General features: G+C 39.9%; 4 protein-coding genes, 1 long non-coding RNA gene and 1 other non-coding gene across 6 annotated transcripts in view; 4 read left to right on the top strand and 2 right to left on the bottom strand.

Moving 5' to 3' along the window:
• Window positions 1-18,712: 18,712 nt before the first annotated feature.
• Window positions 18,713-18,817, top strand: LOC141830251 (small nucleolar RNA R71). Its single transcript, XR_012601942.1, has one exon. It is a non-coding gene; the product is annotated as a small nucleolar RNA R71 (small nucleolar RNA).
• A 5,567-nt stretch (window positions 18,818-24,384) lies between these two features.
• On the top strand, window positions 24,385-27,008 carry LOC141829972 (uncharacterized). Its single transcript, XR_012601909.1, has 4 exons — window positions 24,385-24,862; window positions 24,956-25,020; window positions 25,685-25,760; window positions 26,805-27,008. It is a non-coding gene; the product is annotated as an uncharacterized LOC141829972 (long non-coding RNA).
• Window positions 27,009-44,459: 17,451 nt separating this feature from the next.
• LOC141829922 (peroxidase 65-like) lies at window positions 44,460-45,452 on the top strand. Its single transcript, XM_074717396.1, has one exon. It carries the CDS (start codon window positions 44,460-44,462, stop codon window positions 45,450-45,452), a length of 993 nt encoding a protein of 330 aa, XP_074573497.1.
• A 10,122-nt stretch (window positions 45,453-55,574) lies between these two features.
• On the bottom strand, window positions 55,575-57,342 carry LOC141829921 (inactive beta-amylase 9-like). Its single transcript, XM_074717395.1, has 3 exons — window positions 57,115-57,342; window positions 56,533-57,018; window positions 55,575-56,468 (listed from the first exon to the last, which is right to left on the bottom strand). The coding sequence occupies exons 1-3, from the start codon at window positions 57,340-57,342 to the stop codon at window positions 55,575-55,577; spliced, it is 1,608 nt and encodes a 535-aa protein (XP_074573496.1).
• A 1,668-nt stretch (window positions 57,343-59,010) lies between these two features.
• LOC141829920 (bidirectional sugar transporter SWEET9-like) lies at window positions 59,011-68,138 on the top strand. Its single transcript, XM_074717394.1, has 8 exons — window positions 59,011-59,065; window positions 59,241-59,485; window positions 59,604-59,765; window positions 60,117-60,236; window positions 60,337-60,522; window positions 66,550-66,680; window positions 66,750-66,885; window positions 67,914-68,138. The coding sequence occupies exons 1-8, from the start codon at window positions 59,011-59,013 to the stop codon at window positions 68,136-68,138; spliced, it is 1,260 nt and encodes a 419-aa protein (XP_074573495.1).
• A 3,873-nt stretch (window positions 68,139-72,011) lies between these two features.
• Window positions 72,012-72,089, bottom strand: part of LOC141829919 (peroxisomal adenine nucleotide carrier 1-like) — a 5,061-nt gene continuing 4,983 nt past the window's right edge. The window contains exon 5 of the mRNA XM_074717392.1: window positions 72,012-72,089. This exon is cut by the window's right edge and continues 96 nt beyond it. Within this exon, the coding sequence (XP_074573493.1) occupies window positions 72,012-72,089 (78 nt within the window).

Raw genomic sequence — 72,089 nt, 5'->3', positions numbered from 1 at the left:
CGATCAGCTGATCGATTAAGACACGATAATCGATTACCTGATCGATTACCGATCGCTAATTCCATTCCTCGCTAAAACGTGTAGTCGATCAACTGATCGATTAACATTGGCCATAATCGATTGGGTAATCGATTATGGTGTGTTCTGCGAGTTTTCCAAATTCTTACAGAATGTTCTGTAATCGATCCTGTGATCGATTACATTGAGGTGAATATGATTCCTCACTTGGTCAACTTGTGTCTCACCCAAGCCAACCATATTGGACCATGTATTCAGAGATCAGGCTCCCAAGCCTTCTCCGATCATAGTCTGGTACAGAGAACGAGCTACCGAGCCCTCTCTGACCTAGTCCGGAGAACGAGCTACCGAGCCCTCTCCGACTCCATCCGATCCAGAGAACGAGCTACCGAGCCCTCTCTGACCTAGTCCGAAGAACGAGCTACCGAGCCCTCTCCGACTCCATCCGGTCCAGAGAACGAGCTACCGAGCCCTCTCTGACCGGTCCAGAGAACGAGCTACCGAGCCCTCTTTGACCTAGTCTGGAGAACGAGCTACCGAGCCCTCTCCGACTCCATCCGGTCCAAAGAACGAGCTACCGAGCCCTCTCTGACCTAATCCAGAGAACGAGCTACCGAGCCCTCTCCGACTCCATCCGGTCCAGAGAACGAGCTACCGAGCCCCTCTGACCTAGTCCGGAGAACGAGCTACCGAGCCCTCTCCGACTCCAAGTGTCGGTCCACCATGACCCACTTGAGCTACCGAGCCTTCTCTGACCTACTCGGACTGCCAAGTGTCTGGTCCTCCATGACCCACTTGGACTTTTCGTCTCGTGCCAAGTGTCCGGTCCTCCATGACCCACTTGGACTTCTCGTCTCATGCCAAGTGTCCGGTCCTCCATGACCCACTTGGACTTTTCGTCTCGTGCCAAGTGTCCGGTCCTCCATGACCCACTTGGACTTCTCACCATGATTATTCAGTCAACATAGACTTATTCGACTTCTAATCAACATATTATCAAACATCAAAATCCAACTCGAATCAACCCGAGCTTGACCAATCTGGTCAATATTGACCTGAGGTTGATTACACCAACACCGATCTCTTGTTTCCTCAATTTGATGTCAAGCAAACTGTCAAATCCAACAATGTTGTTGTCAAAAATCCCTTTGGTGTCTTCAACGTGGTCACTTGCTTCGGTTTCTCATAGCCAGCACCATGAAAACCCCGAAGAAATGCTCTCCAGGTAAACAGAATGTTGTGCTGTCGTAGTTTTGGCTAGCAAAATTGGAATCCTTCTCTTCTTCTTGCTCCGATTGCGTTGTTGATGATATAGAAGTGCTTCGCGATCCTCAGAAAACCCCTCCATGAACCACAGCGTCAGATTATGCAACAGCTCGTCGGAACAGCCAAGAATAGAGGTCACGCTCGCCAGAGAAACCCTTGCCGTCGCGCGCCTTCCAGCTGCTGAATTGCACCCAAAGGACTAGCTTCAGACTCCTCAGGGACCAAGGAACACAATCAAATCAGTTTTAAGGGGTGGGGCTTGGCCTAGACGTACGCTCCTGAGCAGGGGAATGGCGTTGAGGAACACGATGAACAGTGGCACAACTACCGTTCATCGCATTCGGATTTCTTTTTATCCCATCCGTTGATCAACCAATCTGAGTCGTTGATTTCTGATCCAATGGAAAAGCTTGGTTTTGGGGTTTAAGGAGACTTAGGGTTTGTAGAGAATGGTGGATCTAGATCGGGCTTGCGTTAGTACATGTCTTCATGTGGGCTCGATCAATTTGGGCAAACTTGGCTCGATTCGATCACGATTGAGCTCGATCTTGGTTCAATTTGTGCCCTATAATTGATCAAACTCAATTAATGCAAAATTAGCCATTAAATCACAGAAATTATAATCAAACCTTCAATTATACAATATATCACAAATCTAATTAAATCGATTCATTATGCAATTTATTTTCATGCAAGAACCCAAAAATGAATCAATAAAGTGCTTATAACCCCTAACTCATCACTTACTTGTATACTTACTTTATTTTAATGCTTATTTATTTAAATGTTTACTCGCTTACTTGTTCAAGTTAATATATACTTACTTACTTATGCAATTTAAGTTGATGCTCATATGCTTACAAATAGTAACTTGAATTACTTGAGTTACTTGACTTTTAAGCTTACTCTAATCAATTACGCATACTTCATTCATACTTATTATTTGATTTAAGTTTGCTTTTTAACTCTACCATGTATCTTACTTAGAGCTTACTTATTTTTACTTACATAATTATTTAAAATCTTGATTAATTATTTGACTTGTATGAACTCATAGTTTTACTTATGTGCACTTGTAGCAACTCTTAATGTTAATTTTTGTTTGCTTCAGCTAGTTTATCTTACTTCAAGCCTTGTTTCTAAGAATATTTATTTACTCTACATGTCTATATGTTTCAATACTTAATTGCTCATTTTCTTGCTTACTTATTTTTAATTAAAAGTTTTCTCATTCTCTTAAGCACTTCTCTTAAGCATATGTACTAGCTTACTTGTTCACTTGATAAAGTAAATTAATTATTAAATTTTACTTAATGCTTACATTGACTTGCTTACATATGACTTTGATTTTAGATACTTGTCTACTTTCTCACTTGTCTTATTTACTTAAAGTTTGTTTATCTCAAGTTAAAAAAAATTAAGCTTATTTTAATACTTACATGTCTACTAGCTTAACTAACTTTGCTTGCTTTAAGTTAATTATGTTGCTATGCTATATTGCTTCACTTAGCCTATGTTTTAAGCTAGTACTTGACTTAACTTTTAAGCTTAAAATCCATTTACCATTCAAACTTAAAGAGTACTTGCATCTTACATAACTTAATATACCCCTTGATATTTTAACTCAAACTCTTTCTTTCCTATTTTTGATATATGAAAAAGGGGGAGAGAGTACGGTTTTGTTTTAAAGTTAAGAAAAGTAACGAAGTATCTTTCCCAAGTTAAATTTCAATTTTTTATAATTGAGGAGGAGTTTTATATTAAGGGGAAGAATTAGAAAATCAATTAATGCATTAATGTATGATTGCATATAGATTTCTAACCTTTACGGTACATAAAATGCATAATCTCTTTCAAACTTTGCTTTTTTTTGCTAACTTTAAACTAAGTTTCCACACATCAAAAAAGAAAAGATTGGTGATGCTAGAAATACCACATTGAACCTATATTTTGATGTATGATTAAGTTTAAAGTTATGTCTATTTGTGATCTGATGAGTTTGCAAGTGTAGGTAACTTAACAAATGACAAAGTCCTAATTAGAAACCAGACAATGACTAAAGATCTAGTGGGACTAGGTAAGAAAGTCCTAATTAGGAATTAGACAAGGAATAATCAGGAACTAAGTAAATGAAGTCCAAGAGAGTTAGCTGGAAGTTGAGGTCTTAGCAATAAGTGAATTAGCTGAAAGTTGAACATCTAGCAAAGGTAAGTATGCTACTTACTACTACTACTCTTACTCATTAAAGTTTATCTTGTAAGAAATTACTCGACAGTTCTAGATGATCGGATGGGATTTCAAGCAACTAGTTGGGGATAAATTGGCAAAGTCGAGAGCTTCTAGGTGATCGACAATAGCATGATCCAGTGATTTGGAGGAGGTGGCCAAGATGGGAGTATGACCATGCTCCAAGAGATCAGAAGGATTCCAAGCGATCGGAGACCACCGAAATATTATTGGTGGAGATGAAGTTTGCAACTACATCAGTAAGCTCTAGGTGACCAGAGTGGTTCGAGTCGATCAAAATAGTATCATGTCAGCATCGACTTGGCCTCTATAAAAGGAGGCTCGAGGCATTGCTTCTAGATAAGACAATCATTCATTTCAACATTTTGTTCGTTGTGCTTCTACCTCCTCGTGTCAACGTTCTGCATATGTGCTTCTCAAAGATCAATGACAACTTGAGCTTGTAACATTTTTATTTCTAAATTGCTGTATATTTTCGTTATTGTGCCTAAATTTCTGATTCTTGTTAAATGAGTTTCTCCACCTCCAAAAACTTTCTAGAAAGGAGAGGTTTTAATAAGAATCAATATTTTCTTTTAATCTTGCATACTAGATCTTAAATAGCATTCTCTTGATCTTGCAATACTTGTCATACTAGATCTTGCATATCCTATCTTCTTAATCTTGTCATATTATACATCAAGTTAATTTTGTTGTGCATATTTTTTATGCTTGGGATAATTTAGAATTTATTTTCACTGTGTACTTTGTGTTTGGTTTAAACATTATTATCACCTTGTAAAATCGATAAATGCTATTCACCATCCCCTCTAGTGTCGATTAAATCCTATATGAGAGGCTTGGGATCATCGTATCCACTCTAAAACACCACTAATGTGTAGGATTGAGTAGCGCGCTAAAGGAGGTGAATAACGTGTTTTATTTTTTCACTCATTTTTGAGTATTTTGTTTTTCATTTAAGAGATAGCAGTGGAAAGTAAAGAAAATAAACACAAACACACTGTATTTTTACTTGCTTCACAGTCTCTGACTGCTACTCCAAGGCTTGTGTGTTATATTTGAGAGATATTATAAAGGCAATCACCTTAAATATTATCTTATTTATTTGATAAATAAAATTTACTATTTTAATATTCATTATATATGCATGTGATTTGATTTTAAACTCAATTAATGAAGTCCACAATGTTTGTGCAGGAAGCACTAGCAGATCGAATCAGAGTTTTGATTATGGAACTAGGATCAAGTTAAGTATGTGGTTTGGCTAAACAAGTTAAACTGAGCTTACAAGAAACAGGTTAAGTTCTAGTGCTGCTAGGCATGAAGTCTTGGCAGAGTCAAAGTGCACCAGGTAAAGTCTGGACTTGGTCAGGAGGACCAAGTTGCAGTAGAAGTCTGGGCTTGGTCAGGAGGACCAAGCTGCAGTAGAAGTCTGGGCTGATCAGGAGGATCAGTTACAGTACAAATCCTGGGGGCAAAGACAGAGTCGAGCACAAGTCCAACGAGTCAGGAGGACTCAGTTGGCAATCAGATAAATTCTCCTGAGGGGAGTGGGTGAGGACGCGTTCCCAAGAGGAACATTAGGCGTCAGTCTAATCCAGGGTCTCACTAGAGATCCGAAGTTAAGACTTGTAGTTGGTTCAATGAACCAACTTAATCCTTTGCATATTACTATTTGAGCTAACATTTTTTGCAAGAAGGAAAAGTTAGACGAATGCTAACTCCGGACAAAAAGCTGAAAATTCGGGTCTGGAGTCGACTCAGATGGGTTCTGGAGTCGACTCCAACCGAGTCAGCTGGAATTCGGAAGTCTGCGCGTCAACTTTTCACCAACTCAGCCTGGAGTCGACTCAGGTGAGGTTTTGAGTCGACTCTGGGTCAAAGAGTTATCAATGCTGCTGCCACCACGACTGGAGTCGATCCAGAAGTCAATCAGAGTCAACTCAGGAAGGATAATGGGCGAAGACGATAGAGTTCTATCTGCCACGCAAGCTGGAGTCGACACAGATCTGCATCTGAGTCGACTTAGCAAGACTATATAAGGAGCCCGCGACCAGCAGCCGATCAATTCACTTCCAACGCCTCCGAACTCCGTTCTCGCGACTCCCGAGCCCTGCATTTTCGACGTCGGTGTTGTACCTGCTCCAAGCTACTCAACTTCACACCAAGGTGCCGAATTCTACTTCCGTGGAGCGACCGAGAAAGCCGGAAGTTCGATAAAAAGCAAACTCTGTATTTCCATTCATTCAATAATTGTAATCGGGTTTTGTATCATTTCTTTCGATACACTTGCTGCCGTAAAGGGGTAAGTGTCTTAGTGGATTGTCCAAAGTAAGCGGTCAAGGACTGTGGGCCTTGGAGTAGTAGCGTTGCGCTGTGAATCAAGTAAAAACAAAAAGTGTCATTTACTTACTACATACTTTACGTTTCAGCTTTGTTATCGATTTTCGCTTCCGAGTCGTTTGAAGATTTATGAAAATCGAAAAGCGTGCAACGCGCTATTCACCCCCCCTCTAGCGCGTATTTCGATCCTACAATTGGTATCAGAGCGGGGGTTTCTTGAAAATAGTGCAATCATTGGCTAGGTTGGGTTAGAGATTTCGCAACCCGCCCAAGTTGGTGGGTTGGCCCGCCCCGCCCCGCCATATAATGGGCCAGCTATGGGTTGACCCGCCCCCCATCGTGGGTTGGCCCGTTTGATGGCTCTAAATATGAGCTTAGGTTTAATTTGCCCCTCAAGCCCTAATGAAGAGGTATATAGATACCTCTCCATGGGATAAAGAAAAGAAGGGTTTTTATTTTTCTTCTCTTGCTTTTGTTGCCACTGCCATCAAGAGAGTCGTCCCTCTCTTGTGCCACCTACAAGACCTTCCCCTCTTCTTTTCTTCCTCACTTAGATAGTCATCAAAAAGAAGAACTCCTAGAGCCGTCGATTTTCCTCCTTGAAGTCGTCGATCTCTCTCTTCTCTCATGTTGTCTCCTTGATTTGGTTAGTACCAAATGGAAAGGAAACTTGTGTTAGTACCGATAGAATCAAAATATCTCCACAATGGTATGATATTGTCCATTTTGGACCTAAGCCCTCATGGTTTTGTTCTTGAACTCTAACCAAAAGGCCTCATACCAATGGAGATATCTTCCATCCTTTTAAACCCATGATCTTTTCCATGTGTTTTAGATGTGGGACTATGTTTGCACCCTTACAACCCAACAATCTCCCCCTCAAACAAAGGACCACAGGCCCCCCTCAAACAGAAAGCCTCCATTTGATGTCTGAATCCTCGACCCACCAGGACTTTCTACCCCTCGGTCCACCCGACCTACTAGGATTTTCATGCCTAGCCGCAACTAGGACTTTCTGCCCCTCGATCCACCCGACCTACTAGGATTTCCTTCCCCTCGGTTCACTTGATCTATTAGGACTTCCTGCCTAGCCGCAACTAGGACTTTCTGCCTGGTATCTAGTCCTCTTGATTTAAACACGGGAGTACCCACTTCCTTTGTTTTAAGGTTAACCCACATGGTTAGATCTGGATCATGGCTCTTATGGCGATTAGTCCGGTGAAGAGTGGTCTCGCTCTCATACCACTTGTTAGTACCGATGAAATCAAAATATATAGACAATGGTATGATATTGCCCACTTTGGGCCTAAGCCCTCATGATTTTGTTCTTGGACTCTAACCAAAAGGCCTTATAGCAATGGAGATATCTTCCATCATTTTAAATCCATGATCTTTCCATATATTTTAGATGTGGGACTATGTTTGCACCCTTATAACCCAACAACTTGTAGCTTGCAAAGTCATCTTGAAAATATCTTAGCATGGATACTAATAGATGAAAGTCTTATGAAGGGAAGTAGGCTTGTTCTCGATAGAACTAATTGCCACGGGAGCATAATATGAACCTGCCAAGGTTCATATGTATCTTGATAAAGTCATGCATAATTTCATACACATATTTAATATGAATATAATCTTAACTTAAAGTATTTGCTCAAACATAAAAAGTCATCATCTATCCAAATCACAAAAGGAATGATTGCATTAACAAATGACACTAACAACTATGACTAACTTTAACATATGAAAAATTGAGAAAAAATAGTTTAAAATGATATTAAATGTTGAGAGGCAAATAATAGATTAAATTGTTAGAAAACTTGATTAGCATTTAATGTATGCAAGGACTAAAGGACCATCCAAGAAGTTATTTTTAATATAATAACAATGACTTAATTAATCTTAATATTATTATTCAAAGACCTTGCATAAAAATAAAAGGAGAAATAAGTTTCTTTTCAAATTCCAAGTAGTCAGGATCTACATGACCTAATGGTGATGTTTTCATTTTAGATTTATAGTTTTAGATTTAACTTGAACCCTTTCTCCACGTTTTTTTTAGCAAAGTTTCCACCAACATTTTTGTAGTGGCAGGGACTGCATTTGATTCGTTAACACTTTTGATTTTTAAATATATTTTAATATATAAATAAAAGATCTTATATCTGAAACATAAATTAGATATTTAATTTAGAAAAATTAGAAGATTGGAGAGAATGAGAATCCAATATAATTTTAAGGATTGAATTAAGTTTTTACAAATCAGCTTTGACCTGAGTTGACTTCCGAGCTTGGTTCAACTGCTTCTGTTTACTCCTCTTATGCTTCCTTAGTCTTGCTCGAGCTGGATTCTAGATTAACATACAAGCAAACAAGCAACTTACATCTATGTGTAGTCCGTTTAATCTACTAGGTTTACCTTAAAGGTCCAATCTACTGGCTTACTCATGCCTAACTTCTAGTTAGGATCAGTCACTTCCATAGGTAGACTTTCCACCTACCAAACATCTTATTTGGACTTTCTCTTGCCTAACCTTCAGCTAGGACTAGTCACTTTCATAGGTAGCTTTTCACCTGCCAAACATCCGATCACCCTTGACCTGCTTGGACTTTCTCTTGCCCAACCTCCAGTTAGGACTTCCTTACCCAGCTTCACTCACCAGGACTTTGTGCGTAGCCTCCGACCAGGACTTTTTTACTCAATCCTCCAGATTAGGACTTCCTCTGCCGCCTCACCGGCACGGCCGTGCCTCCACTATAGCAGGGCGGCCCCACATGGCTGTGTCTCCCAGACACGGCCATGTGACGGGGGCGTGCCTGGCCAATTTTAGGGTCATTTCGTGGAGGCCTATAAATAGCCCCACTTAAGTGCCCTAATAGGGGGGAGACTTTGGAGAGTAAAAGGAGTGTTCTAGAGTCATCGAAGACCGCAATCCAAAGTAAGAATCAACGATCCGTTCATCCGTCCGGACTCTTCATCACCTCCATCACCATTGACGTAGGAGTTGCAATCCAGAGAAGAAGACAACCCTTGATAAGTTTTATTCCTTGATTTCTCTTGGATAAAATGTATTCTTTTCAATCTTCTTCATGTTGTATTCTCTCCATCATGGAGTAGTCCTCCTGATTCTAAGATGTAGGAGGAATCGAGGATAATGGTTGATTGTAATTATGGATTTGTTAATTATCATGTTCTATGAAATGCATGTGCAATTTTGCTTTATAGATTTATGTCTTGTGTTCAATTAATGATATGTTATTGGATGGTGTTGAATCTATAAGGATAGGGATGATTTGTGGTTTTGAGGATTCTTAGGATCGTATGCCCGGGGTACCTCGTGACAGGAGGAAAGCCTTATAACCGGACCTTCCGAGGAATTCTTTAGGCTATGATGAGTCTTTATGTAGGATAACTAATGGTTATTGATTGTTAGGGAGAGGTCCTTAACCGGATACCCAGTGACAGAGGGTAGGACATCTAGTAGTATTCTGGGGCGCCCGAGTGACAGCGGGAATGCCTTAACCAGGCTATCTGGAGTCATCTCAAACTGACAATCGTAATACTAGAACATTATCGATTTATTCCGAGGAACCCTGACAAGGTATAATTGGATAGTTTGGTTAGAATTATCAAAGGAACCTTAACTGTAGGAATGTGGTATCCTAGAAACAATAACTTTGACCTAATAGGATATTCAGACTCAGATTACGCCGGTTGTAAACTAGACCGCAAAAGTACAAGCGGTGGATGCCAGTTCTTGGGTCCTTGTCTAGTCAGCTGGTGTAGTAGAAAGCAACACTGTGTTGCATTATCTACAACTGAAGCTGAATACATAGCATTAGGTGAATGTGTTGCTCAAATACTCTGGATGATGCACACATTAACTGATTTTAATTTAGAATATAAAAATACAAAGGTCTTAATTGATAATATAAGCACAATTAATTTAACCAAAAATCCTGTTCACCATTCACGAACCAAACATATAGAAGTAAAACACCACTTCATACGCGACCATGTCGCTAAGGAAGAAATTGTACTTGACTATGTCGAGTCAAAATCCAACTTAGCAGACATATTCACTAAACCTTTACCCGAGTCAGAGTTTAGTACATTAAGAAGGAGGTTAGGTTTATGTTTGGTAGAGTAGTAAAATAAAATTTTCAAAACTCATTTGTTTCCATTTTTTTAAAATCTATTATAAGTATATTTTTCAAAAAGGAATTTCAAAACTTTACTTATTTTTGAAAATTTTAGTTTCTTTTAAACTTTATTTTTTCAAAATATAAAAAGAAATATTTTTGCCTTAGACTAGATGCAATCCCCTAGAAAGCATGATCCTATAGATCTAGGTGGACATCTCACAAAGCACACTAGATACCTTGATTGTGTTTGTTAAACATAGAACGGTGTGAGATGTATAGGCCTTTAGTCTAAGTACCAAGATGCTTAAGTCAGTGCATCGAACCTTACTTAGACTTTAAACTCATATTGATCAAGTTAAGTGTCCCAAGAAGAAAAGTTTACCTTCTAAATTGGGATGATACACTTACACTTGGCTAACTGGGTCAAGCTTCTACTTTCTAGTAGTTAGCTAAAACCTAAGTTGGACACGCGCCCCAAAGGATAAAATTTTTTTGTCTAAGTATTTTTATTATTAAGCTTAGCTTGGACTCAAATCCTTAGAGTAATTTTTTGATTATGTCAAAGGGGGAGAGAGTTTTTCAAGGTTTCAAAAGGTTTCAAACTTAAATTTTTTTTGGTTTCAAAAATTTTTTTCAAAAATTGGATTTTTTTCAAAACTTTCAAACTTGGTTTCAAACTTCAAAAAAACTTTCAAAAAACTTGGATTTCAAAACTTTCAAAAACTTTTTTTGCAAAAAATTTTTTTTCAAAAACTTTCAAAGGTTTTAATCTGTTAAAGGGGGAGAAAAATAAGAGGATTAAATTCAAAATTGAGAACCAAAGCATGAATTCAGGGGGAGAATAAAAGTTATTTAAGCATGAATTCAGGGGGAGTTTGAAAACCACACTTGCAATTTATCTTTGACAATTTCAATTATGCATTTAATTATGTTATTACTTGAATTATTGTTTTGAAGCTTAAATATGATTTTAACTTAACTTGAAACCTTAAGTTGCCATAATCAAAAAGGGGGAGATTGTTGGTGCAGGGAGCACCAGCAGATCAAACCTGAGTTTTGATAATGGAACTAGGTTCAAGTTAAGTGTGTATGTTGGACTGATATGTTAATCTAAGTGTGCAGGGAGCACAGGTTTACTAAGTCCTAGTGGAAGCTAGGCAATGAAGTCTTGGCAGAGTCAAGAGCACCAGGTGAAGTCTGGGCTGGTCAGGAGGACCAGGCCGCAGCAGAAGTCTGGGTTGGTCAGGAGGACCAAACCGCAGCAGAAGACTGGACTGATCGGAAGGATCGAGTCGCAGCAGAAGACTGGGCTGGTCGGGAAGGACCGAGCCGCAGCACAAACCCTGGGGGCCGAGGACAGAGCCGAGCAAAAGTCCAACGAGTCAGGAGGACTCAGTTGGCATCAGGTAAATTCTCCTGAGTGGAGTGGGTGAGGACGCGTTCCCAAGGGGAACATTAGGCGTCGGTCTAACCCAGGGTTTCACTGGAAACCTGAAGTTAAGACCTTGAGTTGGTTCCAGGAACTGGCTCAAAAATAATCTTATTTTGCATGTTATTTGCTAACACTTTTGCAGGAATGGAAAAATCGATCGAAATCTAACTCTGGGACAAAAAGCTGATTTTTATCACTGGAGTCGACCCAGATGGGACTGGAGTCGACTCCAGCTGAGTCAGCCGAATCCCGGAAGTCAGCGCGATGATTTTCCGCCACTTCGACTGGAGTCGACTCGGGTGGACTCTGAGTCGACTCAGGGTCAAAAGCTATCGGGTTGACGCCACGGCGACTGGAGTCGACTCAGGCGGCAGCGGAGTCGACTCAGGCAGGATAACGAGCGGGAGAATTTTATCTGCCACGTCGACTGGAGTCGACCCAGATGAACAGTTGAGTCGACTCAAGCCAGCTATAAAAGAAGCCGCGAGCAGCAGCCGAACAACACCATTTTTCCGATTCAAAGCTCCGTTCTCGCGACTCCCAAGCGCTCCTTCCTCGACATCGGTGTCGTGCACGATCCAGATCATCCCGAGACCCTCCGATACGTCGAGATCAAGTTTTTGGGAGTTCCAGCGCGATCAAAAGTCGGTAACTTGTTTAATTAAATTGCATTTTAATTGTACCGAGTTTTTTTTTTTAATTGTGATCTTTGTACTTCGTTACACTTGCTGCCGTAAGGGGCAAGTGCTTTAGTGGATTTGCCCGCAGTAAACGGTCAAGGACCGTGGGCCTTGGAGTAGCAGCCTTGGGCTGTGAACCAAGTAAACAAAAGCGTCATTTTTTTTCTTTGCTTTTCTTTTCAACTGCTTCCGCACGCACTTTTTAATTTACGCTTTCGAATTCTAAAAATCTTATTAAAAATCAAAAAGCGTTAAACACGCTATTCACCCCCCCCCTAGCGTGTTATCGATCCTACAATAAGATTTCGGATTCCTTGAGACTATAGTTGATGGTATTTGTGGAAACTTTGTTATTTCTCAATGTTTATACGTATGTAGAGATCCTAACCAAGCTACCTAATTAGACCTTGTAAGGCTTCATCAGAATTAAACATGATCTTCTAATGTTATAATTACTAGTTCGAGATGATACCTAGATAGCCCAGTTCCAATAGCTCTCCCGTTGTTACCGAGCGCCCCGACAATACTACTGGTATCCTACTCCCTGTCATCGAGTACCCAATTAAGGACCTCTTCCTAGTAGTCAATAACCGTTAGTTATCCCTCATGAGAATTTGTTACAACTCAAAGATTTCTTCAGAAAGTTTGGTTAAAGGTTCACCTCCTGTCACAAGGCACCCCGGTCATACGATCCTAAGATTTTCTATGAACAGTAATTCACTCCCATCAATATGAAATCACTTCTTCAAAATATCAAAAATATGCACGAGAAACAATTTCATAAAACATAGTATAAGCATGTCATAGAAGATAGCAAAGAAATCCATCAAGTACAATTATCCGTTATATCCCAATTCCTCCTACATCCTAGAGTCAAAGAGATCTACTTCATAACGGAGGGGATACAATTCAAGAACGAAGAAGAAGAGTTCATCTTAGTTCCTAAATCCTAGAAAGATATGAAAAAGGACTTATCAATGTGTGCAGTTCTTCCCTGAATTGAGATCCTCTCGTCGGTGGTGGATGGAAATGGTGGAGTAGCCTCTGGAAGATGGATGTGATGGCGGATTCCCCTCCAAGACTTAGTTACGGCACCTTCTTGTTGTCCTCTCAGACCACACTCCCCAAAGGGTTCCAAAAGAATGTTTATATAGGCTTCAAAAGGAGACATGGTCGTGTTCCATTAGCACGCCTGCGAAGATCAGGGAGGCATAACCATGTCTCACAGCGCGACCTTAAAGATCAGGTGAATTTTATGCTAACACGACCGTGTTTGGTGGAACAACATGGTCGTGTCTTGCAAAATGGTCAGAAAACTCGGTGCTGACTCCTCGCTAGCACGGTCGTGCTTGGTAGGCACGGCTAGGGGAAGCAGGGCTTCTATGTGGAAGGCACGGCCAGGGGAAGCAGAGCTTCTGTGTGAAAGGTACGGTCGTGCTTGATAGGCATGACTTCTTGGTTTGCATTGTTCTTCGTTCATTTCACCTCATTTCACACCGATTTCCATCCTGCAAATGTAAAAAATATGAGAGCAGACCTTCGAACTAAGAAATAGAAAAAATATGCCTAGTGCATGGATAAAGAATGCGATAAACATAGAGTATCAATATGAAAATGCATAACAATGTGCAATAAAAGTAGTAAAAATGTATACATACCCTACGCTCATCACATCTCTAAACTTAAACTTTTGCTTGTCCTCAGGTAAAACATGCCTCTATATTTCAAGTAAAAACAAATAGCAGTATCATAATTCATAGCACATTAATCCAATCCTATCAAATCATAACAATGGTGAGCATGATACTCGAAATTATTAAGACAAGGCTTATGAATAAGTTCTCCATGCTCAATGCAAAAGTGACCATAATTCAATTGGTATCAAAATCGTACTTAAAGTTAAGTTGTCATGCTTCTGTGGTCCTAAATATTCCCGGCCTTAGACACTTACCTACCACCAGCTAGGGTCATCCCTCTCAAAGGTTGCTTTGCACCGGTCTACATAAGGTCTCAAAAGAATATTTAGTATCAAGAGAAATATGATAGATATTTCCCCAGTAACCCTTATCGATCTCAAAGAGGTATCTAGTCAGTTTTCACTCACGATAACTATTTGTTTATCCCCTTTTTTTTTAAGCAAGGTATTGCGAATATGAAAAGGAGTTGCAACCATTGCAAAATTATTATTTTGGGATTTAGATTTTTCCAAATGAGCTTCAATGATCCGAGTTTATCCAGTAACCAAAATGTAGTTGAGAGTGTTAGTAGTAGCCCTAGAGTCAATTATGTGATATTTGATTAGGGATTTTTTGTATCATATTAATTATTAATAAAGGTAAGTTTTTTTGTTATTATACTTACTTTGTATTTGTGTCAAATAATTAAGTATAATAATGTCCTTGGGTAGCTAGTTTTAATCTATATCATATCGATTGTTTAAATCAATAGTGTCTGGTAGGCACGACCTATAAAAGTAGGTATTCTGTGTGTGAGACACGCCCGTGCCTAGGTGGCACGGGCTGAGCTTGTTGGCTCACTATGGAAGGGGCACGTGAAGGCGCTTGGAATTTCGTCCTGTTCAATTTCTGCCAGACAAAAATTTTACAGGGACAGAACCTTTCCAAATAACCCACATGTTCGATCAAACATGTGCTTGATTGATCAAGCAAGTTCTTGACCAATCGAAGAACACCTTGATCGAAGCATAAGATCGTTGAGCTCTTGTGTTGTTATTTAGGATCCATAAGAAGAAAATAAATAACTATGCAGCAGAATGATTAAATTAGTCATACCTTTCTTCTTGAGATTGTTTAGATGATTGTTCGTTACCCGAAGACTCTTGATCTTCTGTTGTATTCCTCTCCTCTTCTTGGACGTCGTGTGGGCGACGATCTACCAAGACAATCACCACCCAACTTGTTTTCCTTTCTTCCAAACCCTTTCCTCTCTTCCTTTCTTCTTCTCTCTTCCTCTCCTCTCCTCTTGGACAAGAGAAGGGTGCCGACCCTAGCAAGGAGAAGGAGCCTAAAGGGGCACCGACCCTAAGCAAGGAGAAGGAAGCTTGATGTGGGGCCAGCCCTAAGCAAGGAGAAGGAAGCTTGAGGTGGCGCCGGCCCTAGGCAAGGAGAAGGAAGCTTGAGGTGGCGCCGACCCTAGAAAAGGAGAAGGGGAGAGTTTTATGTGTTGGGCGCCGACCCTAGGAGGCAAGACAAGAAGCAAAAATTGTGTGTTTGGCCGCCTCCTATTCTCCCCTTTTATAGCCTTGCCGCCTTAGAAAGTTTAGGAAAAAATAACAGAATTAACCAAATTTTATTGGATAATAAAATTAACAAAATTCTATTGGATAACAGAATTAACAGAATTTTATTGGATAACAAAATTAATAGAATTCTATTGGATAACAGAATTAACAGAAATTCTGTTAGGTGGATATGAGGCTTTTTCTAGAGGCTACAACAGGGACCTAGAGGAGGAATTGGTTTAGGCCTCCTGATGGGCTTGGGCTTCCTATGTTCAGCCTGAATACCCAACTCAAGTCCATCAATAATAACTCATACCACTAAAGGGTTATTATTGAACTACCGCACCAATCCAATATTACAATATGGGTTCATTCTTATCATAAGTGCATTAATCTCCCTGTGTTTAAGATATCGTATGTCCGTTAATTAAATAGTTATTGACAACTCAATTAATTAACATCTAATACCAAGAGTAGTACCACTCAACTTTATTATCATGCGGACTAAGTCCACTTGGAAGGTTTACATGATAATCCTTATGAGCTCCTCAAGAGGACATTATCAGCCTAAATAATTAGGACACAGATTTCTTTTATAATCAACAACACACCATATACATAACATTATCTCCCAACTCATCAGGCCTCTTGATTTAACGAATAAATCTCACCCTTTGATAAGTTAAAGAAATAAATACTAAGTATTTGTGCTTGTTATTATATTGGGATTAAGAGGACGCACATCCATAATAACAAAGGTTTAGTTCGATTATATAGTCAGTATAAATCGAACAACCTCAAATGGTCCTGCTCAATACACATAAAGTGTACTAGTGTAATTTTATAGTCAAGATAAACTAATACCAATTACACTACAATCATTCCAATGGTTTGTCCCAATACATCTTGGTTGTGAGCTACTATTTATAATTTATAAGGAACTGATAATATGATCTTTTGTGTGGCATCACATACCATGTTATCTATAATATAAATTAAGTGGGCAACTGCATTAACATATATCAGAAATATAAAATGAAAACATTTGACCAAAGTGATTCTCATTTCAAATTAGATGTTCATACAAAAACTAGGCTTATAGTATACATCCCAACAGCACGACCATGCTCGGTTGGCACGACCTCATGAAGTTGCCCCTTTGAGGAGTGTACATGATCGTGTCAGGTAAACATGGTCTTGGAGCAGGTCTACGTAAGGAGAGACACGGCTATGTCCAGTTGGCACGACCTCGACTTGGTGTTGTTCTGTAGACGAGGCACGACCGTGTCTTGTAGACACGACATAGCTTTATTTGAGGTACAGCTCCAAAATCTCCTACAGACAAAAAGAAAAAAATTAATAACTAAAATAAAAATGAACAAAAGGAAAAATATAAAAAACTCTTAGGTTGCCTCCCAAGAAGCGCTTGTTTAAGGTCTTTAGCTCGACCCCTATTTCGCACGTGTGAACAGGGCCTATTGGTTGAGCCCTCGTAGTCGGGCCCTGGCTGGCACTATGTATTTCTATTTCTTTTCAAAAAAAATTCTTTGTTATCCCGGCCGGTACGGGTTCTTCCGTTGGCGATGATTTTTCTTTTGTTCGGTTGTCATCCAACTTACAGCAGCGTTCTTTGTCTGGAAGATAAGTATTTGAATCCAACGAGAGGTTAAAATTTACTTTCTTGTTTCCAACTTCCAAGGATAGCCTATTATTCTTTATGTCGATTTTGCCCCTGTAGTGGCTGAAAACGGCCTTCCTAAAATAATCAGGATTGACGGATCTTCTTCCATGTCAAGCACAACGAAATCAGTAAGAACAGTGAATCCTTCGACTTCTACTGGAACATCCTCCACTATACCCATCGGGTGTCTACAAGAATGATCTGCTAGTTGGATGGTCATGGTGGTGAGTTTAAGGTCCGTATATCCACATTTTATACTCGTCGTATAGGGAATTATGCTGGCGCTTGCTCCTAAGTCACAGAATGCCCTACCAATAGTCATCTTACCAATTTTGCACGAGAGGATAAAGCTTCCTAGATCTTTGAGTTTGGGAGGAGGATTGTTGTTGAGAATTATTGCATTGACCTCCTTCATTAGAGCCACCGTGTGCCTAGCCTCTGTTATTTTTTTTGTTGACATTAGCCCTTTGATGAATTTGGTGAACTAAGGTCCAGCTCAATACACACTAAGTGTACTAGTGTAATTCTATAGTCAAGACAGACTAAGACCAAATTACACTACAACCACTGATGATTTGTCCAATCCATCTTGGTTGTGAACACTATTTATAATCTACAAGGGGCTGATAACATGGTCTTCTGTGTGTGACTTCGCACACCATGTTAATCTACAGTATAGATTAAATGGACACTACAAAATATTGACCAAATATGATTCTCATTTCAGAATATTTATTTACATAGTTAGGATTCTAGTATACATCCCAACACTTTCGATTTGTCTCCAGCAGTAGGCATAGGGAAAGGAAGTTGTTCGACGGTTGACGTGCCTAAAATATCCCTTAAAGGAGCAGTCCCTTGTGTTTCTCTGTCCTTCAAGATCCATCCACTCCTCAGTTCGATAGGTTTACAGTGCTCCATAGGATTAAAGTGTAGTTTTTCTGAAAGTGCACCCACTTGTCTTGATGAAATAGAAGAACTAATATGTGCTATTTGTGTTTCTTGCATCCTCAACCTCTTATCATAGTCATCGAATTTTTCATTGAGCTTTGCTATATCACCTTGAAATTGAGAAAATATTTGACGGTTCTCTGCCCTTTGTTCTTCCATCATCTTCAGAAGTTTCTGGATGTCGGACATTTCTTCATTTTGCTTTGGTGCAGACGGAAAAGATGCTCCTTGGTTGTTGTGATATGAAAAATTTGGGTGATTCCTCCAACCTGAATTGTAAGTATTAGAGTACGGGTTGTTTCTTTGATTGAATATACCAATGACGTCATATTATTCAAGTTGAGCGACCTGCGCTTGAAATAATCCCACTTGGCACACCTCCTTTGTATAGCTTGAATCACCGTAAAATTCACATGATGTTGATACCGCATTAACTTTCCTAGTGTTTATATTATTAATTTTCTTGTTGAGGGCTTCCATCTTTGCATTTAACAGAGTAATATTGTCTACTTCATATTTTTCAGGAGTTTTAGAAGGATTACTTCTCTCAGTAGCCCATTGGTGATGGTTGAGAGCCACACTTTCAATTATGTCTTCGACTTCTTCCAAGTTTTTGTTCATTAGAGCACCTCCTGCAGCAGAATCTAAATATACCTTCGTGATAGTTGATCCCATTGTAGAATGTGTGAAGTACAAGCCATTTCTCTAAATCATGGTGTGGGCACTGTCTCAACAGCCCTTTGAATCGGTCCCAAGCTTCAAATAGAGACTCACCATCCAATTGTGTAAAGCTTGAATCATGTTGTGCATGTAGGCTAGCTTACTTGGTGGATAGAATTTGTTCAGGAAAAGTTGTTCGCATTGTTTCCAAGTAGTGATTCTATTTGGTGGAAGAGAATCAAGCCAAGATCTTGCCCTATCTCTGAGTGAGGTCTTGAACATCAATAATTTGTCTGTGTCAAAATCAACCCTGTTAAACTTCATAGTGCTGCAATTATCTAAAAAGTTTTCTAAATGTAATTAAATTGGTGTCTTCATTTGGTACACCACCGAATTGATTTTGCGGGATCAGTGAGATGAATCTGGGCTTAATTTCAAAATTATCTGCTTTTATGGTTAGGTAGACGATGCTAGATGACCCTCTTTTCACATAAGGTGCAACATATTCCTTCAAAGATTTGTTTGCCATCGTTTCTGGAGTATGTTCTTATGTTTCCACTCTCTGAAATTGAAGTCTCCTTCGTAAGGTTCTCTCGATTTTTAGATCGAAAGGAAACTCTGCTTGTTTGGACCTATGCATGCACACTAAAAGAAAATGCTTCTAGAAGAAAAATTAATGTACAAAGAATTTTGTTAATAGAAAAGGAGTAAAGAACAAGCGCAGAAAAGCAAGTGAATAGAAAAGAGAATGTGGTGGAAAGATTCTCAATGTAAAAGTCTAATGAAAAATAGCATACAGTCCCTAATAACTACGCCAAAAACTTGATAGCTCCCGCAAATATACGGGTGTCATCAATTAATAAAAGTATTGAATCCACATGGACCGTGGAATTAATCACTAGACCGGCACAGAAGAGTTGCAAACAAGTTGGTTTTTAGTGTCAGAGCAAGAAAGAGGGAAAACAAAAAGGCCTAATCCTCGAGTAAAAGGGAATCAAGTATATGACAGTATGGGAAACGATCCTAGGATTTCAGATTCATTGAGACTATGACTGATGGTATTTGTGGACACTTTGTTATTTCTCAATATTTATACATATGTAGGGATCCTAACCAAGCTACCTAATTAGACCTTGTAAGGCTTCATCGGAATTAAACATGATCTTCTAATATTATGATTATTAGTTTGAGATGATACCTAGATATCCCGATTTCAATAGCTCTCCTGTTGTCACCAGGCACCCCAGCAATACTACTGGTATCCTATATCTTGTCACCGAGTACCCAATTAAGGACCTCTTCCTAGTAGTCAATAACCGTTAGTTATCTCTCATGAGAATTTGTTACAGCTCAAAAATTTCTTTGAAAAGTCTGGTTAAAGGTTCACCTCCTGTCACAGGGCACCCCGGTCATATGATCCTAAGATTTTCTATGAACAGTAATTCACTCCCATCAATATGAAATCACTTCTTCAAAATATCAAATATACGCACAAGAAACAATTTCGTAAAACATAGTATAAGCATATTATAAAAGATAGCAAAGAAATTTATTAAATACAATCATCCGTTACTTCCCAATTCCTTCTACATCCTAGAGTCAAAGAGATCTACTTCATAACGGAGAGGATACAATTCAAGAACAAAGAAGAAGAGTTCATCTTAGTTTCTAAATCCTAGAAAGATGGGAAAAAGGACTTATCGGTGTGTGCAATTCTTCCCTGAATTGAGATCTCCTCGTCGGTGTTGGATAGAAATGGTGGAGTAGCCTCTGAAAGATAGACGTGATGTCGGATTCCCCTCCAAGACTTGGTTACGGGACCTTCTTGTTGTCATCTCAGACTGCACTTCCCAAAGGGTTCCAAAAGAATGTTTATATAGGCTTCAAAAGAAGACATGGTCGTGTTCCGTTAGCACGCCTGTGAAGATCAGGGAGGTATGGCCATGTCTCACAGTGCGACTGCAAAGATCAGGTGAATTTTATGCTGACACGGTCGTGTTTGGTGGAACGACATGGTCGTGTCTTATGGAATGGTCAAAAAATTCGGTGTTGACTCCTCGTTGGCACGGCTATGCTTGGTAGGCACGACCAGAGAAAGCAGGGCTTCTATGTGGAAGGCATGGTCATGTCTAGTCGGCATGGCTAGGTGAAGCAGAGATTCTATGTGAAAGGCACGGCCATACCTAATATGCATGACTCCTTGGTTTGCATTGTTCTTCATTCATTTCGCCTCGTTTCATGCTGATTTCCATCCTGCAAATGCAAAAAATATGAAAGCAGACCTCCGAACTAGGAAATAGAGAAAATATGCCTAGTGCATGGATAAAGAATGCGATAAACATAGAGTATCGACATGAAAATACATAAAATGTGCAATAAAAGTAGTAAAAATGTATGCATACCCTACGCTCATCACAAGGTCTGAGTATTGATGATTACTTAGACCAACTAAAGTTAGATGCTTAATGGCTTGGACATTTGAGGGATCATGAGATAAAAAACATTGAGATGGTGTTGGAGCAGCTCATGGAGCATGACTTGGTATCATCAAGTTAGTTAGCTTGGTGGCTCGAGGTCTGTCAAAGAAGGATGGTATTGGACATCTAAGGGACTGCAAGGCAAGGATCACTGAGCTACTACTCCAAAACCCATAATTAGTTAGACCGCTTCGATGGGCAATCACTATTAACCTTCTTCCCAAAAGAGAAGAAGGTTTGTTTCTTTTACAAATGAAGGGTTCGGTAACAAGCCTATTGACCCTTAGAATATTTAGGCACAAAAAGAAGCAAGCGTAAAGTAGACAACAACTAAACGTTATCCAAGGCTAGGCTCGTTTGAGCTCGTAGCGGCAACATATCGGTGTCGCGTAGTTTTGGCTTAAGCGTAGTAGAGTGTTGGAGTCTCGGAAGCGTAACGGGGCACTTTAGGAGTTAGAAAGTCTATTTGAAGCACTGGTTAACGCCTTCTTTTATGGAGTATTTTGGGCACCTGGATCTGCTTCCCAACACCTCCAACAAGACCTATCCGATCCAATTCTTCGGTGGAATACTGAAGTGGAAGCTAGTGGATCAGACTTCTCTTGAGCTACAACTTATCTTTATCCAAGTGCCTGGATCCCTTCTGGGTGCCTAGATGTTGACGTATACCAACCAACCAAAGTTTGCTACTTCAGCTTGATGTTGTGTTCTGCCCCATCCAAACACTTAGAACTATTCGAGGCACCTGAAACACTTCTAGATGCCTGGATCCATTCCAGGAACCTGGAATTCTATGTTCCGGACTAACTTCTAGTTTTGCCTTCCTTACATTATAGAGTTAGCACAAACATAATATAAAGAGTATAGTATGAATGAGAACTTTCCAACTACTTGATCTTAACTTTCGGTCTTCCATGAAACCTTAAATTAGACCAACACCTACTTCTCTTTTTTTGAGTGTGCACCCTCACTACTCCACTCAGGAGAATTTTCTTGGTATCAAACCTTGGTCCACTCTACTTATTTAGACTTTTTCTTAGCTTGATCTTGACCCTCGTGACTTCTGCTAGACCTCCGACCCTCGATCCCGTCTAGACTTCAACTGGGTGTCCTTGACCCCCAAAGCTTCCTGCCTGATATCCTCAACCTCCAGGGCATTATGTTTGATATCCTCGACCTGCCAAGTCTTCTTGCCTAGTTCCTACGGCCAAGACTTTCTTGCCTAGTCCTACTAACCAACACTTCCTTACCTAGTCCCATGAACCAGGACTTTTTTACCTAGTCTCAATTAGGACCTCCTACAAACTTGAGAAGCACATCAGATCATAAGTAACCTTAATTTTAATCCTTTATCTGTTAGTAGAAGTCCTAGAGCCAATTATGTGATAGGGACTTTTGTATCATATTCTATTATTAATAAAGACATGATTTTTAGTTTTATACTTACTTTATATTTGTTTCAAATAACTAAGTATAATAATGTCCTTGGTAGCTAGTTCTAATCTACATCATATCGATAGTGAGATGATATAGAGAATACTACTTTTAATCATTCCTAGTCAAGCATTAATATTCAGGGACGATATTAATGCGTTGAGACTAGCATGTGGGTCAACTGGATAACTTGATCTCATAAGTCATGGATATGGGATATCGAGTTAATACATGGGTATACATTAGAGAATATATACTGAATTAACCCACCATGAGAAAGTTTCATGGATCATTATATAAGTGTCATAAACTTTTTCATGTGATTATTGGTATGAATAGTCTTTAGACCTGAAGTCACTACGTACGATTTCCTACATAAGAAGTTATGTACTTTGGTATCGTCAAACGTCACCCGTAACAGGATGGACTATAAAGACAATCACTGGGTATGTAACAAATTATGCGGAGGGATGTGAGTGATGTAGATGAGATCTATCCCTCCCATATAACGGGAGTGATATCTTGCGACCTCTTGATAAAGCAGAACCATGAAATGTATGATCATGCTCAAATGAGTCAATATGAGATATTGAACTCATTTGCTTGAGTGAGTCTACTGGGGATCAAGAAATATAAAGATTGATAAGAGGATGACATGGTCTATGCCTAATTGATCAATTTAGATATCAAGGATAGAAGGACATGGTCATACATTATCATAGTCACGAAGGTTATGTCGGATCTCGACATTCTTATCACTTGGGTAGCAATGATGCATTGCTAGATGTCACTCATTGCTTATGTTTCTAAAATAGGTTTTAGAGACATTGCCAACGTTACAAGAACCTATTAGGTAACACACAAATAACACTCTATTTGGAGATGAGTTCATTTTAGTTTAACTAAAGGAACAATTAAGCTCATTGGATGGTTTAGACTTGAGTTAGACTCAAGTTGGTTGAATTTAAGTTAGGCTCAAATTAAACCAAGATGATGAATGGATTTTGATTCATTATGCATGATTAATATGGATTAATCATGCATAAAAGAATAGGAAGTTATCATGCATGGAAGTTATCATGCATGATTAATAGGATTAATCATGCATTGATGAAAGAATATCAAAAGTCTAAAAACCTTTGGTATTCATAGCATGAGTATAAAAGAGTTTTTCTTGCAAAAACTCATGGATGGTTCATTTTTCTTCTCTCCTTTTCTTCTTGGCCGAGCTCTACAAGAGAGGTTGCTAGCACAACCAAAGTCTTCTCCAAAAAGTGAGTGTTAGTGTGGATACGCTTAGAGGCATGGATACTTGAATGTGCTAGATATCCGACAACCTTTGGACGAGCGGGATAAGTGAAGGACACATATCAAAAATAAATCCTATTAAATAGGATTTCATAGATCTAAACTTGTATGAATTTTTCGCATGGATCGCTTGAAGGATCCTATTTTTAACTGTAAATTTTTATTTTATCGCATAGGATTCCCAACATTATCAATATCAAAACTTAGGTTCGATGCATGGTGCTTTCAACACCAACAGTCTTAGCAAATTAGGAACACTAGACAGAAGGGACTTGATGGGATCAGAGAGGATCAAAACTCAAATCAGACAAAACTGGGGATCAAGTGATAAAGTGTTGAGCAGGAAGCCTAAATGGATCTGGAGGACTAAGGTTTGGTAAGGTAAGCTATAAAATACCAGAAAATTTGGGGTTTATTCGTAAATAAATTAATCCTAAAAATTTATTAGATTAATTAATAAAATCCTAAGTTATATAAAAGGGTTAAAAGTTGATGGAATTAATTCAGCAAATCATAGGTTAAGTAATAGAAATTATGGTTAATGGATGGTTGGCTTATTGGATCCTAAACCTAAAACCCGGTAATACCGAATAAAAGACTGATTCGTTGAGGAGCTACAGCGCCGACACCTTCTCCTCCTCATCGCGATTTTTCTCCTTGCTTCGCCTGTTCGTGCCGCCGCCGACCTCCACAAACCTTCAGCCACCGAGTTCTCTCCTCAAGGCGCCTTCCCCTGCCATTCTGCTGCCGCGACCTGCCTCCAGCCGACGCCCGACGCCGCGACTTCACCGCCGGGAGAAGAAGCCGCCGCGATTCCCTTCTGCACAGTCGCTGCCCGATTCGCCGCCGACGCCCTAAAGTTCTCTTCCTCCTTGCTGCCGGTGAGATCTCTGTGCCCTAGCCGCAATCCTCTGCCGCCGCACCTCTTTCCTCCACCGCCTCTGCTCCGTTGAAACTTTGTCGCCGTGTGGGGAAGAGGTAAGGGCTGAAATCCGTGTTGGTTGTGCTGGATCTTCCTGGTCTTCTTTGGATTTTCTGTTCGATTTTCTGAGGGTTGCTGTGATTCGGCAGAACGGAGAGCGATCACGGGGGGTTCTTCTTGGGTTTCGGCAGTGGAGCGACTCAAGCGAAGGAGGGTGTGTTTCTGTACCACTTTAGTTTTCTTTCAGATCGAAGGAGATAGGGTAGTCGATCAAGGTGGGGCTAGAACAGATCTGAGGTAAAAAGGTTTTTGATGGTTGGTGGAAGAATTATCATGATATGAAATTATTTCTGATAATGTAGAGGGCAATAACACGTTAGAACAAATATCCCTTTATTAGAGAAGATGTGGGTTTGGTAGCTTGTGGTCGGTTCATTCTATTGATGCCATCATATTAATTTTGTGATATTGATCCGGTTATAATCGGTTTCTTGATGTTCTGGCAATTAATTTAAAGTAATTGATCTAATGCAAGGTGGGTTGAAATTGATGTGACTGACAAGTTAGATCTTCTTTTAGTGTGCTTCATTGTAGTAGGTGTTATGCCAGCATCAATCAAAGGGATGGTGTGGATGCATAAGGACTGAATTGTAGGGGAATGCAGATTCTTTAGTTAAAATATGTTTTGGTTGTAGTGGTAGTATACGTAGGATCGGAGGAGTGGATGAGGGTGACTCTTGCATCGTGATTATTGGAATTAATGTAGTAGGTTAACTAAGTAGGGAGGGGTGATTGTGATATACATACTACGATTAATCTAGTTGAATTACAATTGTCATCTGATGAACTTAGTGGGTGCTGTATGGTTTAATTGGCAGGACTTTGACTGGTAGATCCTGCTACGTACGAGGTGTATTGTTGAAGTTCTTTTCGGATACGGAGTACAATCGAAAGGCGGGTATCTTGTCTCTGACTTATCTATTTATAGATATGTCATGTTTAGACATGTATTGATTTCTAGCTACCAGTGTTATGATATTTTCCGGTTATACAGATTCTTGTTTGATACATATGATCTAGTTACTTACCAGATATTCATTTGACTGTATATCATGTGATGCTTTCCATATATTACTGCTTGCCTGTTATACATCACCTTTTCTGATGCACATGCTAGACCTAGGACTTGGTACCTCAGTAGTACTAGTGTAGTATGCCTGATGGATTGTAGGTAGTTACATGTACTAGGGTTAGAGTTCATGTTATATTACAACGCGCTGGCCAGCATACTGTCCATTCGGTCACGCATTAGCGATGACGTCAGAGTGCACAGCGGTTATACCCCTACCCATATGACTTCACATACCAGTGCTAGATCTGACGGGCATATTTAGTTCCCACGCGACCTCACCTATCGGTGATGGATCTGACGGGCATATTTAGTTCCCACGCGACCTCACCTATCGGTGATGGATCTGACGGGCATATTCAGTTCCCACGCGACCTCACCTATCGGTGATGGATCTGACGGGCATATTCAGTTCCCACGCGACCTCACCATTCGAGTGTGATGGATCTGACGGGCATAGTTCCCACGCGACCTCACATCTCGGTGATGGATCTGACGGGCATTTATCATTGAGGACCCACGCGACCTCACTTTGGTATGCAAGGATCCGATGGGTAGCAGGGGTGACTAGTATATGTTCTTGTACTTGTGCATGATATAGGGATTCTTTGGTGATATTGTTGCATTCAGGTTATCTGCATATGTTGGATATGTATATACAGGGATCGTATGGATTTGTTAGGGATCATGTTACCTATGATTATATCGTTAGCATGTTCTGGTGAGCATATATATACACATGAGTTCAGATTTTTATTCCAGTCATTCTTCTACCGGTATTTCCATTACTGTTTGCTAGCTATGTGATACATGTCTACTTGATACCCGCTGAGTTCATTGAACTCACCCCGTTGATTTTATCTTTTCAGGTTGAGGTCTGTCTGGAGAGCCGTGCTGCTAGTCCCTCGTCGAGTCGTCTTCAACGATTATTTCTTTTCGGTTTTTGCTATATTTTCCTTTCGGTATTGGTGTTAGAACCGGTTATAGTTCATGTGGGTTTTTTCATATATGTGTTTGGTTTAGTGGTACATGTTTGTAGTTGTCGGTTGTGGACTTTATCATCTTAATAGAGTTTCCGGTTTACAGTTTATATATATATATATATATATATATATATATATATATATGTGGACTGCGGCCGTGTAGGCCTTATTATGTGGTATTCAGGGAAAGTGAATTGTTACAGGGGAGATGTTGCCGAAATTTCTCGGACAGTCGTCTCCCGGGGCGTGACCTATTAAATCAATATTTCTATATTAACTTATTTTTGTAGGACCGATAGACCGATCAGCCAGATCAGTAAATCAAACTGGATCGATAGACCAATCAGCTAGCTTGATAGATCGATCACTGAATTGCCAGCTTAGTTGTCTAGTGTGCTGACATGGTATCTGACATGAATTGGGTGGCTGACATGAAACATGATAATGACAAGCTTAATGACATGGCATAGGATAATGCCAAGTTCTACTGACATGGTGCGAGCATAACCATTGACTTGCTGACATGGTAGAAAGAATTATTGACAAGCTGATGTGGTGGAAGCTGATTTTGGAGGATGCCAGATCGGTAGAGCGATCCAGGGATCAAAACACCGATGAATTAGATCTAGATCCGATTATCAAGGTGATAGGTATACCTATTAGGGTATTTAGTAGACCGATCTAGGCCTATAAAACAAGCCTCGATATAGGCCTCAGGACATCAAATTCCAAGTGCTCCTACTCTCGCCTTACTCTAAAACACTAATGCTACGACCAACTGCTGCTCTGACACTATTCAAATCTCTGGATCCCTTATGTCGGTACAATTGTTTTTAGTGGATCCCTTATATCTCTGGATCCCTTTTATCTTTCATGTTTTATTCTGTAAGGAATGGTAAACGTGTTACCATTCCTAATATGTTTTGAAAAGATCAGTCTTTTTCTCGTTGTGAGAAAGAGACTAATAGTGAATAACACATTGAAGCTATAAAGGATTGCGGGTTTTGGAGTAGTAACTAAAGACTATGAACTAAATAAAAAAATAAATTTGTCCTCTGCTATACTTTTGTATTCTTATGTATTTCTGCTGCTACTTTCGAATATGAGAAAATAAGTTTTCAAAATGAGAATTAACGATGAGCACTATTCACCCCTCCTCTTTTAGCGCTTCTCGATCCTACATGAGGTCTATCAAAGAAGGATGGTATTGGACATCCAAGGGACTATAAGGCAAGGATCACTGTGGTATAGTGTTGACAGTAGTAGGAAGAAGGTGATCTACATAGGGTAAAAGTGAAGGATGACACATGGAGTAAATTACGAGCATGGTGCATCCTAAGGATTTGAGGACCTAGTTGGAGATGGCCTTGGTGGCAAACTCAAGTTGCGGAAGATAAGCTCATGTGAGGTGTGAGAGTTGAGATCTACCCTCTTGTGAGAGGGTAGATCTTAACTTAGATAAATACTTGATCATTAGGATAATCGTTATCATGACTCCAATCGATTAGAGGTAATTTTAGTTGACTAGTGAGTTTAGTTGACTAACCAATTAACTTAAACTAATTAGCTAATAAATAAATTATTTTTATTCTTGGCCAAGTCAATTAGAAAGTTGATTGATTTGTGGTCAGTTGGTTGATAAAGTAGTCATTGATCTAACATACTAATTGTTGTAATGGTCAGATGATTTAAGGGTTATAGTAGATCAATCTATGAATTCTAATCGACTTAGATAGTCATTGACAAATTACAAATGGAAGTGAATAAGAAAATAATCGATTGATGATGATAGAGCAGTAGAATATTAAGTTAGAAGAGGCTGAAGGCTATACAAGGAAGATCAAATTGAACATTTAAAGGTCTATTTAATCTTTTTTATCAATCCTTTTAGTCTTCCTCTTCGCTCCTATTGCGAAACTTGTTGTAAAAAGTTTATCTACCTCTAGAAGTTAATTGTGAAAGAGAAAAATAGTTAACTTTTAGAAGTGAGTCACTAACGAGTTATAGGTTATGAAGTAAAAACAAAGATTTTGAACCAAATTACATCATTTTATTAGCAATTGATATGTGCAAATTATTTAGGTAGTTATTTATCTTCATCAACATTAGCAAGCATATCTATCTTTTTAATCCGTCATCAACATTTACTTTTTCACCAAAATCACTCATCACAATGTTAACAGGATAGCTGTAATCTCTATTTGAAAGCTTGTATGTACAAATTAATTAAACCATCTCCCTTAAAACATTGTCATCCCGATCCAAAAGAATCGTTAGACTAGCAATAGAAAAGCTCCAACATAGTGACCATGCTTGAGTTTATTGAAATTTAAGTGGATTGAGTATTGGTAACAATAGTCGTTGGAAAGGAAAGGACCTTGTGGCAAACTGAGGAGATTAAGGCTTGGAGTCAATTTAATTTACTTGTCAAAACAAAAAAAAAAAGTACCTTGTCAAAATTCTAATTATTTATTATTTAATTTACACCATATGCATTGAAAAATCGAAAAAGACAGCCGTTGACATTTCTAAAAGGATAGCCTTTGATTTGGGTGTCTAATTATAAGATATATTTTAAAATATAATATTATTGAAATTTATTTTTCTTATATTTATATATTAGGTTGATCGCTCTTAGGAGATGATAAAATTATTTAATACCATTGACTATTTTATTGATAACTTAAATTTTTAAATCAAAATTTATCAAAAAAATTTACATTTTCATAAATAATAAGGTTTAAACATATTGAACTCTCAAGTTCTTTTTATAATTTCTGGATTTTTTTTAAAAAAAATCAATGGTTTATTTAAAAAATTCATTTCTAATATTCTGCCCTTTAGAATTGTAGTCTACCAAATATATAGACTAGTCTTCCAAAGCTAAGACATAACTTTTATCTTCATAGAAATTGATTTTTAAACTAATCACCAATTATTATTAGCTTTAGTCTTAGCAGACCAAATCCTCAACATAGTTGTCCAATAATTACTTTGAACTTTTCCGAGACTAAAATGTAGTTGGCCAACAAACCACTAATCGATCAAAATCCAAAAGTTTTAGTTAACCAATATTCATTTAGGAAATCAAACGGGAGTTGATTATAAATTTAAACGCATTGCTTGGCAACTCTGTGTTTGTTGATTTTTATTCTATCTCAAGTTAATTCTCAATGTGCCACAGATTGCCTAAAGAAAAGGAATGATATTTTTTTTTCTTTTTGTAACGTCATTATTAGTTTCTCATTGGATAATTTCAAGATATTTTCACCTTAAATATTTTATAAGTCATTAATTTTTATCTATTATTCATACCATTTCAATGATAAAAAATAAATAAAAATAGTTTAATAGAATAATTACCATTTTCACACACGTCTTTGCACTACAGGAAAATCTCGAATTAGCGTCGGATTATTTTTTCATCGCTAGAATTAACGACAGACTTTAAATTGCGTCGCTAATGGTGAAATCTACTATGGATATTTAATTTCATCGTTAATTAGCGATGGAGTTTTTCTCCGTCGCTAATTCCGTCGGATTAGCAACGGTGTTTTTAATCCGTCACTATTTAGTGACGGATTAGAGACGGAATTTAAATTCCGTCACTAAATAGCGATGGATTAAAAACGTCGTTACTATTCCGTCGTTAAAATCGTGAATTTAGATTTTCTTCTCGATCCTTTTCTTCTCCCCATGCGCTTTCTCTCCTTTCTTCTCTCTCGATCGCTCGCCCCGCCGTTCTCAGCTCCAGCTCCAGTCCCCGGTCGCTCGGCCTTCTCTCCCCCGCGGTTCTCGGCTCCGGCTCCCGGTCGGGCCTTCTCTTCCCGCCGTTCTCAGCTCCAGCTCCGGTCCCCGGTCGCTCGGCCTTCTCTCCCCCGCGGTTCTCGGCTCCGGCTCCCGGTCGGGCCTTCTCTTCCCGCCGTTCTCAGCTCCAGCTCCGGCCTTCTCTTCCCGCCGTTCTCAACTCCGGCTCCGGTTGCTCGCTCGTCGTTCTCAGCTCCAGCTCCGACTCCGACTGCTCGCTCGTCGTTCTCAGCTCCGGCTCCCCCTTCGGTTAAGGTAACCCCTCCGGTTACCTTAGTTTTGCGATGAACAATTTCTCACCTCAGTTGGTAACTACATTTTGATGCTTAAAGGATAGCACTAAAACCCACAATTTTCACAACCTTGATTTATCAATCAATATAGATGGCTATCAATGCTAGATTAACTTGCCCTAGCCTTGTGAACATGAGGAAAAAGATAGGCAGAAGGCGTGACATTTCGATCCTAGATCTCCTTGTCACCTAATAAAACCACATTTGCATAGGATGATTATGATGATGGCTTTGACGGATTAAAGGGGAGAAGGGGAGGGTTGAATAGGCACTAACCTAAAATTAAAATTCCTCTTGCAAAATAGGAACAATGAAGCTTGTTAGCATGTGTCAATATTGTATACACAATGAAAAATGAATCAACACAATAAATTTTATGTAGTTCGGGACCTTGCTCTTAGTTCGTGACCTATTGATTCGACAAGCGAATCACTAACCTAAAATTAAAATTCCTCTTGCAAAATAGGAACAATGAATCTTGTTAGCAGTGTAAGGTGTTTGTGTGTGGTATAAATTTGGTGTTGATTAAATTTGGTGTTGAATAAATTTGTTGTAGACGAATTTGCTTGTGATGGTTTAGGGCTTATATTAATCTTGAATCAGATTAAAATTTACTTGTTCAGTATAGGATTTATAATTATTGATTGCGAATTATTTTCACTCGTAAGTAAATAATCATGGGATGTTTAAATATGTTTATAAGTAAATAATGAGTTTAATTCATTAAGTAAATAGTAGTGATTTTAATTTATTAATAATGACTAAATTAATTAGATAAGTAGATTAACTGTGCTAATGAACATGGTAAAACATATGTAATCATATTCCTCGTCTTGGACATGATTATACAAACAAGAGGATGGATAAAGACCACATGTATGCAAATTGAATTGTGCATGCTCACCTCATGCTAAACCTAGTGATGTGTAAAGAAATAATAATGAATCTTGTCATCATATATAATGGTTTATAATTAATAGTATAAAGGTTAAGCGTATAAAATGTAATTTAATTTATGTGTGCGTTAAATTTAATATATTATTTTTATTAAATAAAAATTTATTTTTGCATAAGGTTACAATATATATGAATAAAGCTTGGATGTACAATAGATTAGATGATGGATTTATCCGAGCTGAATTTTATGCTGGAGTTGAAGAGTTTGTGAACTTTGCTAAGAGTCATCCAGAATGCATGAATGGTGCAGAGTTACGTTGTCTGTGCAATCATTGCAAATGTCGAAATAAAGCTTTCCGTGATGAGGATAATGTGAAAGTGCATATCTGTAAAAATAGATTTGTTCCAAACTACTACAATTAGTACTGTCACGAGGAGTCTTATGTTTCTCAAGGAATTGGAACTTCGAGTGCTTCTTCATCTGGCACAACTGTTTTAGAGGAAAACGTCGCTAATGATCATATGATGCAATCAATGATTTATGACACAATTAATGCAGTTGATATATCTAATGTAGATGAACTACCAATACATGTTAAAGGCACTTCAGCAAATTATCTATTGCAAGATTATTGAACATCAAGGCTGAACATCATTTCTCTGAACGATGTTACGATGACATTTGTCAATTGATGTCAGAGTTGCTTCTTACTGATCACCAAATGACTGATAGTTTCTACAGTATAAAGAAATTGGTAAGTGGTTTAGAAAACCCGTAGAGAAGATCGATTGTTGTGTAAACAATTACATGATATATTGGAATGAAGACAGTGAATTGATTGAATGCAAAATTTGTAGTCACCCTCGCTACAAACATCGTAGTCGCATTACAGGGAAGAAAAAGAAAAATATTACATGGAAGGTTATGTATTATTTTTCCTTAACTGTTAGACTTCAACACTTGTATGCATCTGCTGCCACAGCTTCCCACATGAGATGACATCATCAACATATGCACGAAGGAGGTATAATGTGTCATCCTTGTGATTCCCCTGCAATGAAATATCTTGATACAATATTTCCTACATTTGTGATGGAACCACGTAATGTTAGATTGAGACTTTCTGCAAATGGATTTCAACCATTTGGTCAGTTAGGACAACAATATTCATCTTGGCCAATTATATTAACACCTTATAATTTACCGCCATGGATATGCATGAAAGACGAATTTATGTTTCTGACTGTACTTATTCCAGGTCCAACGAACCCAAAAGAGAAGATAGATATCTTCTTACAACCTCTGATTGCCGAGTTGAATGAATTATGGAATGTAGGATCAAAGACTTATGATGTTGCAAGTAAAACCAATTTTACCATGTTGGATCTTTTACTGAAATGCATCGGATAATCTATACAATCCCAACAGTTAATGTTAGTAGTAAAAGATGAAATTGTCACCTTGGCGACCTCCTCCAGGGTGGCCCTCCACTACTTGGAAGGGGTAAATTACGGAGGACTTCGTCCTTAGCAATAGTTAGTACCTATAGGGGTTGATGCAACCAACGGAGAATTATCCCAATGGTTAATGTTGCACATAAGTATGATGTCACAGGATTCGAACACCTTTGATCATCTAATTTTGATCATAATGGAGCATACCTACCTCTTTTAACTGACAATACTATCAAATTCCTTAAGACTTAATGTTTTAATTTCTTTCTTAGCTAAGTGTTTTCATGTTTTATAATGTTCACTTTCAATTACTTATAAAATTATTAATGCAACCATGTCTTAAGTTTTTGAATTTGATTAGAATATTTTGATATGTTTGACAAAAAAAATTAAGTTAGGTGTGTCTATATTATAGATTTGTGTGCATCAAATTTGTAGGAACTTGACAAATTGTATGTAAGACATTGGTAAAGGATGGCATGAGACACTTTAATGGTTGAACACATAGAGATGAAGCCTTGGGGCATATGAAGTCTTGGAACTGCATCGTTTTGAAAACGGTTAAAGACATTGACATGAGGCCTTAGCCTTTGGGAATGTGAAGTCTTAGGAGCAAGTTTTTGGACAAATGGTTGAAAGCATGAGGTGAGGTCTTTGGGCATGGCAAGTCTTGGAAGGTAGGCTTTTGGGAAAATAGTTGAAGACCTTTGAGCATGTGAATTCTTGAAATTGTGGCTTTTGGGAAAATGGTTGAAAACCTAGAGGCATGACCTCAGGTCATGTGAACTCCTAAAAGTGAGGCTTTTGGGGCAGGAGGTTTTCGATTGTTGGTGAGGCTAAAGGAGGGGAGTGAATAGCTCTTAACTTTGTTTTGTCAATTGTGCTTATCTACAACTTGTTATAGTATGCAACAGAAAATATAAAAGTAAAATCAAAATAAACACAATAGCAACATCCAAGTTTTTATACATGGCTCGAACCTCAAATTCCTATTCTAAGACCTATATCTTAGTGTGAGTCCACTATTTTTCTCCTTGTCAAACACTTTTTGAAGGTGAAAAAATCTTTTACAGTTCTGTTCTTACAAACAATGCAAGAGCAATAATAATAATTGAAATGTAAAAAAATAAACTTATTAACTTTGTAGAAGAAAAATTACACTAGATTGCTTTGGTTTGCATATTTTAGACCCTGAATGCAACAATGCTCTCCTAGGATGAACACAAGCAATAATAGCATAGTAGATTGAGAATGTATGAAAGATTATTGATGCATTGTCAATTTCTACATCTAGATACGCTCCACATTTATGTTGATTGGGTTTTTTGGGTTTCTTGAAAATACTTTTGGTCGACTTATCATGGATAAACTCCACTTATCTAATCATCTAATTTGCCACATCACCATTTAACCTAAACTCAACTAGATCATTTAGTCAACTAGAACTATAGTTTAGTTGATTGGAATCCAAGTTGTGTTATTATCGCTTTGTCAGGTCACTTGAATTGCCTTTCGGTTGGTTGGATGCCCGGTCGATTGAAAATCATTTTTGATCTCCCAGAGAGCAAATTTCTCGATTACAAACAGATTAGTCTAAACAACTTCCAGGTATCTTGTATTAGTACAAATGGAATCAGAATATCTTCACAATGGTATGATATTGTCCACTTTGGGCCTAAGCCCTCATGATTTTGTTCTTGGGTTCAACCCAAAAAGCCTCAAGCCAATGGAGATATGTTCCATCTTATAAACCAAAGGATCACTGGGAGCCCCCCTACCTCTTTCGCTTTTTTTGAGGGTCCCACATGGCTCTACACAGACCATGGCTCTGATACCAATCATTAGTACAGATAGAATCAGAATATCTCCACAATGGTATGATATTATCCACTTTGGGCCTAAGCCCTCATGGTTTTGTTCTTGGGTTCAACCCAAAAGGCCTCAAGCCAATGGAGATATGTTCCATCTTATAAACCCATGATCTTTTCCATGTATTTCCAATGTAGGACTTTTATTGTTTCCCAACATCTTGTGTTACCTAATCTATTAGGACTTCCTATACTTGACTAGAGTTTACACCTCTAGAACTTCCTACTTGTCTAGAGTTTGTAGGATCGAAAGAACGCGCTAGAGGGGGGATGAATAGCGCATTTCGCTTTTCAACCGATTTTTGACTTACGAGAATAAACTTGCGGAAGTGAGAGATTATGCGAAAGCAATTATGCAAAAGTAATGTAAAAGAAAAGCACAGACACAATCAGTTACTTGGTTCACAGCCCAAGGCTGCTACTCCAAGGCCCACGGTCTTTGACCGTTTACTGCGGACAATCCACTAAATAAACTTGTTCCTCATGAACACAAGTCAAACGATTACAAAAATCACAAGTTTGATAACAATAATAAAGATTGACAAATTAAATACTTGTTACCGAAAAGAACTAGCCGAATCTTGCTTGATCTTCTTTTCCTTGCGAATTCGGCGTAGCGGTGGCTCTAGGTTTGCACGGGAATGCTTAGAGCGCCGCCGTCTCAACAAAGTGCATGGAGGAATCGCTGGAAATAGTTGTACTGGCTGCTGGTCGAGCCTTTCTTTTATACTGCCTTTAAGTCGACTTAGATAGACATTCGAGTCGACTCTAGCTAAGCTTCGATCCTGTTTCTCCACTGCGACTACGTACTCAGGTCGACTCGAGCTTCGGCTCAAGTCGACTCTAGTCTGACGTGAAGCCTTCCCGATAGCTTTTCCTTCGCTGCTGCGTTATTCGCTGATCAAGTCGACTCGAGTGGCATCTCAAGTCGACACTAGTCTGATGTGGAGTCTTCTGATAAGATTTGATGCTCTGAGTCGACCCCTGTATCATCTCCAGTCGACTCTAGTCTCGTGTGGTGGAATTCTGAACTGCGCTGACTTCCAAAGCTTGCTGACCAGGCTCAAGTCGACTCGAATCTTCACTCAAGTCGACTCCAACAGCAAAGTCTGGGCAGTTTTGCTCGGAGTCTGCGTTGTTCAGTTTTTCCATCCCTGCAAAAAAGATGTTAGCCAAAATAACATGCAAATTTAACCATTTCTAGAGTCAGTTCCTAGAACTGTCTCTGGGTCTTAACTTCAGGTCTCCAGTGAGACTCTGGGTTAGACCGACGCCTACTGTTCTCCTTGGGAATGCGTCTTGAGCCACTCCTCTTAGGAGAATTTACCTTTTGGCAACTGAGTCCTCCTGACTTGTTGGACTTTTGCTCGGCTCTGTCCTCAGCCCCCAGGATTTGTGCTGCGGCTCGGACCTCCTGATCAGCCCAGACTTCTACTGCGACTCGATCCTCTAGATCAGCCCAAACTTCTACTGCGAGTCAGTCCTCCTGACCATCCCAGACTTCTTGTTGTGACTCGATCCTCCTGACCAGCCCAGACTTCACCTGGTACTTTGACTCTGCCAAGTCTTTAGCCTGATCCTCCAGATCAAGATTTTGCTCAAACCTGTGCTCCCTGCACACTTGGATTAACATAGTTAGCTCAACAACACACTTAACTTTAACCTAGTGTCATTATCAAAACTAAGGTTCGATCGTCTGATGCTCCCTACACCAACAATCTCCTCCTTTTTGATTATGACAACTTAAGGTTTCAAGTTAAGTTAAAATAATTTAAGTAACTTAAAACAATAAGTTAAGATAAGAAAAAGTAAAATATGCATGAAGTGTTCAATTCCCCCTTAATCAGGTCTCCCCCTGAATTAATACTTTTTAAATAGATTTTTAAAATTTTAATTCACTCCCCCTGAACTTGATATTTCTTATTTTGAGAATATTTCAAGTTAAAAAAATATTTCAAGTTCTTTTTTTTAAAAAAAATTATTGAGCTTGAAAAAACTCTTTTAACTCTCCCCCTTTGACATAATCAAAAATATCCCTTAAGGGTTTGAATCCCAAATATACTTAGACAAAAAAAAATTTCCTTGGTGCACATGTCCAACTTGAGTTTTAGCTAACTACTAGAAAGTAGTAGCTTGACCCAGTTAGCGAAGTTTAAGTGTATCATCCCAATAATCGTTTGGACATAGGGACACTTAACTTGATCAATATTTGTTTAAAGTCTAAGTAAGGTTCGATACACTGACTTAAGCATCTTTGTACTTAAACTAAAATCTTATACATCTCACCCCGTTCTATGTTTCACAAACACAAGCAAGTTACCTAATGTGTTTTGTGAGATGTCCACCTAGATCTATAGGATCATGCTTTCTAGGGGTTTGAGTCTAGTCTAAGGCTAAAACATCCATTTCTTATTTTTGAAAAATAAAATTAAAAATAAGTTTTTCAAACTAAAGTAAATAAGATTTTTGAAAACATTTTGAAATCTTATTTATAATAGATTTAAAACATCAGAAATCTATGAATTTTGAAAATAGCATTTTACTATTCTACTAAACACAATCCTAACCATTAACAAATAATGAAAAAGCAATTTATAGTGCATATTAACATACCAAATGTAAAAGCATGTCTAGAGTAAGTCAAAAAATATGACAAGAGTGTAAGTCAAATATAAACACTGCTACTGTATATCCAAAATGACAAGATAATCAACTACTGTGGTGGTGGTGGTGGTGGTGGTGGTGGTTGTTGCATAGCTCTAAGTATCTGGAGAATCTCTACTATGCTAGCACCCTGAGCATCAAGTCTCTCAACCATGGTCTGAAGTAACTCCTCCACTCTAGTAAGTCTCTGATTAGTGGTCATGGGAGGAGGTGGACCAGGTAGATTTGGGAGGCCTAGTAGCTCCTCTGTATCAGCTCTAATGTCTTCTGTATCAGCTACTGGCTCAGGCTGGGGCTGGGGTGGCTGAGGCTGATCCTGGGACTATAGGTGAGGCTGAGGTGGTTGCCTCCAGGAAAGTCTCCCCTCATCATCTATACTGACACCACCTAAGGAGAGCTGTCTAGAACCTATACTGTCAAAGTCACCATGAGGTAAAATCTCACCAACAGTGGTGTCTACCCTTAGTGTACTAAGTAATCCTATCAAAATTTGACAGTAGGGCATATGGACTCTCCTACTAGTCACTACTGATGATGTGTAAATAATGGTGTGGAACATCAGCAGGCCTAAGTCAAGGTCTAACCTATGGATAAGAACATAAAGTAGAAAGGAATGAAAAGATCTCATTTTGGTGAGATCTCTGGTAGCAAGAGGCAAAATGCAGTTCACAATAACTCTATACAGGATATAGTCATGTATCCTAAGGAATGGAAGGACACTAGCCCAGGAGCTCGATCCTCCTGGAAGAAATAGGTGTACATGACATCTAAAGTAATGTCAGCATAAGGGTCTTCAAAAGGTAAACTAGTGAAAGGATATACAACAAAAGTTGACTGGGAGGGACGAAATCCTACAAAAGTGTTAATCATAGACGGTGAAATAGTAATGTTCCTCCGTCCGACATGGAAAGTGATAGTCTGATCATCAAAATAGACAAGGTTATTATAAAACTCGAAATACAATGTAGTATTCACCAAGGTCGTACAAAAGACAAGTCTGTCAAGGTGGTAATGGTTGATGACCGCATTTGGTTTGAATGGGGTTGTTGGATTGTGAATATGTTTGATTATGATATTGTACAGCTTGTGAATAATATATAGGATGTTGTGTGGTTAGTGTAGTATTTGTGAAACATGGTGGAAATCTTGTATGATTTGTTTATTGATGTAACTTAGAATTTGTGTTGTATTATTTTGTACGATTATTGTAGATAGGATATGTATTCCATGTTGTATGATGGTATGTATTGATTCCCTAACTTGTTGAACTTGTAATGAATTGTACAATTCACTCGTGTAATATTGTAAATTGACTCATGCTAATAAACAGAATTTGTATATTAAATTATTGAACATGTAATTTAGTGTTGTTGTAAATTAATAGATCATTCTTTAATTGTAAGCTTTTGTATTGAGTAGTGTTAAGTTGTTGTTGTTGTAAATATTTATGAATGGATAATGTTAACAATAAAACCCTCGCACCATAAGTCTAGGATAACTTTCATCATTGAGTCCCAGAGAGAGACGACTTAGACCTCTCTTTACTACTTTAGCGATAGTTAGGGGTTTGGTAAATAAATAAACAATTTTGATGGGTGTGAGTGACAAATAAATAAAAGGGGAATTGTATATAAATAAATCCAAACAAAACACCAGTTATCACTTCCCGATAGCTTTTCCTTCGTTGCTGCGTCATCCGCTGATCAAGTCGACTCGAGTGGCATCTCAAGTTGACTTTAGTCTGATGTGGAGTCTTCTGATAAGATTTGTTGCTCTGAATCGACCCCTACGTCATCTCCAATCGACTCTAGTCTCGTGTGGCAGAATTCTGAACTGCGCTGACTTTCAAAGCTTGTTGACTAGGCTCAAGTCGACTCGAATCTTCACTCAAGTCGACTCCAACAGCAAAGTCTGGGCAGTTTTGCTCGGAGTCTGCGTTGTTTAGTTTTTCCATCCCTGCAAAAGAAGTTAGCCGAAATAACATGCAAATTTAACCATTTCTAGAGTCAGTTCCTATAACTGTCTTTGGGTCTTAACTTTAGGTCTCCAGTGAGATCCTGGGTTAGATCGACGCCTACTGTTCCCCTTGAAAATGCGTCCTGACCCACTCCTCTTAGGAGAATTTATCTTTTGCCAACTAAGTCCTTCTGACTCATTGGACTTTTGCTCGGCTCTATCCGTAGCCCCCAGGATTTGTGTTGTGGCTCGGTCCTTCTGATCAGCCCAGACTTCTGTTGCGACTCGATCCTTCAGATCAGCCTAGAGTTCTGCTGCGACTCGGTCCTCCTGACCAGCCCAGACTTTTTGCTGCGACTCGGTCCTTGCTAACCATTCCAGACTTCACCTGGTGCTTTGACTCTGCCAAGTCTTCAGCTTGATCCTCTAGATCAGGATTTTTCTCAAACCTATGCTCCCTGCACACTTGGATCAACATAGTTAGCTCAACAACATACTTAACTTGAACCTAGTGTCATTATTAAAAACTAAGGTTCGATTGTCTGGTGCTCCCTGCACCAATAGAGTTTACTCTTCCAAGATTTTCCACCCCTATGTTGGGATCATCTCGGGCCAATGCACGTGTTTACACATTTCATAAACGTGTACAGCGGAAATAGCATAATAATTAATAAGAAATTATTACAACACACACATGCATAGATAAGAAATAACAGTATACAAGGCATGACTGAAAATTTAAATTTTGCAGAATAGTAAATATTCTATGAGTACCTTAGTGATGACATTGAGCGAAGTTGGCATCAATCGAGCAATCCTTGTCGAAGTTCCACCTCTATTGGTGATCTACGGCAAGCTCTCGTCTAGACGACTTCCGAAGCTATGAGTCACGGCATCATTTTCGGTATTAGCCGATGATCGATAAAGATCAATTCATGAGAAAAATCTTACTCTAGAAAACATGCAACAATATTTTTCGCGATCATTTTCTGGGATTTTCTAACTATCATCGATAATCATATTTTCGATGTAGTTTTCGGTGGTCAACCTTTGACCGTCAATTTGGGGCAAATTGGTTAAAACTATTCCGATTATGATGGAATGTTATCCAGAAGCTTTGCAAGCTTCCAGCGATAACAAATCCTGATAACAACACAACGACACAACCCTAGCTCCTAGCAGCGACTTGTGGTGGCCGAAAATGATTTCCGGCCATCGAGGATGTTCCAATAACATCCTCAAAAGGCTCCTCTCCGGTAGCAGGTCTGACAGCAGCTCCTCTTTGGCAACGGTTCTGGCAACGCAAGGGCAGCGATGACAACCCAATCCGACAGCGTTCCGACAGTGTTCCAGCGGCGATAGTAACCAAAACTAGGTGGCGACAGCGGCAAACAAGAAGAGAAGAGGAGTAGGCTGGCTGCTAGGCTTTCGGAGTTCTCTGGCTTCTCGTCCAGTGGAGATGCTCTTCGATGAACGGTGGTGGGCCGAACAAGCCCTAAACAGTCATCGACGACATGCCAGGGCTTCAGCTCTACCTCTCACGCGGGCGGCGATAGCGCTCAGGAAGAAGGGGACAATGGTTGTCGCGAGCAGTCGTCGTGAGCAACAGCCCGTGCGAAAGGTGGCAACCACTTGGGAACCACCGGCCGGTGACACGAAGGAGCAGTGTCACTCGGGTTCCTCTGGCCGCCCATGCGAAGCTCACAGGTCCGCCGATGCTCGTGATTGGGTGGAAGAAGGAAGGTGGCGATGCGATATGGTTTTGGCTACTCCTCCTCACACAGTCGGTGACGAGGCTTTTATCGCAATTTGCCCGACTTCTTCGCCGGCTGATGCAGGATCGCATGCGGCAGGCACGTGAGCAGTGATGGGCTATTCGTAAGTATACAGAATGTCGTCAAGTAATAAAAGATATTGAACCACAGGGACCGAGGAATCTATCACTAAACAGTCACAAAAAGAGTGGAGAGATCATGTAATTGGGTTGAGATTGTGGAAAGTGAGAGTGTAGTTGAGTACCTAAACCTCAATCGAAGTAAAATCAACTAGTGACAAGATTTGAGAAAGCGAGCAGAGATTCCCAAAATATCCAATTAGACCTCGTTAGGTTTCCTTGGACAATCGAAGTTACTGATAGCCTAGCTATCTCTCACAAAGATTCATTGTTGTTAGCATCTCTCACAAAGATCATTGCAATCCAAGAATTTCCTCGGAAAGTCCGGTTAAAGATTCACCTTTTGTCACAAGGCACCCCAGTCATACGATCCTAAGATTTTCTTAAACCATAATTTATCCTCATCCTCATAGATTTGCACCATTTATAATCGTATCATCCAATAAGCACAAAGCACAACATCCACAAAGTAAAATGCACAAATAAATCATTGAACATGGTAAATACAAATCCATAGTATCAATCATCCATAATACACCTCAATTACTCCTACATCCTAGAATCTAAGGTTCTACTCCATAACGGAGGGGACACAACACGAAGAAGAGATGAAGAAATACATTTTAGATCCTAGAAAAAGGAAATAAAACTTATCAATGTATGTCTTCTTCTTCGTCTTGCAAACTCCTCGTCGACGGTGGAATGGATGCGGCGGAGTAGCTCCAAAAGGACAGATGGATCATCGATTCTTGCTCTGAATGGCATTTTCGGTGGCTCCTCTTTGACTCCCAAGGTTTCCCCCTTTTTTGGGCAATTTAGGGGGGTATTTATAGGTCCCCCTATTCACCCTTCGCCACACGGCCGTGCTTAGCCACATGGCCTGGGGTGCGCAGCTGGCACAGCCCCGTCACACGACCGTGCCTGGTAGGCACAACCAGGGTATGGTGGCCACTAGAAATTGGGGGCCATGCCAAGTTGTAGCATGGAGGCAGGCACGGCCGTGCCTGTGAGGCACGGCCAGACGTGAACCTTCTTCTGTGGTCGAAGACACGGCCGTGTCTGGTGGACACGACCATAAACAGTTGGCTCTCTATTGGTGAAGCACGAGTGGAGGCATAGCCGTGCCTGGAGGGCACGGCCATGGGTTGGTGCTTCGCTGTTGAATTGCAGAATGAAGGCACGACCATGCCTTCTAGGCACGGTCATGTGAAGTTGCTCTTCTGTGTGGACACGGTAGAGGCACGGCCGTGGAAAGACTCTGCTCTGTGGATAAGCATGGGGGCACGACCCCTTGGGGTCTGAGACACGACCGTGCCTAGGAGGCACGACCCTATCTTGCCTTATCTTCGGTTAATCTTTCGTTTCACCTTCTATGCTCCATTTCCGTCCTACAAAAGCATAAAAATAAGAACAGACCTCCGAACTAGGAAATGGAGAAAACACGCCTAATGTGTAAATAAAGAATGTGATAAACGTAAGAAATAATCATGAAATGCAGAAAAATGTGCAATGTAAACATCAGAAATGTATATAAATCCTACGCACATCAAACAGTGAACTAGAGGGAAAAGGGGTGAGGGTTGAACCAGACCAAAAATGAAAAAAAAAGCAAATTGATTTGGACCAGTTTTAGGATTTACTGTAGTGAACCAGTTGGTTACTATAGCAAACCAGGTTCAAAATTAAATCACTTGGTTCACTAACCAAACAACCTCTAATTTGACCCAAATCAGTTTTATTCATTTCGTCTTCACAAGACGAAGTCCCTCATCTCTTCCATTTTGCCAAAATATCTTCCATAATAAACTAAACCAAATTGGTTCAATTTGATTCAAAATCAAATCGTTCGGTTCAATAACCAAACGACCTCCAATTTGAACAAAATTAGTTTCGTTTATTTTATCTTTATAAGACGGATTCCATTATTTTGTCCTTTGTCCAATCCAACTAGACTTTATTTCTGTTGATTTGAGAATTTAATTCTCAAATTCATTTTAAGTCCTTCGAAAAACTTGTAATGTGTGTCACCCAATAGGTTCCTAGTTATGTTGGTCGTCCATAATTAACTATTAATTGTAAAACGATCATGAGTGACACCTATTATTATATCATGATCATAATTGATCAAAAAATTAACAATTGATTTTAAAATATTTCTAAACTCTTTAGCAGCTACAATGAGATTGTGTTTTGTTCTTTTCATCATCTTATATCCGCTTGGTTCAGGACACCATCTTATAAAATCATTAGTAATTTTATACCTAATTATATATCACAATACTAAATTACTCTCTTATAACAATCTATCTGAGTATCAACTGCAGGAGGATTATTTTTTAATCATTCCATCTACGTTGATGGTGAACATTCTGATATCTTATTTCCCTGTATTTTTTTATTTTTGAAAATAAAGGTACACAAAAACAGAGGATGGCTATTTGTGTAAATTCGGAAACAAACTCTTCCTCACTTTTAGCTTCCCTCCCGTAGTAGTTCACCGGAATCCCCTCCTAGCCATTGTCTTCTCCTCCATTTCCTCTCCTCCCTCCTCATTCTCTCTCTCATCTCTGTCTCCCCCTTTGTAGTGAAACCGACCCGTTCCATCTCCATTGTCGTCGTCGTCATCTGCCCCCATCGGTTGCAGAGCCCATACAATCGGCTCTCCTGCAATTAATAACCCAAGAGAAACAATCTCGTAGTTGCTACCATGACGGCCCCGGTGGCAGCGGCCTTGGCCGCAGCGCTCCTCCTCTTCCTGGCGTCCCCTGCCGCGGCCAAGCTTTCCACCGCGTACTACCAGAAGACGTGCCCCAATGCAGAGCAGATCATATCCGACGTGGTGACCAGCAAGCAGATCTCCACCCCCACCACGGCCGCCGGCACCCTCCGCCTCTTCTTTCACGACTGCTTCGTCGGCGGCTGCGACGCCTCCATGCTCATCTCCACCAACGCCTTCAACCGCGCCGAGCGCGACGCCGACGACAACATCTCCCTCCCGGGCGACGCCTTCGACACCGTCATCCGCGCCAAGACCGCGCTCGAGCTGCAGTGCCCTGGAGTCGTCTCCTGCGCCGACATTCTCGCGCTAGCCACCCGCAACCTCGTCCTCATGCTCGGCGGACCCTTTTACGCGGTGCGCCTCGGCCGGAAGGACGCACTCGCCTCCTCCGCGGCCACCGTTCCCGGCAACCTCCCCCGCACCAACATGACCGTCGACCAGCTCATCGAAGTGTTCGCCGGGAAGAAAATGACGGTGCAGGATATGGTGGCGCTCTCCGGTGCCCACACTGTGGGTTTCTCGCACTGCAGCGAGTTCGCCTCCCGCATCTTCGGCTACAAAAGCAATGGCGGCCACGACCCGACGATGAACACCCAGTACGCAGAGGCGCTGCAGAAGGCGTGCGCGAACTACCAGAAGGATGAGACGATTGCGGCGTTCAACGACGTGATGACGCCGGGGAAGTTCGACAACATGTATTACAAGAACGTGCTTCGGGGGCTTGGGTTACTGGCCTCAGACTCAGCGCTGGCGGCGGACAAGCGGACTCGGCCGCTGGTGGAGCGCTATGCCGCCAACCAGACTGCCTTCTTCATGGACTTCACCCACGCCATGGAGAAGCTGAGCTTGGTTGGAGTCAAGACCGGAAGAAAAGGAGAGATTCGTCGTCGCTGCGACGAGTTCAATAACCTCTCTACGTGATCAAACTGACGCCACCTTGTGTTCTACAAACATCATATTTTTTCATATAGATCATGTGTACCAATCTATCGATCAAAATATTTAATTTGTCTGTTGGGGGCGGAAAACATACGCTATAAAACTCTATATTAAATATGTCTATATTAATTCTAGGTATAGGATCCACTCTTTTGGCTACCAATCTCACCTCATTCCCATGAGTCTCCCTGGGAAGTCGACGGCCTAATCATCCAACACCTATTTTAATATGTCTTCGTCTTAGAGTTCACCTCTTTATAAATTTTCAATCTAGATCTTAAATATCCATTTTTACCCTTTTTCTAATCGTCTACCTCGCTCGTTATGGACCTCCTGACCATTTAACTTGACTGCATGCATTATGTCATGCATAATCACAAACTCGCCAACATTGAGTCACGAGCTTAATGAAGTGAGCTTCATGTGTACTTTGTCAAATCTCTACGCATTTAATATACACTTTAAGGCAAATTTTAACTTAAAACTCTTTTCAGACTATTAAAATAACTTGATTAAATTCAAGCACTTAGGATTATCATTGTACTGACAACTAGTCATCTGTGTCAAACAATTTTTTTTGTTTTTTTTCCTTTTTTTTTTTTCAGATTTTTTTTCCTGAATTTTTTTTTCAAAATTTTTTTAACAACATAGAAATGAGTGTGTGCCTATTCCTCAGCCACGCACTCATTTGAGGCCTTGTCTTCAAGACATGGCCATGTTCCCCTCACAAAGCTCCCATTTTTTGCGGTCGTGCCAACTGTTCCCACACTAGGAACGCACTCTTATCCACTCAGTACTCGAAAAAATTTACCTGTTTGCCAACTAGTCCTGTAGATTTGTTGGACTTTCTGCTTAGCCTCAATCCTCGACCTCTAGGATTTTCTACTAGACATCTGGTCCACCTGACCTGCCTAGACTTCCATCTAGGACATCTGGTCCATCTGACCTGCCTAGACTTCCACTACTAACTATCTAGTCCACCTGACCTGCTTGGACTTTCACTTGGTACACTTGATCTGCCAAGACTTCTACCTAATCCTCCACACCAGGACTTCCACTGCCTGACCTCCAGTCAGGACTTCTATTGCCTAGTGTCTACTAGGACTTGCCTGTGCCTAGTTGAGCCTAGCCTCAACTAGAACTTTCTTGTGCTCTCTCCACACTTATGTCAACTTATTAGTAATCACCACACACTTAACTTGAACCTCTTGTCATTATCAAAATTAAGATTTGATCATCATCTGGTGCTCCCTACACCAACAGATTGTGCCAGAAAAAGAATCCCTGTCGATTCCTACTCCCCCCCCCCCCCCAATTCCTCGAAGTACCAAAAAAAGGTTTCTGGTATTTCATTTGAGGCATCTGTTTTTTCATATACGGGCACTTGGATATATTTGAGTAGGGTTTTTAATAGGTTTTTAGGTGTTACTTTTTATTAAGAATTATTTAATGGTACTTAGAATTGGTTAAAAAATTAGTTAATTTATTAAATTTAGGAATTTGTTAATTAAAGATTTAGTTAATTTAGGAATTGATTAATTTATTAAAGATTTAATTAGTTTAGAAATTTATTAAAGATTTAGTTAGTTTAGGAATTGATTAATTTATCAAAAAATTTAATTTAGTTTAGGAATTGGTTAATTTATTAAAGATTTAGTTAAGGAATTGGTTAATTTATTAAACATTTGGTTAGTTTAGTAATTGTTAAGGTTTAATAATGTTAATTAACTTAAATTTAATGATTAATTAATATTTTAATTAACTTAAATTTAATGATTAATTAAAGTTTTAATTAACTTAATTTTTAACATTTTAATTAACTTAATTTTAATATTTTAATTAACTTAATTTCAACGTTTTAATTAACTTAATTTTAATATTTTAATTAACTTAATTTTAATGTTTTAATTAACTATTAATATTATTAATTAATTAAAGATTAATTAAATTAAATATAGACTTAATTAAATTTAAAATTTTGGACCTAATTCAACTCACCCGTTTCTAGATTATCACATAGTTAATCCTATGAGTTGTATGTGATGATTTTCTAATTTTATCTTGATTAATTGATTAAGGTTATTATTATCCAATATTTGATTAACTTTTGGTTAGATTCAAGTTTAACCATTTGACTTACTAAACACACATTTCAAGAGTCAGCTTCGAGGCAGTGGTGAGGCATAGGAGCCTTCTTGATTATCGGAACAATGACCACATTCTAAGACAAAGTTAGTTCAAGAAATTATATATTTAGTTAATCTAGGGAAAAACTTTGATCTAAATAGTCTAGGATATGACGAGGTAGCTTCGGTTAGATCGACTTAGCCAATTGCAGACCAAGTAAGGTACTGCTTACCCCACTTGACAACCTAAACTAAGTTCCCCTAATGTATTATCATCTCACCCCACCCTGGTACTATGTTCGGCAAGTATTAACCAAATTTAAGTTCTTACTTAGCCTAGGTTGTTCTAATGTGTTAGGATCGGTTGGTTCGCTAGAGGGGGGTGAATAGCGTTTCTCGATTTTTCTTGATCTTTCTCTGCACAGAGATTAGCGGAAGCAAAAATATAAAAGAGAAAACAAGAGATCAACGCTAACCCGGTTTGTTTACTTGGTATCCACCTCCGCAGAGGTGACTAATCCAAGGATCCACACGCACGCACACACCCGATGCACTATGAATCTTCTCCTTCTCGAAAACCTCGAAGGCGGAGAAACCTTTACAACTCTTTCGATCTCCTCAAGAATGATATGAAATAGTGTTTGAGAGGAGAGGAAGAAAGCAGAGAATAGAGAACAAACAAGTTCTCAAAAGAAGCACAAAGTAATAAAAGAATAGCGAAGAAGAAAATCTTGAGTTGTTCTCGTGCAGGCTTCTTTTATAACTCTGCAACATCAGTCGACTGCTGGCAGGGCCAGTCGACTGATGCCTTCAATCGGCAACAAAATCTCGCATTAAAGTGCATTAAATGCTTGCCAATTTTCTGCAACGTTCAAATAGCAGTCGACTGTCCAAGACCAGTCGACTGGCAACAGTCGACTCACCATAACACCAGTCGACTGCCCAGTCGACTCCTGTCTTCCTCTGGCTCGACTGATTTTTCTGTGTGCGTCTGATTTATGAGCAGTCGACTGCTGGCAGGGCCAGTCGACTGGTGAAGCTGAAAAATCACATTTCAGCTTCTCTTGACCTAGACCTCGGCCTTCAAACATCTCCCACAGCCTCATGCCTTCCCTGGATGCTCCATCATCCTTGCACTAGCTTGAGATGCTTCCATCAGCTTCGTCATGTCAAGTCTTTGCCAAGACTACCCACTTGGACTTTTCCTTGCCAAGACTACCCACTTGGACTTTTCCTTGCCAAGACTACCCACTTGGACTTTTCCTTGCCAAGACTTCCCACTTGGACTTTTCCTTGCCAAGACTTCCCACTTGGACTTTTTTCCTTTGCCAAGACTTCCCACTTGGACTTTTCTTTGCCAAGACTTTTTTCTTTGCCAAGACTACGCTTGGACTTTCCTGCAAACTTGCATCACACATGTTAGATCACAAGTATTGCCTAACTTCAAACATGGTTTAGCCAAACATTGAAACTCAATGCACTTGGGGCAAAGATTGCACCAACAATCTCCCCCTTTTTGATGTTTGGCAAAACCTTATTTAAGTTAGGTCTTTAAATCATGTAAAGCATAGCATGTGATTGAGACATGATAAATAAAGCATAAATCACATGATATCAGAGTATTAACAGAGAGTATTAACAGTATCATAAAATATGATAGCATGAATAGCATGATTAGCATGATAAATATGAATAGGCATGAAAAACTTCATTTTTCTCTCTAACTTAAACATTCATATTTCTCCCCCTTTTTGTCAAAGATCAAAAGGTTATTCCATAGACTAAGTAGGGTAAAATTATCCTTAAAAATGTTTATCCCTCTTTAATATTGCACCAACAATCGTTTCGGAGGGAAAAAGTGACTTAATTTCTCAAAATAAGCTGAAAACAGAAGTATCAGTCGACTTCTAGTATATCAGTCGACTCAGCAGTCGACTGCAGTCTGACACAGTCGACTGATAAACTGTATTTCAGTTATCAGAGACGAATTGCATAAGTAATTGTACGAGTTTCAAAAATTCGTGAAATTTCACACGTACATTACTTATGAAGGTAAATTCTCCCGAGGGAGTGGGTGAGGACGCGTTCCTACGAGGAACAGTAGGCGCCGGTCTAACCCAGGATCTCACCGGAGATCCGAAGTTAAGACTCGAAGTTGGTTCGGTGAACCGACTTGCTCCTTTACATGTTATATTTGAGCTAACTTGTTGTGCAGGAAGGAAAAGCTCGACGAAAGCCAACTCCGGACGAAAAACTTGATTTTTCGGGTCTGGAGTCGACCCAGATGAGCTCTGGAGTCGACTCCAGCAGAATCAGCTCAAATCCGGAAGTCAGCGCGTCGAGTTTTCCGCCAGATCAGCCTGGAGTCGACTCAGGTGAGGTTTTGAGTCGACTCAGGTCAAAAACTTATCGCCGCTGCCGCCACCGCGACTGGAGTCGACCCAGAACGGGATCAGAGTCGACTCAGGAGGGATAAGCGACGAAAGCGATAAAGTTTTATCTGCCACATCAGCTGGAGTCGACCCAGATGGCAATCTGAGTCGACTCAGGTGCATACTTTGGCTTCGTCAAACGTCACCCGTAACAGGGTGACTATAAAGGCGATCACTGGGTATGCAATGAGTTATGCGGAGGGATGTGAGTGATGTAGATGGGATCTATCCCTTCCATATGACGGAAGCGATATCTATGGGCCCCTTGATAGAGTAGGACTACAGAAGTCATGATCATGCATAAATAAGTCAATATGAGATATTGAGCTTATTTGATTGAGTAGTCTACTTGGAGATCAAGAAATTCATGATTGATAAGAGGATGACACGGTCTATGCCTCATTGATCAATCTAGATATCAAGGATAGAAGGACTGAGTCATACAAGATAGTAGTCACGGAAAGGTTGTGTCGGATCTCGACATTCTCGTCACTTGGGTAGCAATGATGTATTGCTAGATGCCGCTCATTGCTTATGTCTCTAAAATGGTTTTAGAGACATTGCCAACGTTACGAGAACCTATTGGGTCACACACTTAGAACATGTGATTTGGAGATGGTTCATGTGATGAATCATTAAGCCATTGGGTTGAGACTAATGTAGATTAGACTCATTGAGTGGGACTCAAGGAAGACTCATTGAGTTGGACTCAAAATGATTCGGATTACAGTGATTGACACTAGTGCTAGTGGGAGATTGTTAGAATTAGCCCTTAGTGTCAATTCGGATTGAGTTGGACTCGAGTTGACTCAAGTCAACTCAGATTGTGTGAGACTCGAGTTGGACTCAAGTCACACAAGCCAATTCGAATTTATCAAAGATTATCATGCATGAGATGCATGATCATTAAAAAGCTGCATGATCTTCCTTAAAAGAAGAGAAAGATTATCATGCATGAGATGCATGATCTTCATTAAAAGAGGAGAAAGATCTTCATGCATGAGATGCATGTGAGTTAATAAAATATTAATTCCTTAGATCACTAAAAGCCAAAAACCCTTCATCCCATGGTGGGATATAAAAAGGGGTGAGAGGCTCTTGATGAAGGGGTTGTTGGATGCTCTTGCTCTCCCTCTTCTTCTTCTCTTCTACCACCTTGGCCGAACCCTCCTTTGTGGCTAGCACCACAGTTGGGTTCTTCTCCATATCAGTGTTCGTGTGGATACCGTGGAGGCACGAACGCACTGATCGTGCTGAGATCCGTCGACCTTGAAGGCAAAGAGTTGCTGTCGGGATTGCGAAGGGCACGCATCGAAGGTAACCTCGATTCTAGTAGGTAGAATCGTCAAACGAGTATGTTTTTCGCATGGATCTTCTGGAGGGATCCTGTTTTCCGCTGCGTTATATGCGGTTTAATCGGTTTTTCACGCATATAGATCCCTACACATTTCCATCCTTGCCCAAAAATAGATCCTCGTATCAGAAGAACTCCTATAATCACTCAGGGTCCTACAAATACAATGATAATATCCTAAATACAATGATATAACAACGAAACTCTAATCAATCTAGAGTTAGTCTATTCCCATTCAATTAGCCTAACTTAGATTAGACTAATCTGATTAGTGGGTTGTTATTAACATGAATTAATTAATTAATTAATTAATTGAATTAACTAACTAATATAATTAATCTCATGCTTAAATTAACCCAAGTTAAACCCATAAAATAAATCCATTCCATAGTTCTTCTTTCAACCAATCCCTTTATCGAAAATTCACTCCACATTAATATATTCAATTCCACCATTCTCTTGTTTTATAACTAGATGAAATCAATTAGGAAATCCAACAGTAACTTAACAACCGAAAGCAAGCAAGGAAGTTTACCTCAATTCGGTTCCCAATCAAACCCTAGAACCAGCTTCAGTTCTTTCTCCTCTCTTCTTCTGTCCTTGCTGCCAGAAACCAAAATCCCTCTCTGGATTAACCTAACAGTAACCGGACCCAATTCAAGCCACAAATCAGATCCAATTCTAATACACCAAACCAATCTATAGATCAATTACTCACCTCCAAATGAAGTCGTGCCCTAGCTTCTTCTTGGCTCAGATCCGAAACCCTAACTCAATCCAATCAAAGCCGTCGGCAGAAATCTCTCGCTGCCGAACAAGAACCCCCTGATTGATCTGATCAAACCAAGATCACAATCAAATTCTAACCTCAATCCAACGAAATCAAGATCAAATTACTTACCTCAGATCTTGCCCTAACAAACCCAGATCTAAGCCCAATCCAAGATCTTCGTCTTCTTCCTTGCGGTCGGCACCGAAGGAATTCAAGTAGGATCTAAGGAGAAGAAAAATCGATCTAGATTCAAACCATCCAACCCATTTCGACTCAAGAACCCTAGAATAGGAGAGATCTCAGCTTAACTTACCGAATCGAAGCCGATCTCTCGCTCCTCCGCCGCGTCGTCGATCTCTTCCCCCTTCCCTGTGTCACCGGTTGCTGCCCGATCCGCACACCTCCAAGCAACCCAAGATCACCTCCGGTGGCTTCCTCGTCGCCAGCTCCGGCTACCAGCCTCCCGTGGTCGCGCGATCGGAAGATCTCTCGCTCCTCCGCCGCGTCGTCGACACCGGTTGCTGCCCGAGAGCAGGAATGAGCCCACAGGTGGCTTACTCATCGCCAGCTCCGGCTACCAGCCTCCCGTGGTCGCGCGATCGGGAACAAGAGTATGTGCAGGAGAACAGAGGACAAAGAACAGAGGCTTTTGTCGCGGAAGAGGAAATAGGAATCGCGGTGAAGGCTTTAATCGGCTTCTTAACGGATCTCTCCTTAACGGATTCGGATCCCATTCTTTAACCCATTATCCATTAACCCTTTAAATCAATTAATTGGGCCTTGTAAATGGGCTTTTATTATTAATTGGGTTCGGTATTTTACACTCCAACTAGGACTTCCCCTGCCTAGCCTCTAACTAAGACTTCTCCTGCCTAGTCTCCAACTAGGATTTTTTGCCCGATCCAACTAACTATAACTTCTTGCTAGTTTTTTAGTCAACTCTGACCTAATTAGACTTCACTCACATCCAAACATCAAGTCCTGCTTGGATCAACCCATGGTCAAACTGATCAGATTTAAGTATATTGTCAAACATTGAAATCCTAAAGGTAGACTGATTCTCCCTGCACCAACATAAGGATGGTGCACAGCCGTAACTGGGGCCATGGACAGATAGTGTATCATGTTGTCCTTAGGCTTTCATCTCTAATTTGTGCTCAAAAGCTAAAATCTCCACCTTCTATCAATAAAAGGCACAACCGCAATCATTTGAACCAAAATGATGAAATCAATGTAAATGCTAGAAGTTTATGCAAATATGCTCTTGTAATATAGTAAATGCATATAAAATAGAACCAAAAATATGAATATGAATCACACACATCATTACTATTATAATCTAGACCTTCCAGAAGCAACTACAAAGCTAGAAAAACATATTTCATAGTTGTAAAGTTATTTCATTTATATTGCATCTACTTTTCATTGTATCTTTGGATTCTTGCTTGTAAGAATAGGTGATATGGTAAGAAGAGGGAATCATACATAGCAGAGTCAAGTCAATAGTAAGCTTAGGTGGAGGTCAAAAGTCAAGACTCGATGGAAGTCAAAAAGCCAATCTCGATCTCATTAGTTTGATTCGAGAAACTTTAGCTCCTTTATTCGCCGACACAATCGCTATTGATTCCAGAGAACACAACCTCCTTGACTCCTTCATTGACTCGTCACCTCAACTCCAGAGGATATATAGCCTCCTCAACTCCTTCATCAACTCGGTCGCCTTGATTCCAGATGATACAATCTCCTCGACTCCTTTATTGACTCGGTTACCCAGATCTGAAGGACTCAACCTCCTCGACTCTTTCATCAATTCGGTCACCTCGATTCCAGAGAACTACTTCATCAACTCGACCAACTCGATTCCAAAGGACATAACCTCCTCGACTCCTTCATCAACTCAGTCACCCCAACTCCAAAGAACATAGTCTTCTTGACTCTGTCATCAACTCGACAACTCCAATTCCAAAGGGCACAATCTCCTCGACTCCTTCATTAACTCAGTCACCCTAGTTCCAAAGGACACAATCTCCTCAATTCCTTCATCGACTCGGTCACCCTGACTCTAGAGGACACAACCTTCTCGACTCTTTCATCGACTCAGTCACCCTGATTCTGATGCTGTCACTACCGATTCTAGAGGATAGCCTCCTCAACTCCTTCATCCACTCAGCCACCTCGACTATAGAGGATATAACCTCCTTGACTCCTTCATCAACTCGACCACCCCGATTCCAAAGGACAGAGCCTCCTCGACTCCTTCATCTACTCAGTCACCCCAACTCCAAAGGACACAGTCTCCTCGACTCTTCATCAACTCAACTACTCCGATTTCAGAGGGTACAGTCTCTTCAACTCCTTCATCGGCTCGATCATCCCAGCTCTAAAGGACATAACCTCCTCGACTCCTTCATCGACTCGGTCACCCCGACTCTAGAGGGTGTAGTCTTCTCAACTCCTTCATTGACGCATTCACCTTGATTCCAAAAGATGCAGACTTCACACTTCCTTCACAATCTAATCATCCTATAGAGCCTACTGACGATTACTGTGAATATTCTAAGCATGACACCACAAACCAGCATAGGAACAATCATAGGAGTGTCAGACTTGGTCCCCTAAATGTTATCCTACATACATGTTACATGTAATAAATGGAGAAGAAAGTAACGGTTATCGGATATGGTCTCCTAGGATTGTAAACGTGGAAATGTTCTTTTAGCCGATTATATAAACCCTGAGAAAACCGCAAATGAGAGGTGATTCTTCTTCTTTTTCTTCTTTCTCTATTACTCCACTGTTTTCATTTTTCATAAACTCTTATTCTAACTTGAGCGTCAGAGTAGTCACGATGAGCTTCCTCGATGCCCATCTTAATTCTCATCGGAGTATTGTAGGTATCTTTGGCGTCTTCCGCCTTTCGAGGATATTCAACATTCACATCTCTACTGTCTTATCTTGCTGATCCACTAGATTGCGATCTCAGTCAGGAATAATAGATTTTGTAAAAAGTTTTTGTACCTTCGAAAAGATATCTAATAAAGAGAAAGAATTGTTGTGCTACTATTAGGATTCTAGACCAAAAGTAGGAATCAAAGTTTCTGAACCATGTAAAATTAAAGTGTTATTTTGTTTGTATTTTATTTTATGTTTTATTCCTACAATGTACTAATCTTTTGTAGAAGAATTCATGATCATCGAATGAGAAATGCAAATCACTATTCACTTGCCCCTTGCCCCTCTCTAAGGATATCATCAATAAAAAAATCGAAATTAAAGTTTGATGGGTAGGAGAAGCAAGACATCTTACGAAGCATTACGACCTTAATAAGCACTCCACAAAAGTATATAAGATGATCCTTGAATCCGAACTATGCCAATAACGTTGTAAAATTTTACAACACAATTTAGCAAATACAACTCTCATACTCTCTGCATCTCTTGGTCATTCCCAAGCTCTGAAACAGTGATTGGGAATGCTTCCTCGCTGCTTGGTTTATCATCTGAGTCCCATTCTGGTTGCACCATGCTCCTAACGAACTCTGTAAATAAGGGCCAATGCTCTGGAGAGAATAACTCTACGCCCATCCTATGGTAAGTAAACGAGTCTAGTCTCATATTGTTGTCAAACAAATTCTTCTTAATTCTATTAAATCCATTAGTGCCAACTCTAATGAGAGAAGAGTTCTCGCCAACAACTCTCACTCCTTGCTTCTTGCATGCCGTCACTATCTGAGACAACAACAACTCCGGGCTAGAATGGAGTTCTTGAGGTTGTTCTTGATCTGAGAGTTCAATACCCGGAATGATCATTTTGCAAGAATGTTTTGCAAAAATGGATGCGATGCTCTCGTAGCTGTCTTTGCCTTGAATGTTGTAGAGTCCAGCCGTCAATTGAGATGGCCGCGATCGGGTGTTATGCCACCAGTGAACAAGTGGCACCTTGGCACACATGGGTGTAGGCAAATCGCCAAGGGCATTTGATGCGACAGAGAGTAAGCGGTCACCATGAGAAAGGAGCATCCCAGAGTACCATGAAAGGAAGAATTTGCCATAGGGAGTCTCCCAAGATCCATTCCTCTCCTTGAAGAAGTTGTTGCCTACGTTAGGCAATGAATGGTACTGGGGCGCGTCATGTGGGCCTCCGAGGCCCCAACAGGGTTGACATACATCCTCGGCATGCCGCTTTAGGTCTGCCAACATGTACTTATCGTAACATTGGAACTCTCCTACACCAATGATTGGCCGACTGTTGCTCGGTGGTGGGAAAGAAGGGTATCGAAGTTCGCCATTGGGTCCAAGGCCAACAGTTATGTCCTGTTAAACAAAGGCTCATTTTTTATCATGCTATGAAAGAAAGTAAGAAAGCGAGTTCTCTTACCGTAATTGTGGAATCAAAGAAATCGGAGAATGCAAGGCGGAAGTTATGAAAGAACTCATCGTAGACTTCCATCGGGGTCCTACCACCCAGGACGGGAAGGTCATCAACGGCGAAGGAGAGGCAATCATGGTGGCGGTTTCTCGATAAATCAGTAAAGAAGATGTCAGGGTCACTGTGAGCTGCGTCCGAAACAAATTTAGGCAGCGGGAGGTTGGGGTGTTCGTGGGCATGGAGGTTGAGAGAAACGCGGAGGCGGAGTCCGGCGTCTCGGGCCATGGCGGCAACGGCAAGGTAGGAGGACCAACCATTGTCGGAGGCGAAGCCCCATGAGATGGGGAGGTCTACCCCATGGACGCCCAGGAGGGAGAGGGCGCGAAGGCCGGCTTCAATTGCCTTGTCATGATTCACGATATTTGAATCGGAGACAACGTCCAACGGTAGACCAACGAAGAGGGGAGGTGGAGATCGAGGTCGAGGTGGATTGACCTGAGACCAACGAAGTGGATTTCTTATATAAAAAATAAATCCTACATAAATTTTAGTTTCGTTGTAGAGTCAAAAGATTTGTAAGAGTTGGAGAACCTTGCTCAATTTTGTTGACTTCATTCTTTTTTCTGCCACAATTGCCTCGGACTGGACAGCTCTAGTTCGGCCCACCTTAATTGCTCGCTTTCTTAAACTCCTCCTCGATAGCGAAAGGTAGGCAACGTCGTTCGCCGTGGTGACTGGCTTCCATGCCGCTTTATTTTGGGTACTCAAAAAGGGCACCAACTTGGCGGCGGCCTGATTCACCTTCAAACCGAGCTCCATCTTCTTCTTTGAGAAAACAGAGCTGGTCTGAGACGACGAACGAAGAAGCAACGAGGAAAAGCTAAGAATGCGTTTGAAATTGGAGCACGGCAATATGCTTCAGGCAACGCACTAAAAGACAATCTCAAGTGCTAAAAAAAGCAACGCCAGGTGACAGACTCGTTCATAACCACAAATAACTTGGAAACAATGGTTCGTCGGGAGATATTTAGAATCGGACGAAGTAATTTTGATCGCCCATAATTACTATATTTATGCTTGTCTCGCCGATGATTTAGGGTAATGGTATATTTAGGTAATTAAGTAATTAATTTGATATGAGCAGTGCCTAAAAAACAATATATATAGGTTAAAAAAATGAAAAAGTAATTAATGAAAGGAATACACTTTATTTGCAGACTATATTTTTATGAATTTAAATTGAGTTTCAAAATTAAAAATTGAAAATTAATAAGCACTTAATTAATTTTAATTTACACTTTATTAGCAGACTATAAACTTTTTAAATAATAAATTTAATTTAATATTTTTAAATTTAGTTTAATTAAATATTTATTCATGAATTATAAAATTGACTTTTTAATAATTACTTAGAATAGGTAATTAATTAGGATAGGACACATGATATCATTATTTAATTTTTGAATTAATTGTAATCCACGTGAATGAAAATTAAACCAACTACAGATTTTCTCAAAGTGGTAACTATTCAAATTCATCGTGTGATACATTCACCCATTACCAAAAGCGATGAGTTTATTGATTATATATATTCACTCCTCCTTCAAAGAGTTAATTCATAAAGAAGATATATATTTTACCCACCTTCAGCAAAGCGTAAAGCTAGAGCTATCAAATGGATTAATCCATGGAGGAGCGGGCCAATTTATGACGGGCTCATCATATAGCGGGGCGAGACCTATCAACTTGACAGATTAGGAAATCTCCAACTTAATCCAACTCAAGGCGGGTCAACTCACGAGCCTGTTAAAAAATAAAAAAATATTAAAAATTTTAAATTTGAATTATAATTTAAATTGATTAAAATTAAAATTTTTAAGTTTGAATTATAATTTTAAGTTTGAATATTTAAATGTATCAAACCTACTAATTCATTGAATTTTCCACTTTAATTTTAAAATTTAAAATAAATAAATAAACTTTCTCAATTCGTGGGTTAACTTAAGTCCACCACGGACCAACCCACATGGGTCATGAATCTAGACAGGCCAAATTATTTAAAATGAGTTGATAAAATTTCAATCCAATTCATCTAAATTATTTGATGGGATGAGTTTATCCGACAGATCTAATCTTAATTGACGGCTATATGTAAAGCATTACGAACGACGTTGCAAAATGATAGGGGGAATTGAAATGGTGCTGCATGCTTTACCACAATATATGAAATCCAAATTTTCCTGCTGATCTTCGAGCCAACTCATACTTTAAATTAGACATTAAGAAAATGACAAACAAAAATCATAAAGAATTAATTACTCGGCCACCTCTTAATTCTCTAGCTAGCTTTTCTATATTAAGAGAACTAGCCCAAGACGAAATGTGAATCCAGTGCGAGTTCATTCCTCCCCCGTAGCCTTCTCCTTTCTCTTCTCTGCTGTTCCAATTCCTGAGGAAAGAGAGAGAAGAAGATCTTGTGGATCCAAGATGCAGCTGGTTATTACAATTCAAAACCCTGTGCTTACCTTGGTGGGACTCATAGGTGATTTTTTTTTTTTTATACCACCTTCATCGATCGGCGCCCTTTGAAAAATTTAGTCGTTCGAGTGCAGAAAAGAAAGAAATATAGTTGGATATAGCAACGAAAGGAATAATTAAGGCGACAGTATTGTTTGCTGATGAATGTAGGACTGCCTTAATTTTTCGTTCTCGTGCAGGTAATCTTCTTTCCGGTATGGTGGTGGTTTCCCCAGTGCCGACTTTTTACAGGATCTACAAGAACAAATCGACTGAATCATTCGATTCATTTCCATACGTGGTGGTATTATTCAGTGCGTCGATGTGGGTTTACTATGGCATCCTTACCGTCGACGTTCTCCTGCTCACCATCAACGTCGGCGCTTGCATACTCCAAGTTATCTTTCTCATCATGTTCCTTTATTATGCTTCATCGAAATCTCGGGTAATTTAGATCGATCGATTTCCATCTGATGCTTTCTGTACTCTTTCACGTATGACTAATTAATTAGTTTTGCATTGAAATTAAGGCCTTGTTTTTTTTTTTCTGTTGCTTAATTCAGGTATATACGATGAAGTTGATACTGCTCATCAATTTGGGAATATCTGGCTCCCTACTTCTCATCAGTAACCTATTTATCAAGGAGAGCAAACGAGCTCAGATTACAGGAGGGATATGTGCTTCGTTTGCTGTCGCCGTCTTTGTAGCTCCCCTCACTATCATCGTAAGCGATCATTTCCTTTGTTAAACAGAGACGACTAGAGCAAAACTAGAACTAAAATGGAAAAAAAAAAAATAATTAAACCTCTTTGCTTTATTTGATTTGTGAGTGACTTGTCTCTGCATGCAGGCAGCGAGCAAACAAAATGGTAACGACAAAATAAATTTACTAGTATTCGATTACAGAAAACAAACTCCTTCCTTAACTATGATCCTTAATGCCCTTCTTTCTACAATAGCTTTCTCTCTGTGAAAAGTATCAGTCACGATCCTTTCACTTGTAATAAACCAAATCCTTTTATGACAGGGAGTTGTATATATATATGTTAATAACAAAGGACTTGTTCGCTTTCAGAGGCAGGTAATAAGAACTAAAAGTGTGGAGTACATGCCAGTTTCACTATCCATCTTCCTCACGATGTCTGCGGTTGCATGGTTCAGCTACGGGATTCTTCTTGGAGATTTATTTGTCGCGGTACGTACGGTGTAGTATCTAAATCAATATGTATTCAGCAATCCCATTAATTAATTAATTAATTAATATTATTATTTTCGATTTGTTTTGTTTGTTCCAGATACCAAATGTTTTTGGATTCTTGTTGGGAGCGGCTCAAATTATCATATATATGAAGTATATGAACCATGACAAAGAGAGATGCTCAAAGATTGGGAACCAGGGCACTGAAGCGCCTGCGGAAATAGAGCTCCCTGCAGAGGCGAAGAGCAACTCGGAAATAATAATGGCCTGCGAGCGTGCTGAGGTACCACCACAAGTGTAGATCAAGCTAACGCGGCTGGATCGGAGAGCTAGAGAGGATCGACATCCAACGTCATTCATCACCATATCATCTTCAGTTCCCATCTCGATCGATCGCAAGTTTAGAGCATGATATTTATCTGTTGTTGTGTTTTACTGATAGATAGGCATACGCAGTGCCGCCAGTGTGCCTGTACGTCCCACGTATTGGGATTTGGGGGAGTATAAAATAATAAATTAATGCGTTACGTATTGTGGTATCCATCGTTGTTGTTTCGATGTAATTCTCATTTAACTTAAGAGATATAATTGGTTTCTGTTTGCATGTTTAGTGCTTGATTATATTAATGGCACTGAAAGCTGAGATCGCTAAAATGTCGATATATATTAGAGTTGTGCTTCGAATTTATTGATAAACGAATTAGAAGGAAGATTATCTACCTTCGTGATTAATCAGGTGAAGTTCATATATCCAAATTATCAAAAATATCAAACTTATGTTGTATACTAATAGACCATAATTTGTATTTTAATATTTAAGTACTATATTTAATGCTTAGATTTATTAAATAGGTTAAGATTGATACAATATGTGATTATGGATAAAGTCCAAATGGGTTGTAATACAATAGGAAGTTAATAGTTAAAGTCCCAGGTTGACTAGATATTAGATAAAGATTAAGGTCTTAAAAATTAGATTTTTAGGTATTGAAAGTCCTATTAAGTTCAAGTCGATTTGTACTAGATAAATGAAAATGTGGCAAAGACATATCTTTAGCCACAACATAGATTCAACCTTATCCTGGTTGGAATTAGAGTGTCACTTGACTAATAGAAGTATTTCAATTGATTGATAAATCTAAAATGATAAGGTTTGTGATTTGGTTAGGTTTGTAATTTGATTTAGTCAATTGAAGTAAATTCAATTGACTAGTTAGTTGACATGGGCTAGGAAGCAAACAAATAAAATATTTTTATTTAAGAAGCAGCCAACCAGGTAGTCTCCTGATCTATTCGATTGATATGGCAAAATTAGTCTAATGCCAAAATAAGAATCTAAAAAAGAGCTATTGGAGCATTGAAGTAGTTAGCAAAAGCAAATAGTCGACTGAAGTGTGGATAAATTAATTGATTAAGAGGACAAAGGCAATTGATTGATTTTTCCAAAGGATTAAAGGAGGTTCAAAGAGAGGTTTCAGTGTTGATGTTGGGAGAGCCTGGTCAAGATTCTTGAGCATGAAAAGCAATCAAAGCAACAACAAACAAATAAGAGAGAGGTTTCATTTGTGTAATCATTTACTAGATTGTATTCATTGTATTTGTATTATTGTTGTAAGTGACATAATTTTAAGATGTTTCTCCACCTCCAAAAGAGTTTCCAAAAAGAGAAAGATAATGGAATTCCAAGGATGATCCATCGGTAGATTATAGATCGTGCAATAGGAATTTAGGGGACTACCAAACCACGTAAATGGGTTGTTTGTAATTTTGTTGTGTTTGTATCCTTTGGTTTTGTTGTTTGTATTCTTTTGCAACTAACCATTGTAGAAGCACAAACAAAGTCATATTAACATGAATGAGAGAAAGCATCTATTCACTCCCCACCCTGCCCCTCCTATCCACATTTCACGATACAACAATTGGTATCAAAGATGAGTTGGTATCAACAAAGCCTCATCGCTCTTTATGTAATCACTAAGAGGGCAAGGTGAAAGAGAAATTGGAATCACCATGGAGTTTAGAGATGGTCCAAGTTTTAGCATCCAAGTATCTACACCCTTGTGAATAAGAGGTTTTTCTCAATGGATGTCAAGGATGGAAACTTTCTTACAAGTAAACCTTGAGGATTGGTTTTCCTTTAAGGAAAGAATTCAAAGATCCAAAAGATAAAATGGGAAGACCCCTCAAAAGGAACAAATGGATCGAAGAGTAATTCTAAAAAAATTGAGGCAAATAAAAGTGTAACTAAATTGTTTTGATGGCCAGTGAACATGTACTCGCGTGTGGGTAGATCTCAATTTAGGTAGATTCAACTAATAGATGGACCATAATCAACATACTAGTCAACTAAAGGAATCCTTCAGTTGACTGATGCATGAGTCAATTAGGAATTAAACTAAAAAACTAACCGAATCATATTTTTGATTGACCGATTGACTATTATGTATGAGCAGTCAACTGATACAGGTTGGGTGAAGAAATCATCAAAGGGAACAAAGGAAATGGTCGCAATCCAATCCAATGGGTCTAAACAAGGCTAGTCAATTAGCAACTATTAACAATCAACTAGTAAACCTTAGATGAAGCTATCATTGAAGGAAATGGTCATGATCCAAAGAAATTGGTCAAGTTAGGAAGAGTAGTAGATTAATGTTGATGACAATAGACATTTTATTTGTATACATACATGGTATTCACCCATCCACCCCCTACCAACCATCCAATATAGCCACGTGTTCCAACATTATTTAGCCGACCCAATTATAAATAGAAATATTTTGTTAAATAGTTGATGAGCTTGAGTCGGCTAACTAAGTCAACTCAATCATCAATGACCAAATCCTTCCATTTAGTCTTTTTCCTAAATTCTCAATTATGACCATTATAAGGGTTGAGTCTTTGCTTAAGTTGTGAACTACTCTCTTCTAAATACAAGTCTCTCAACTCTCAACTCTTATGTTGCAACTCCTCTTCACCCATGAGGTTGTCTTTGTAGGACCAAGAACTTGATTGTGCATGTTCACCTTCTTTTATACTGGTCCTGAGTCGACTCAATTCCCCATCTGAGTCGACTCCAGCCGACGTGGCAAATATAACTTCTTCCCGCTCGTTTATCCACTTTCTAGTCGACTGGAGTTTACAAGTTCAGTCGACTGGCCCTTCAGTCGACTGATTTTTCCAGTTCCAGTCGACTGGATCTTCTAGACTGGTTGGTTTGGCTTTACTTTGTTTGCTTCACTTCTATTTTCTCCATCTTGCTTCCATCTCCTGGTTCATGCAAGACAAACATACAAATATACAAACAATCCTAAGCCTTACCTTGTGGGTCTAACTTCGGATTTCTACCAAAATCCTAAGTTAGTCTGACGCCTCCTGTTCCACTCCGGGAACGCACCCTTACCCACTCCACTCAGGAGAATTTATGCAAACCAAGTCCTCCAGACTTGTTGGACTTTTGCTCGGCTCTGTCCTCAGCTCCTAGGATTTGTGCTACGGTTCGGTTCTATTGCACTAGAGGGGGTGAATAGTATTTTTCGCTTTTTCTTTGTTCTTTCCATCAGTGTTAGTATAGCAGTGGAATAATAAAAAAACATAAAGAAAATACAAAGAAATAATAATTTTAATTGGTTCACACCCCTCCACAGTGCTACTCCAAGGCTTGTGTACTTAGCGTGAGTCCACTATCTCTTTCTCCTTTTCGAAAATCTTCCAAAGTCGGAGAAACCACTTACAGAATTGAATACAATAAAAAAATAATATAAAATGAAGCACATATATAAAATAATACAAATAATGCTTGTCGACCCGGTCTAGAAGTCCTATATACTGCAACACTTCTCTTGGCGCTTTTCCAGTCGCTCACGCAGAATATCGAAGACTTTTTTCGAGCATAGAGTATCAGGGTTGAATGAGAATTATATTTTTGAGTCTTGGATCATGAGGCTCTTTTATACACTTTTTTCAGTCAACTGAACACTCGTTCGGTTGACTGAACACCCGTTCAATCAACTGAACCAATTAGATCCCACCATATCGATGCTTGATTTTGGAGGTTTTAGGTCAACTAAACATCCTATGAGTCGAATAAACTCTATTCTTTCCTTGCTTACTCTGATCCAATCAAAATAATTCCATGTAATCCACTTGATTAGTCGATTAATTCTCTTTATTAGTCAGCTGAACTCTAGAAATTCCTTTACTGTTTAATCCAATCACATCGACTGTGCTTTCTATATGTGTTCAGATGATTGATCCTCTTGATCAATCAACTGAACCCTTGTTTCCTTCTAAGCTCGGATTGACTTCGATCTATGCTTATCCTCTTTGATTGATCAATGAATCACTTTGTTCGGTCGACCGAATCCTTTGATTTTAGAAAACTTTATTTTTTACAAAATAAAGTTAGCATAATAGACATAATAATAATCATACAAAATAAAATTAGCAACATAAACTAGTGTAATACAGTGCAAAACTATGTTAAAGACATTGTACTTCATTTGATCAAAATTTGCTGGTCCAATCGACAACGCACGATCGACTAAAAACCTCATTTTGGTCACCCAAATCTACTAGTCACTCTTGTTTGGAGTTCACTTCTCCAAGACTTCTCACTAATTAGGATTTACTTCCGATCCCTAGGATTTTTTATCTTGCTAAGCATTTGGTCAACCTTGACCAACTTGGGGTTTTCCCTTGTTAGACATCTATGTAGGATTTGTGCAATCAAGAGAGAGGGTGAACCCTGATTGTTCTCTTTTTCGTTCGTTCGTTCGATCTATCAAATTACTACGCAGTAGAATACACAAAGTAATAATAACAAAGCATAAGGAAAGGACTTGCAGGATTTACTTGATTCTCAACTCCTCCCCCAAGGTTGGTACTCCAATGCCTATCTACAGGAGACGTCTGTCCAATAGTAGTCTCCCTTCTAGAATTTTTTCAGAGACAGAGAAACTCATCTTACAGTTTAAAACAAGCACAAATATATGAAATTAGGTATCAACAACTTGTTAACTAAATGCAAACAAACTCATTTTGTCATCGGTCAGTTCAGATGCTTCTGAGCGCAGTGCATCCCTCCTAGAAATTTCCCAGGTGCACGTGTAGAGCTTTAGTAATGTTCATGAGAACAATAGAATATGAGAGTAGTATTTGAATTCCATACTTGAAGCTCTCGTTGCAGCTGCTTATAAAGACCCTTCTAGAGGCATTGATCCCTTTCTGGGTGCCACAACTTAACTTGATCCGATTTGACGCCATCGAGCTCTATTTGTCACTACATCTTATCCTGGTCCAGCGCTTGGAACCATTCAGGGCACCTGGACCATCCGGGCACCTAGAAACTAATTCGGGTGGCTAGAGTTGTTCCAGTCTAGTTCAACCCTAGTCAACCTCAGTTCCCTTAGGGCTTAGTTTAGTTGTGTCTGTCTGCTTACTTAGTCCTGCTTCTAGTTTTAGATTTCTGCAAGACAAACATATAATAACCAAGCTAGCCAAGCCTACTCCTGTAAGTCTTCCTGACCTACTTGGCGTACCACCTAAGGCTTACTCCCTCAGAATTTTCTATTACCAAGCTTTTGGCCATCCTTGATCCATCTGGACTTCTACTCAACCTTGAACTTAACCCTTGAGACTTTGCACTAGACTTTCAACCCTCGACCCCGTCTAAACTGTCTTGGTGTCCTCAACCCCCATGGCTTCCTGTCTAGTATCCTCGACCTGAGACTTTCCACTAGACTTCGACCCTCGACCCCGTCTAAACTGTCTTGGTGTCCTCAACCCCCATGGCTTCCTGTCTAGTATCCTCGACCCCCAGGGTTTTCTACCTGATGTCCTCGATCTGTCAAGACTTCCATCTAGTTCCTCTGACCAGGACTTTCCTACCCAATCCTTCCGATCAAGACTTCCTTACCCAATCACTCTGACCAGGACTTCGTTGCCCAATCCTTCTGACTAGGACTTCCTTTGCTAGTCATTTGATCCTGACTAGACTCTTCTTGAGTTTTCCTCGCTAATCATGATTTGACTAGATTTAGCTCACATCCAAACATCAAATTTTATTTGGATCAATCCTTGGTCAATCTGACCAGACTTAGGTACATTGTCAAATATCAAAACCCTAGAGGCTAATTACACCAACAATGTCTTCCTTTTTGATGTTTGATAATTTTCATAAGTTAGGTTCAGGTCATAACGTTTAAATCACTACAACACCTAGTGGTTATTAGAGGTACCATAAGAGGGTCTAACACTTAAGACTGCAAATCGGACTTGAAAACGAGCTTTTGAGGCTGTTGCATTTGCAAAGTGCCCTTGGGAAAAAAAAGTGACTACTGGTGCTGGTATAGTAGCCAGCGATGCTGCTACTGAAGTTACTCTTACTAATGGGGCTACTGGTGCTCTTTATACTGTTCCTAGGGATGCTGCTACTCTTCCTACGTATATATAAGGCTACCACTGTGTTCCTAAAGTCAATCCGGCTACTGGCGCTACTGGGGCTGAGTACAGTACTGAGGCTCGTGCCACTCTTAGAGTTGCTACTGATAGGGCTACTGGCGCTACTGGTACCACTAGAGTTCCTACGGCTGTTGCAGTTCCTGTTGCTACTGTTGCTACTGGTACCGCTCTTGGTTCTAATCCGCCTGTATATAATATAAGTACCTCTGCTACGCAGAGGCATATAAATAGCCAAAGGGGCTATTTACGACTAATCCGGGAGATAAATAGCCCCAAGAAGATAAATAGCCCCAAAGGCGTAGACTAATCAGCCTGTATATAATATAAGATAAGTACCTCGGCTACGCCTCCTTAGAGTCGAAAATAGACCCAAAGGCTATTTATCTTCTCTGCATAGCAGAGGTATTTCCTTTTTTAGTAAGATGGTTTATTCTACGCCTTTGGGGCTATTTATCTCCTTGAGGCATATAAATAGCCAAAGGGGCTATTTACGACTAAGTAGACTAACTGTATATAATATAAGATAAGTACCTCTGCTACAACTTACTATATTTTTGGGGCTTTTTGAGTCGAAAATAGACCCAAAGGCTAAGGAGATAAATAGCCCCAAAGGCGTAGACTAACTGTATATAATATAAGATAAGTACCTCTGCCACGCAGAGGCATATAAATAGCCTTTGGGTCTATTTTCGACTCACAAAGAGGCATAGCAGAGGTCTTTATATTATATACAGGCGGTTTATTCTACTTAGTCGTAAATAGCCCCTTTGGCTATTTATATGCTCTGCATAGCAGAGGTACAACTCTTATATTATATACAGTTAGTCTACGCCTTTGGGGCTATTTATCTTCTTGGGGCTATTTATCTCCTTTGGGGCTATTTACGACTAAACCCCTTTAGACTTTAACTAAAGGTTGTACAAACTGCTACTATAGAGGATGGCTCCTAAACAGGACTAGCCACTCCTAAAGAGGGAACAATCCCTTCCCCGCTTTGGATATTCAATCCTTCGCTAAAAGGTTGCTACTTAGTAGATTAGTTGCGAGCAACTCGGTTGCGAGCAATGTCATCAGGAGTCATACAGAAAAGCAACAGAGGAAACACTCACACCAGAATCAGAAGACCTAAAACTTCCTACTTAAAATAAGACTTAAAAAAGAGCTTTTGAAGCTTTGGGTGCTCTTCTCTTAGTTACTTCTGGTGCTGCTTTACAGTTAATAATAAATAAGGATGTTACTATACACACACTTCAGACTATGTTGCTGCTAGGGATACTACTATATGAAGCTGCTGCTACGGCTGCGACTGGGGCTACTGAAGCTACTGAAGCTAGTGAAGCTAGTGAAGCTTTGCTAGTAGGGCTACCATATGAAGCTGATACGGCTGGGGCTCTTTTAGTTACGGCTCAGGGGGCTGCTCCTGGGGCGGCTAGTGAGTAAATAAAGGAGAGTGCTACAACACCTGTACTCTGTAATAAGGCTTATTGGGCTTACCCGCATAAGAGGCTTACCTGAGAGACCTTTACCAACGGCCCGGGTTGTCCTTGCACAGGTGCCAGGCAATAGTTGTCCTGGCCCCGGTCCCGAGTGAACACGGCCGAAAGGAAAGTCAGGCCATACTATAATAAACGTCCATGCGGGCTCAAAACCAACAAACTTACCTGGGCGAGTTACACTAGAACAATCCCCGAGGGTATCCTCGATAGAGCTCGACCAGAAGAGAACTTAATTATAGTAGGGGCCTCAAAGAACTTACTAAGGAGGGTACTATACTATACTGGTAATAATCTGCTTTGGGAGAGGGGAAATCCCCATAGAAAGGTCCTAAATAAATAAATATAACTATGCAATCACCACCAGAAGCGGAAGAAGCTGAAGCTTCTGAAGCTGCAGCTGCTAATAAAGCTGTATCTAAAATAGGAAAAAGAAAAGATCTTCCATATCTCTGGCACAATAATAATTAAAACGACTATGGCACGACATAAAACACCCACTAGTGTGTCTAGTATAGGAGCTAGTACTACTACTACCCTTAGAGCGGCTAGTACCGATACTACAAAGGACATAGACCAAACACTTGACGCTATTTGAGGCGCTTGGGTGGGGGGCTCTTTAACAAGGAAGGTACCAGTGTGCTGATCCAGTTACGGGAGCTCTGGAGGCTGCTATGGCTACTACGGTGGGGTATGGTTAAACTTCACGCAAGGCCCGAAACTTCCAAACCAACTGGGGTTATCACTAAACATACAATAGATCTATCCTAGAGCGGAGACAATAGAAAGGCAATAAATCTATAAACTACCATCTACCCCGAGGGGGAAACTCCTTGACTGTTACTAAATAAATATAATTAGTTATACCCACCATAAGCGGAAGCTGAAGCTTCTGAAGCTGAAGCAAAAACAGAAGCTAGATCTAAAGTAGCTACTATGGAAATCAGAATGAAGGGGGCTGCTATGATGGCCGGACACAAAAAAGTAGAATACTAAAGAGCTAGTACAGCAGCTAGTAGAAGAGTAGTAGTGTACGGAACCTACTAAACTAAATAGGAGCTACTTAGTGGGATTACCCGCACTACTCAGACTTTGCAGCTTACCCGGAATACGCCTTTGGGATTATTGGCTTACCTGGCCTATGCACCTTAGGGTTGGGCTTAGTGGATTACCTGTCCTATATACTATCATAAGGAGACTTGACCCCCGGCACCAGTTGGCCTTGCTTGCCCTGGTTGTCCTTGCCCAGGTCCTTGAGGGGCCCCTTCAAGAAAAGCCAGCCCTTACTATAATAAGCCCGCAGGACTCAAAACTCAACCCTAACTGCCCTTGGCCGCCTGGGCCATCAACATAACATACAAAAGATCTATCCTAGAGGGGAGGACAAAGGAAAGTAAGGAAAGCCTAAACTCAAATCTACCCCGAGGCTATTACGATAGGTGAGCCGTAAGGCGATTGGAAAACTCCTTGACTGGTAAGAAACTTATATTACTCCGCATACCCACCATAAGCGGAAGCTGAGGCTTCTGAAGCTGAAGCTAAAACAGAAGCTGCAACTAAAAGAGCCATAGGCAAAATCAGAATGAGAAGCACAGCTATGGTGGCTAGCACTAAAACAACACTATAGATAGGTACCATGGAGGCGGCTATTATAGCTACTGACGCTGGGGCAAACAAAGGGGTACTACTCCTCACACTCTTGATAGAGGGATATGTGGGTAGGGCTGCTCTTACTAGTGAGTACACTGGGGCTACTCCTCCTGGCAAGGAAGTACAGACATGGGTGCTCTTATTCTTACTGGTTGTGAGATGTGTTCTTATTCCAGTAGGTGGACTAGTTAAGTTCATGGGAAGGCTGCTAGTAGGAAGGCGGCTAGGGCTGTTCATAGGAAGGCTGCTCCTAGTTAGGCTTCTATAGGTGGAAGAGCCATTGGGCGAAAACGTGTACGGGTATAAACTTTTGGGCATAAACTTGCTTTTCCTTAAGGGAAATCCTCTTTAAAAGTTTTGCGTGACTGTTACTTTTTAAAATGTGGAAAATAAGGTAAATTAATTCAAGAGAGTTAATATATTCTCAGACTAGTCCCAACTAGAATATATAGTTACATATATCCCTGACAGGGGGCCCAAGACAGGAAGAGGGGGCCCATAATACTAATCAACCGCATAGATAATACTAGAAGGAATTCCTTAAGGAAAAATCCGGCAAAAAAATAAGGCAAATTTTCACATCCAATTCTTAGGCAAAAGAACCCAATTTGTACATCGGAAAAGAAGTAAATTTGTACTAATTTACTAGATTTTGGGGGCTTAGGGAAAGAATTCTTAGGCATAGAGAAATTCGGGGCTTGAAAAGCTTCGTACTGCTCCCACTCTTGCAGCTAAATTAGCTACTGCAAAAGTGTCTCAATTAGAAAAAGGGGCTCTTGAACCTGTCACTTAAGAATCCTCCGGGGCTTGAAAAGTAGAGAAATTCGAACTTATAATAGTATGGCATCTGTTGCTAACAAAATAGAGAAATTCGTTCCTCGAACTTCTGAATCCGGTAGGGATGATGGGCCTGTTGCGGCTTGCAAAGTTGCTCCTAAAGTCTCATCTGCTGCTGTTGAGGCAAAAGTAGTTCCTGTTCCTAAAGTAGACTCAGTTGGGGCTTTTGAACCTATAACTTCAGAAGCCTCTGGGGCAGTAGCTCCTGTTGCTTCTGTTGAACCTGTCACTTCAGATGAACCTGTTGCTTCAGATGAACCTGTTGCTTCAGATGAACCTGTTGCTTGAAAAGGAGTAACTAAAGTAGTAGACTCAGTTGATGCAAAAGGAGTTCCTAAACTAGAATCATCTGGGGCAGTTGCTACTTCAGTTGCGGCTTTTTCAGTTGCTCCTAAACTAGAATCATATGTCGGGGCTTTTGAAAAACCCCTAACTTCAGAATCCGGCCTGTATATAATATAAGTTCCCCTCAAATGAATATAAATAAGTTGCAGTTCGGGTATAGTTTTCCTTATAAGACTCCTATGCTGCTTTCAAAGTTAGGGCAGCTGGGGCAGTTCCTCCTAAAGTAGAAGACTCAGTTGATGCCTTTAGAGCTGTCACTGGAGCTCTTGTCACTTCAGATGCCTGTAGTCACCACTTAAGAATTATATGTTGCTTGAAAAGTAGATCCTAAACTTGAATCCGCTGGGGCGGGGGCAGCTACGAGTGAGGCTAGGGTTGAAGTTCCTGTTGCGGCTTTAGAGTCTGCTGCTTTAGAGTCTCGGAAAGCTGATGCAGGTGAGTCGCCTAGGGATGATGACCCGGCTGGAGTTACTGTTGCTAAAGGAAAGACTGCAGCTCTTGCTGCTCCTGTTGCTAAAGTCAAGAATGCAGCTACCGCAGCTCCTGTAGATAGAGATGACCCAGATGCAGTTCCTTTAGCTAGGCCCTAATATAATAATAAGTTCCCAGATGCAGTTCCTGGTGCGTTGGGTCAATGGCTTCGGTTGAGGCTTTTGAAGTAGCTTCCTCAGTAGCAAAAGTAGATCAATTTGTTGCTTGAAAAGCTAAATTAGGTGCTCGAAAAGTAGATTAATTTCCTCCTGCAAAAGGAGAGAAATCCGTTCCTAAATTAGCTACTGAAAAAGTCTCTCAATTTGTTCCTGCATTCGTAGATAAATTAGCTACGGCAAAAGTTGAAAAAGTAGAAGTCAAGGTAGGTCAAAGAAAGGACTATCCCCGCCCCGGTGGATCTTCTAACCTATGTTTCCGGGTACGGCTCTTCTCCCTTTAAAAAGGTCCTAGATATCCGCCTATTAAATTTCCTCCGGGTACGGCTCCTAAGTACAGCTTAGGCTGTTGAGGAAGGCTTCGGCTCTTGAAGTTCGTAGGGCTTAGGCCCTTGAGAGTAGGGCTTCGGATGTTGAGG

The sequence above is a fragment of the Curcuma longa genome, chromosome 5 (genome assembly GCF_044706935.1).
Source record: "Curcuma longa cultivar G26 ecotype Majalengka, Jawa Barat chromosome 5, ITB_CL_G26_1.1, whole genome shotgun sequence".
Lineage (NCBI taxonomy): Eukaryota > Viridiplantae > Streptophyta > Magnoliopsida > Zingiberales > Zingiberaceae > Curcuma > Curcuma longa.
This window is presented reverse-complemented; position numbering and strand designations above follow the sequence as displayed.

Bases quoted from the DNA above. Each gene is read 5' to 3' on its own strand.
- LOC141829922 (XM_074717396.1), top strand. From the start codon at position 44,460: ATGACGGCCCCGGTGGCAGCGGCCTTGGCCGCAGCGCTCCTCCTCTTC.
- LOC141829921 (XM_074717395.1), bottom strand. From the start codon at position 57,342: ATGGAGCTCGGTTTGAAGGTGAATCAGGCCGCCGCCAAGTTGGTGCCC. The intron at 57,019-57,114 runs GTTCTCCAACTC...CGTTGGTCTCAG, and splicing joins AGTCAACAAAATTGAGCAAG to GTCAATCCACCTCGACCTCG. The intron at 56,469-56,532 runs GTAAGAGAACTC...TTTGTTTAACAG, and splicing joins TCTTTGATTCCACAATTACG to GACATAACTGTTGGCCTTGG.
- LOC141829920 (XM_074717394.1), top strand. From the start codon at position 59,011: ATGCAGCTGGTTATTACAATTCAAAACCCTGTGCTTACCTTGGTGGGA. The intron at 59,486-59,603 runs GTAATTTAGATC...TGCTTAATTCAG, and splicing joins ATGCTTCATCGAAATCTCGG to GTATATACGATGAAGTTGAT. The intron at 60,237-60,336 runs GTACGTACGGTG...TGTTTGTTCCAG, and splicing joins TTGGAGATTTATTTGTCGCG to ATACCAAATGTTTTTGGATT.